At 41.2% G+C, this 72,089-nt stretch overlaps 1 pseudogene; it reads left to right on the top strand.

The window, feature by feature from the left end:
- Window positions 1-14,845: 14,845 nt before the first annotated feature.
- On the top strand, window positions 14,846-39,788 carry LOC117409449 (TBC1 domain family member 2A-like; annotated as a pseudogene).
- Window positions 39,789-72,089: the final 32,301 nt, after the last annotated feature.

A 72,089-nucleotide genomic window follows, 5' to 3' on the forward strand; every position in this document is an offset into this window, starting at 1 on the left:
GGATCATATGGGAGAGTAGGTGAAAACATTTTATTTAGGGTGACATCAATTACACATATAGTTACACGGTGAGGAATTCTCGACAAGTCAAGTTACAGTAGGGTTGTCTATTTGTGGGTTAATGATGCAGCTGTGGGGGAGTGAGTGTGGTAGGCACTCAGTTTTGTATTAGGGGCACGGCTGTCTCTAGTAATTGTGTTAAGTCTGTGGCCAGACCATGGCAATTGACCTTTACTACAGGAGGCAGTGGCGACGCATAGGGGGGGGGCACACCTGGTCACGTGCCCCCTCCCCCCCCCCCCCCCCCCCGATTTCTGCCAGGCAGTGGCTTAGCCACTGTGTTAGGATCGTTCACACTGAAACATGTGTAAGAAATTGCAATATTGTTATATTTTTCGCTTCCCATTATAGCGTGGCATGGGCGGCGCTGATTTTTCTTTTCGCTCACGGAAAGAACTTTTTATTTACCTTGTTGCTATCAACCAATGAGAATACATAAGCAAGCTGTACTTGCTCAACCCCAAACACAGATGCATGAAACATATAGGCTATGATTAATGTATATGCTATGTAGCCTAGCTACTACACACATAGATGTGGTAGAGGACATCTACTATGTATGGAGTAGCCTATGTATTTACATAGAATGCACTCGCCTACTAATAAGATTATCATTTTTCAGGGATTGTGCAGCCAGCTTCATCAAGGGACGGTAACCAAGTCCATCCAGGTCTTGGAGATGGAGTGGTAAATGTACAACCTGTTATTAATTGAATAACTAAAGAAATAAATCAGAACGAAAACAGTTCTGGACGCTGCTGAGAGAAAACCGGCAAAACTGTTTCAATTCCTGAGTTCGGTTACCTACTTGTTTTCATTCTGATTTTTAGGCTACAGCGTGTCCGTCGGCTCAACTAGCGAATGTCAGTGCAGTGTGATACCAAAAAAAATGAGTGGTTGGATTTGCTGTCAATCAACCCAAGTTTTTTGCTGTATCAGCTGTTTGTACATTTTTTTGTTTTTAAAGGCGCTGTAGTTATACAATGTAGTTAATGCAACTGTGTGCACAAGTCCCTCCTCCCCGAACCTCCAGAAGATTAGGTACCATCGGCAGTCCTGCCTCAGTCAATTAGTCAGGATCTGTGAAATTAAATAAAATGGTTTGCTTTGCTTTGAACACCAAATGTGAAATGAACAACCATAAGTACGAATGAAATTATATATAGTTATTTATTATCATAATGTGAAATTGAAATCTGATGCGCATGTTAAAAGTTCAAGTCCTTTGCTTCGTATTTCCTTTTTTGTTTTTAAACGGAAGTGTTCTGAACTGAATCTCTCTTTTTAACTATTTTGCACAACAGTGTATTTGGTTATTGGATCTTCTGTTAAAAAAAATGTTCTTTATTTTTCGAAAATAAAACGTCAATGCACTAATAAGAAATCAAGTTGCCAATTTCACCACTGTGACTATTCACCTTAAAAAAGTTACCATTGCCACTCACTCCCGAAAAAAAATCCTGGCTACGCCACTGTTGCCAGGGTTTATTATTTAAAAATGCGCAGTTTATTTCAAACTTTCAAAACATAATAACATAACAAAGAATGTCTAAGACCTTTCACCGTTATATTTGTTCTCGTGTGAGACTTTCACTTTTTCAGTCAGCGAAAATATGTGCTAAAACGGAGTGAATTTGAGCCCTGTTAAAATGGCAAAAAGACAGCTACGTTTGGAGTTTTTATACAACAAAAAAGCTAAACCTCCAACGCCAGAGACATCAACAGAAACCGAACCTGACTGTTCTGTAGTTCAGAATGTTACGAACAGCACAAGAGTGTGACGATACTTCCATTTCGAACGCTCAGGTTAGTGCAGGTGTAGCTGTCTGTCGATAAGAGACTCTTGCCTGCAAAGTGTTGTTTGCAGCTCTCTTGATTGTGACAATCTGGCGTAGAACTGTTTGTGATGAAATATCTGGTAATGTTAGAAAGCTAGCTTAATGTTTACACACAAATGGTTTAAATCGGGCATTGGGTCTGAGCACGTTTTTATTTTTTTTGGGGGGTGGGGCTGTGCCCCACCAGTTTTTCAAGCCATGAGTCGCCAATGCCCGGTAGCTAAATGCTTAGTTACGGCTCTGGCCAAAACCAAAGCCTTTGGCCAGTATACAATATTTTTCTGTATGCATTCTTTTCTGTTGAGCACTACTGACACCGTTGAAACGGTGAGTCTTAGGTCGCCTGCGGATACATTAGTCCAATCAATGCGTCTGAACCTGGTGTGTAATCCCAAGGTAACTGCACACTGTTATATATATAATTGCATGCCCCGGTAGATACGATATGGAGTCTTTCCATCCACCTCCGGTTGCTTCAACCGGAGGTGCATGCAATTTATATATATATATATATATATATATATATATATATATATATATATATATATATATATATATATATATATATATGCATGCCCCATGTTAAAGGAGAGATTCGGAAATAACATTCCAAACTCTGCGCGAGTAAATACCATCCTAACTCCTAACATCCAAAAAAAAAAAAAAAAAAAAAAAAAGAAAAAAAAATAACAATTGCAACACCGGAGGTGCATGCAATTTATATATATATATCTATATATATATATATATATATATATATATATATATATATATTTGCATGCCCCGGTAGCTAAATGCTTAGTTACGGCTCTGGACAAAACCAAAGCCCATGGCCAGCATCCAATATTTTTCTGAATGCATTCTTTTCTGTTGAGCACTACTGACACCGTTGAAACGGTGAGTCTTAGGTCGCCTGCGGATACATTAGTCCAATCAATGCGTCTGAACCTGGTGTGTAATCCCAAGGTAACTGCACACTGTTATATATATAATTGCATGCCCCGGTAGATACGATATGGAGTCTTTCCATCCACCTCCGGTTGCTTCAACCGGAGGTGCATGCAATTTATATATATATATATATATATATATATATATATATATATGCATGCCCCATGTTAAAGGAGAGATTCGGAAATAACATTCAAAATTATGCGCGAGTAAAGACCATCCTAACTCCTAACATCCAAAAAAAAAAAAAAAAAAAAGAAAAAAAAATAACAATTGCAACACCGGAGGTGCATGCAATTTATTTATATATATATATATATATATATATATATATATATATATATATATATATATATCCGCAGGCGACCTGACTCACCGTTTCAACGGTGTCAGTAGTGCTCAACAGAAAAGAATGCATTCAGAAAAATATTGGATGCTGGCCATGGGCTTTGGTTTTGTCCAGAGCCGTAACTAAGCATTTACCTACCGGGGCATGCAAATATATATATATATATATATATATATATATATATATATATATATATATATATATATATATATATATATATAAATTGCATGCACCTCCGGTGTTGCAATTGGTATTTTTTTTTTATTATTTTTTTGGATGTTAGGTGTTAGGATGGTATTTACTCGCGCATAGTTTTGAATATATATATATATATATATATATATATATATATATATTTGCATGCCCCGGTAGCTAAATGCTTAGTTACGGCTCTGGACAAAACCAAAGCCCATGGCCAGCATCCAATATTTTTCTGAATGCATTCTTTTCTGTTGAGCACTACTGACACCGTTGAAACGTTGAGTCTTAGGTCGCCTGCGGATACATTAGTCCAATCAATGCGTCTGAACGTGGTGTGTAATCCCAAGGTAACTGCGCACTGTTAACACGTTTTAAGACGTTAATTCACGTTTTAAGTAATACAGTGTCCCCTTCAGACATGTTAAAGGAGAGATTCGGAAATAACATTCAAAACTATGCGCGAGTAAATACCATCCTAACACCTAACATCCAAAAAAATAATAAAAAAAAAATACCAATTGCAACACCGGAGGTGCATGCAATTTATATATATATATATATATATATATATATATATATATATATATATATATATATATATATATATATATATATTTGCATGCCCCGGTAGGTAAATGCTTAGTTACGGCTCTGGACAAAACCAAAGCCCATGGCCAGCATCCAATATTTTTCTGAATGCATTCTTTTCTGTTGAGCACTACTGACACCGTTGAAACGGTGAGTCAGGTCGCCTGCGGATACATTAGTCCAATCAATGCGTCTGAACCTGGTGTGTAATCCCAAGGTAACTGCACACTGTTATATATATAATTGCATGCCCCGGTAGATACGATATGGAGTCTTTCCATCCACCTCCGGTTGCTTCAACCGGAGGTGCATGCAATTTATATATATATATATATATATATATATATATATATATATATATATATATATATATATATATGCATGCCCCATGTTAAAGGAGAGATTCGGAAATAACATTCAAAATTATGCGCGAGTAAAGACCATCCTAACTCCTAACATCTAAAAAAAAAAAAAAAAAAAAAGAAAAAAAAATAACAATTGCAACACCGGAGGTGCATGCAATTTATTTATATATATATATATATATATATATATATATATATATTTGCATGCCCCGGTAGCTAAATGCTTAGTTACGGCTCTGGACAAAACCAAAGCCCATGGCCAGTATACAATATTTTTCTGTATGCATTCTTTTCTGTTGAGCACTACTGACACCGTTGAAACGGTGAGTCTTAGGTCGCCTGCGGATACATTAGTCCAATCAATGCGTCTGAACCTGGTGTCCCAAGGTAACTGCACACTGTTAACACGTTTTAAGACGTTAATTCACGTTTTAAGTAATACAGTGTCCCCTTCAGACATGTTAAAGGAGAGATTGGGAAATAACATTCAAAACTATGCGCGAGTAAATACCATCCTAACACCTAACATCCAAAAAAATAATAAAAAATAAATAAAAAAAAAATACCAATTGCAACACCGGAGGTGCATGCAATTTATATATATATATATATATATATATATATATATATATATATATATATATATATATATATATATATATATATTTTCATGCCCCGGTAGCTAAATGCTTAGTTACGGCTCTGGACAAAACCAAAGCCCATGGCCAGCATCCAATATTTTTCTGAATGCATTCTTTTCTGTTGAGCACTACTGACACCGTTGAAACGGTGAGTCTTAGGTCGCCTGCGGATACTGCGCACTGTTAACACGTTTTAAGACGTTAATTCACGTTTTAAGTAATACAGTGTCCCCTTCAGACATGTTAAAGGAGAGATTCGGAAATAACATTCAAAACTATGCGCGAGTAAATACCATCCTAACATCTAACATCCAAAAAAATAATAAAAAAAAAAAAAATAACAATTGCAACACCGGAGGTGCATGCAATATATATATATATATATATATATATATATATATATATATATATATATATATATATATATATATATATATATTTGCATGCCCCGGTAGCTAAATGCTTAGTTACGGCTCTGGACAAAACCAAAGCCCATGGCCAGCATCCAATATTTTTCTGAATGCATTCTTTTCTGTTGAGCACTACTGACACCGTTGAAACGGTGAGTCTTAGGTCGCCTGCGGATACATTAGTCCAATCAATGCGTCTGAACCTGGTGTGTAATCCCAAGGTAACTGCTCACTGTTAACACGATTTAAGACGTTAATTCACGTTTTAAGTAATACAGTGTCCCCTTCAAACATGTTAAAGGAGAGATTCGGAAATGACATTCAAAACTATGCGCGAGTAAATACCATCCTAACTCCTAACATCCAAAAAAAAAGAAAAAAAAAAAACAATTGCAACACCGGAGGTGCATGCAATTTATTTATATATATATATATATATATATATATATATATATATATATATATATATATATATTTGCATGCCCCGGTAGCTAAATGCTTAGTTACGGCTCTGGACAAAACCAAAGCCCATGGCCAGCATCCAATATTTTTCTGAATGCATTCTTTTCTGTTGAGCACTACTGACACCGTTGAAACGGTGAGTCTTAGGTCGCCTGCGGATACTGCGCACTGTTAACACGTTTTAAGACGTTAATTCACGTTTTAAGTAATACAGTGTCCCCTTCAAACATGTTAAAGGAGAGATTCGGAAATAACATTCAAAACTATCCGCGAGTAAATACCATCCTAACACCTAACATCCAAAAAAAAAAAAAAAAAATAACAATTGCAACACCGGACGTGCATGCAATTTATATATATATATATATATATATATATATATATATATATATATATATATATATATATATATATATATATATATTTGCATGCCCCGGTAGCTAAATGCTTAGTTACGGCTCTGGACAAAACCAAAGCCCATGGCCAGCATCCAATAGTTTTCTGAATGCATTCTTTTCTGTTTAGCACTACTGACACCGTTGAAACGGTGAGTCTTAGGTCGCCTGCGGATACATTATTGTCATTAGTCCAATCAATGCGACTGAACCTGGTGTGTAATCCCAAGGTAACTGCGCACTGTTAACACGTTTTAAGACGTTAATTCACGTTTTAAGTAATACAGTGTCCCCTTCAGACATGTTAAAGGAGAGATTCGGAAATAACATTCAAAACTATGCGCGAGTAAATACCATCCTAACACCTAACATCCAAAAAAAAAAAAAAAAAAAAAAAAAAAGATAACAATTGCAACACCGGAGGTGCATGCAATATATATATATATATATATATATATATATATATATATATATATATATATATATATATATATATATATTTGCATGCCCCGGTAGCTAAATGCTTAGTTACGGCTCTGGACAAAACCAAAGCCCATGGCCAGCATCCAATAGTTTTCTGAATGCATTCTTTTCTGTTGAGCACTACTGACACCGTTGAAACGGTGAGTCTTAGGTCGCCTGCGGATACTGCGCACTGTTAACACGTTTTAAGACGTTAATTCACGTTTTAAGTAATACAGTGTCCCCTTCAGACATGTTAAAGGAGAGATTCGGAAATAACATTCAAAACTATGCGCGAGTAAATACCATCCTAATACCTTACATCCAAAAAAAAAAATAACAATTGCAACACCGGAGGTGCATGCAATTTTTATATATATATAGATATTTTCATGCCCCGGTAGCTAAATGCTTAGTTACGGCTCTGGACAAAACCAAAGCTCATGGCCAGCATCCAATAGTTTTCTGAATGCATTCTTTTCTGTTTAGCACTACTGACACCGTTGAAACGGTGAGTCAGGTCGCCTGCGGATACATTAGTCCAATCAATGCGTCTGAACCTGGTGTGTAATCCCAAGGTAACTGCACACTGTTATATATATATAATTGCATGCCCCGGTAGATACGATATGGAGTCTTTCCATCCACCTCCGGTTGCTTCAACCGGAGGTGCATGCAATTTATATATATATATATATATATATATATATATATATATATATATATATATATATATATATATATATATATATATATGCATGCCCCATGTTAAAGGAGAGATTCGGAAATAACATTCAAAACTATGCGCGAGTAAATACCATCCTAACTCCTAACATCCAAAAAAAAAAAAAAAAAAAAAAAAAAAAAAAAACAATTGCAACACCGGAGGTGCATGCAATTTATATATATATATATATATATATATATATATATATATATATATATATATATATATATATATATATATTTGCATGCCCCGGTAGCTAAATGCTTAGTTACGGCTCTGGACAAAACCAAAGCCCATGGCCAGCATCCAATAGTTTTCTGAATGCATTCTTTTCTGTTTAGCACTACTGACACCGTTGAAACGGTGAGTCTTAGGTCGCCTGCGGTTACATTATTGTCATTAGTCCAATCAATGCGACTGAACCTGGTGTGTAATCCCAAGGTAACTGCGCACTGTTAACACGTTTTAAGACGTTAATTCACGTTTTAAGTAATACAGTGTCCCCTTCAGACATGTTAAAGGAGAGATTCGGAAATAACATTCAAAACTATGCGTGAGTAAATACCATCCTAATACCTAACATCCAAAAAAAAAATAAAAAAAAATAAAAAAAAAATAACAATTGCAACACCGGAGGTGTATATAGATTTCATGCCCCGGTAGCTAAATGCTTAGTTACGGCTCTGGACAAAACCAAAGCCCATGGCCAGCATCCAATATTTTTCTGAATGCATTATTTTCTCTTGACCACTACTGACACCGTTGAAACGGTGAGTCAGGTCGCCTGCGGATACATTAGTCCAATCAATGCGTCTGAACCTGGTGTGTAATCCCAAGGTAACTGCACACTGTTATATATATAATTGCATGCCCCGGTAGATACGATATGGAGGCTTTCCATCCACCTCCGGTTGCTTCAACCGGAGGTGCATGCAATTTATATATATATATATATATATATATATATATATATATATATATATATATATATATATTTGCATGCCCCGGTAGCTAAATGCTTAGTTACGGCTCTGGACAAAACCAAAGCCCATGGCCAGCATCCAATATTTTTCTGAATGCATTCTTTTCTGTTGAGCACTACTGACACCGTTGAAACGGTGAGTCTTAGGTCGCCTTCGGATACATTAGTCCAATCAATGCGTCTGAACCTGGTGTCCCAAGGTGACTGCGCACTGTTAACACGTTTTAAGACGTTAATTCACGTTTTAAGTAATACAGTGTCCCCTTCAGACATGTTAAAGGAGAGATTCGGAAATAACATTCAAAACTATTCGCGAGTAAATAGCATCCTAACACCTAACATCCAAAAAAAAAAAAAAAAAAAAAAAAAAAAATACCAATTGCAACACCGGAGGTGCATGCAATTTATTTCTATATATATATAATGATTTCCATTACACGAGAGCAGATGTTAAAACTTCATGCTGATTTGAACTCGGCTCTCGCCAAGATAAGCACCAACTAAGACGTAGCTTTACAGTAAACTAATGTGATCCATATGTGTCTCCATCCATTTACGTTTCCTTCCATATGATGATGTAGATATCCTTCTGTCTGGTGTTAATGGCTGAAGTGTAATGCTGGCTCCAGGGATCAGCTTATTTTGCCTCCCTGGCGCATCAGCACACACAACGGCTGCGATGCTGGCTCCGGGGATCAACCAAAGTGCGGCCTCCCCAGCGCATCAGCATGACAACCGTCTGGATTGAGCTAAGTAGGGTACATCTCTGGGGTTTTCAAGTGGGCACCTTCCATCCTCAGTGTTTCGTCGACTAGCCCACGACACCTCAAGAGGGCTCGACGGTGATTCTGGCGTCCCAGCATCACCCCCCTCCGTCCCCCACTCAACTCAGCCCAGCTTACTTACCTGTCCCCAGCCAGAATCTTTCCGTCTCAACCACAGCCAGTTGCTGCTCCTCTCTGCTGCTTCAGATAAGTTCTTCACTATGCGACGCAACTCTTGGCCACTGAATCCGACGTCTCTGAGAAACCGGGTTGTAGAGTGTGCCACAAATCCTCGACAACCCACTTCCACTGGGTAAACCCGAACTCTCCATCCTCGCTGTTCCGCTTCAGTGGCTAGTTGAGCATACCGCAGTTTCTTCCTCTCATACGCCTCATCTACAGCATCCTCCCATGGCACTGTTAACTCTACCAGGTGAACAAGGCGTGCTGATCCAGACCACAAGACAATATCTGGTCGAAGGTTAGTGGTGGCAATCTCAGGTGGAAAAATAAGCCGTTGACCAACATCTGCCAGCATATTCCAGTCTCTAGCAGCTTCCAGTTGTCCTGGGCGAGGATTGGTTTTAACACCTTTTCTTGGTGGTTGCTCTCCTGGGCGGAGGAATGTTGTCTTTTGTGTGTAATGTTTTGATGGAACAGGTGGCAACTTATTGGTCATGTTACGCTTGTCTTCCAATGCTAAGGCCAAACATCGCAGCACCTGGTCATGGCGCCAAGTAAACCGTCCTTGGCTAAGAGCCACCTTACATCCTGTCAAAATGTGCCTTAATGTTGCAGGTGATGAACACAAAGGACATGAGGGATCCTCTCCTACCCAGAGGTTTAGGTTCTGTGGTGATGGGAGAACATCATATGTTGACCTGATGAGGAAACTGATCCTGCTCTGTTCCATTGACCATAGGTCTTGCCAGCCAATCTTGCGTTGTTCCACACTCTCCCATCTCATCCATTCTCCCTGTTTGGCCTGGGAAATGGCCTTTATACACCTCATCCTCTCCTCCTGCTTTTGCAACTCGTTGACTACCAGCTTCCTCCTTTGAGCTGGGGCCGCCTTGTGCCATGTAGGAGGAGTTGAACTGAAACCAAGACCCCCTCTTCCATGCTGAACTTGCCCCATGATATCACCAATTCGAAGGGCAGCCTTTGCATCTTCCACAGCTTTCTTTGCCGCCCACTTTCTTCCAGTTTTCAACACAGGTGCTGCCTCCCTTACGCATTTATCGCGTGACTCTACTAATGTCATTTCCAGTCTGACCTTGGCGCACTTAAACTCCTCGGTTAGAGCAGAGACTGGTAGCTGCAGTATTCCTTTACCATAAAGTCCCACTCTGCTGAGGCAGCGTGGAACTCCCAACCATTTCCTGATGTATGAACTGATTAAAGCTTCCAGCTTCTCTACTGTTGTCAAAGAAACCTCGTACACAGTCAGTGGCCACAGCAACCTCGGCAGTAGACCAAACTGAAAGCACCAGAGTTTTAGTTTACCTGGTAGAGCGCAGCTGTCTATGCTCTTCAACCCTTCCACTGCTTGTTGTCTAACTTCTCCCACACGAACTGTGTCCTTTAGATCCCCGTCGTACCATCTCCCAAGACTCTTCACTGGCTTCTCAGACACTGTTGGTATTGCCTCACCATTAATGAAGAATGTTTTATCTACTACTTTGCCTTTAATTATAGAGATGCTCCTTGATTTAGTGGGCTTGAATTGCATTCGTGCCCATTCAATGTTATTGGTTAATTTGCCCAATAATCGATTAGTGCAGGCTACTGTTGTAGTCATGGTTGTCATGTCATCCATGTATGCTCGAATTGGTGGTAGTCGCATTCCAGAAGCCAAGCGCTCTCCTCCTACTACCCATTTTGATGCCCTAATGATTACTTCCATTGCCATGGTAAAAGCCAGTGGAGAAATGGTGCATCCTGCCATTATTCCAACCTCTAGGCATTGCCATGTAGTGCTGAATTCTGAAGTTGAAAAACTAAATTTATATATATATATATATATATATATATATATATATATATATATTTGCATGCCCCGGTAGCTAAATGCTTAGTTACGGCTCTGGACAAAACCAAAGCCCATGGCCAGCATCCAATATTTTTCTGAATGCATTCTTTTCTGTTGAGCACTACTGACACCGTTGAAACGGTGAGTCAGGTCGCCTGCGGATACATTAGTCCAATCAATGCGTCTGAACCTGGTGTGTAATCCCAAGGTAACTGCACACTGTTATATATATAATTGCATGCCCCGGTAGATACGATATGGAGTCTTTCCATCCACCTCCGGTTGCTTCAAACGGAGGTGCATGCAATTTATATATATATATATATATATATATATATATATATATATATATATATATATATATATATATATATGCATGCCCCATGTTAAAGGAGAGATTCGGAAATAACATTCAAAACTATGCGCGAGTAAAGACCATCCTAACTCCTAACATCCAAAAAAAAAAAAATAAATAAAAAAAAAAAATAACAATTGCAACACCGGAGGTGCATGCAATTTTTATATATATATATATATATATATATATATATATATATATATATATATATATATATATATATATATATATTTGCATGCCCCGGGAGCTAAATGCTTAGTTACGGCTCTGGACAAAACCAAAGCCCATGGCCAGCATCCAATATTTTTCTGAATGCATTCTTTTCTGTTGAGCACTACTGACCGTTGAAACGGTGAGTCTTAGGTCGCCTTCGGATACATTAGTCCAATCAATGCGTCTGAACCTGGTGTGTAATCCCAAGGTAACTGCTCACTGTTAACACGATTTAAGACGTTAATTCACGTTTTAAGTAATACAGTGTCCCCTTCAGACATGTTAAAGGAGAGATTCGGAAATAACATTCAAAACTATGCGCGAGTAAATAGCATCCTAACACCTAACATCCAAAAAAAAAAAAAAAAAAAAAAAAAAAAATACCAATTGCAACACCGGAGGTGCATGCAATTTATTTATATATATATATATATATATATATATATATATATATATATATATATATATATATATATATATATATTGCATGCCCCGGTAGCTAAATGCTTAGTTACGGCTCTGGACAAAACCAAAGCCCATGGCCAGCATCCAATATTTTTCTGAATGCATTCTTTTCTGTTGAGCACTACTGACACCGTTGAAACGGTGAGTCTTAGGTCGCCTGCGGATACTGCGCACTGTTAACACGTTTTAAGACGTTAATTCACGTTTTAAGTAATACAGTGTCCCCTTCAGACATGTTAAAGGAGAGATTCGGAAATAACATTCAAAACTATGCGCGAGTAAATACCATCCTAACACCTAACATCCAAAAAAATAATAAAAAATAAATAAAAAAAAATACCAATTGCAACACCGGAGGTGCATGCAATTTATATATATATATATATATATATATATATATATATATATATATATATATATGCCCCGGTAGCTAAATGCTTAGTTACGGCTCTGGACAAAACCAAAGCCCATGGCCAGCATCCAATATTTTTCTGAATGCATTCTTTTCTGTTGAGCACTACTGACACCGTTGAAACGGTGAGTCAGGTCGCCTGCGGATACATTAGTCCAATCAATGCGTCTGAACCTGGTGTGTAATCCCAAGGTAACTGCACACTGTTATATATATAATTGCATGCCCCGGTAGATACGATATGGAGTCTTTCCATCCACCTCCGGTTGCTTCAACCGGAGGTGCATGCAATTTATGTCAGTAGTGCTCAACAGAATGCCTGCCCCATGTTAAAGGAGAGATTCGGAAATAACATTCAAAACTATGCGCGAGTAATACCAAAAAGAAAAAAAAGAAAAAAAAAGAAAAAAAAATAACAATTGCAACACCGGAGGTGCATGCAATTTATATATATATATATATATATATATATATATATATTTGCATGCCCCGGTAGCTAAATGCTTAGTTACGGCTCTGGACAAAACCAAAGCCCATGGCCAGCATCCAATAGTTTTCTGAATGCATTCTTTTCTGTTTAGCACTACTAGTGACACCGTTGAAACGGTGAGTCTTAGGTCGCCTGCGGATACATTATTGTCATTAGTCCAATCAATGCGACTGAACCTGGTGTGTAATCCCAAGGTAACTGCGCACTGTTAACACGTTTTAAGACGTTAATTCACGTTTTAAGTAATACAGTGTCCCCTTCAGACATGTTAAAGGAGAGATTCGGAAATAACATTCAAAACTATGCGCGAGTAAATACCATCCTAATACCTAACATCCAAAAAAAAAAAAAAAAAAAAATAACAATTGCAACACCGGAGGTGCATGCAATTTTTATATCTATATCTATATCTATATATAGATATATATATATATATATTTGCATGCCCCGGTAGCTAAATGCTTAGTTACGGCTCTGGACAAAACCAAAGCCCATGGCCAGCATCCAATATTTTTCTGAATGCATTCTTTTCTGTTGAGCACTACTGACACCGTTGAAACGGTGAGTCTTAGGTCGCCTGCGGATACATTATTGTCATTAGTCCAATCAATGCGACTGAACCTGGTGTGTAATTCCAAGGTAACTGCGCACTGTTAACACGTTTTAAGACGTTAATTCACGTTTTAAGTAATACAGTGTCCCCTTCAGACATGTTAAAGGAGAGATTCGGAAATAACATTCAGAACTATGCGCGAATAAATACCATCCTAATACCTAACATCCAAAATAAATAAATAAATAAATAAAATAAAAATAACAATTGCAACACCGGAGGTGCATGCAATTTATATATATATATAAGCATTTATCCCCCGGTAGATAAATGCTTAGTTACGGCTCTGGAGAAAACCAAAGCCCATGGCCAGCATCCAATATTTTTCTGAATGCATTCTTTTCTGTTGAGCACTACTGACACCGTTGAAACGGTGAGTCTTAGGTCGCCTGCGGATACATTAGTCCAATCAATGCGTCTGAACCTGGTGTGTAATCCCAAGGTAACTGCTCACTTTTAACACGATTTAAGACGTTAATTCACGTTTTAAGTAATACAGTGTCCCCTTCAAACATGTTAAAGGAGAGATTCGGAAATAACATTCAAAACTATGCGCGAGTAAATACCATCCTAACTCCTAACATCCAAAAAAAAAAGAAAAAAATAACAATAATATATATATATATATATATATATATATATATATATATATATATATATATATATATATATATATAATTGCATGCCCCGGTTTCTACGATATGGAGTCTTTCCATCCACCTCCGGTTGCTTCATTCCGGAGGTGCATGCAATTTTATATATATATATATATATATATATATATATATATATATATATATATATATATATATATATATATGCATGCCCCGGTAGCTAAATGCTTAGTTACGGCTCTGGGCAAAACCAAAGCCCATGGCCAGTATACAATATTTTTCTCTATGCATTCTTTTCTGTTGAGCACTACTGACACCGTTGAAACGGTGAGTCTCAGGTCGCCTGCGGATACTTTAGTCCAATCATTGCGTCTGAACCTGGCGTGTGTAATCCCAAGGTAAGTGCTCACTGTTGTAATTGTTTGCCACAAAGGTCAGTGGTGTCTGGGATTACGCAAGCACGGAAGACGTGACATTGCTAAAATTCCCAAAACACTATCAGCAAGGAACAAAGAAACAGATTGGTAATAAGGAAGACCCTTTAAATAACCCTCCCAAAGGAATTGCATATACAAAACCATCGTCAAAGAGGAGATAAAACAAGTCCATTGACCTAAACTGTCACCATAGCACGGGGAACAAGTTTAAACTGTCGTTGTGAAACATTGAGGAGCACAAAGTTCATACGAAGTTTCTAGTATTACGACAACACGAAGCTTCTAGTATTACGACAATGAAGAAGTTGTTTCTGTAAGTGAATGAGGTAAGAACCAAGAGAAGTGTTATTCATTTATAAGTGCTCTCTCAAGTTACGGGATTCAGAGGTTGTTTACTGAAGAAAAAAACGAAAGTTGAATATATTGAAGCTGCAGTTGATAGTAAATGTGTACTTGCAATGAAGAATGATCGTGGTTAAGACGTGAGCTGTTTTGTATTACTGTACATGAAGGGTGTGTGTTCTTGTTAGGAGTATGTATCGTAATTGCACAAGTGGAACTGTACTGTGTCTTGTAATTAGTGAAACTAAAACATTATTCCCAACACTCTGATACGTCTAACCACGGTCAGTTTACCAAATAAGTCTAGGAAATGCCAATTATTTTCACAATATTTCAGTTTTAGATCCCAAATTCATTTTCTGAAGGAGTCTAATAATAGCTGGGATGAAAGCCTACTCCAGTAAAGTATTAGGGCAAGGGCGTTTATGCTGAAGTTTCCAATGCGTACAGTTCACATTGTCAGGCAGCTTTAAACCCTTTTTTTGATAACAGGACAGTAGCCTGCTACACATTAATACGCTTTGTTCCTTGTCATTGGGCTTTGGTGTTTTTTCCTTATGGAGGCCACCTTCAGTCTTAACTACATCAGAACACTCCAATTGTCTATTGCTGATTCAAGATTTGGTTTATTTATTTAATAAAATGAACTGTGCTACTGCAGCATTTTACTCCAGTATTTTGCTGTAAACACTATACTTTAAAGTGGTAATTTTTATTATACAACAGTAAACTGTAGTGGCCATACTTAGTACTGTAGTCTACTATAACATCCTTGAATAATGCATACTTCAGTGGTTATAGAAATTTTCAGAATTTACTATAGCATACTTTCAAGGAGGTGTAATTGCCAGTAGTATTTACTAGAGTGCCTGTATGTTATACAGTATTAAAAAAAAGCATTTACAGCAAATGTGCTCATTAACAATAGAATCCTGTATTAAAATATGTGTTTTAAAAAAGTTGCAATAATTTAAAGTTGTGTGAAGTTTAGATTTTATTTTTCATAGAACATAATCCTGAATAAGGGACACTGCAATCACCACAGAGAGCATAGGGAAACTAGTACCTCTTCTGCAGACCTTCATAGCTGATAGCTTCTTTTTTTTGTACTAATTGTTACTCACATGGGACTGTAAGGATGTAACATTTTATTTACAAATTCGTCCCTCGCTGAAGCTGGTGTTTGTGAAAGTTTAACTAACTGACAAGGGGCAGGGAAAAGCTAATAAAGGGAATGAAAATTGATTATACCATACTACACCTCTTTTTAATAGCCAAAGACAAACCAGTTAACATCTTTTCTTTGAAATCTGGTGAGGACACATGGTGAGGACTGTTAAGATGGAGCAGGACTGTCAAGTCGGAAAACCCATGCCTGCAGCTGATCCCAATCTGTCAAGCCCAGACAATCATCATGACCTCACTGCCAGTGCAAGAGAGGAAGTGGAAAGCACCAAGGAGAACAAGGGTGATTCCACACACATGGACCAGAGCAATGCCCAAGAGAAGCCAGTCATGAAAACTAAGATGGAACCCTCCTCCACAAAACTGTGTGGGTACCTGAACAAACTGGGGGGGCCCTTGAAGGCCTGGAAAGCCCGCTGGTTTGTTTTCGAAGAGAAGAAGTGCCAGCTGTACTACTACAGAACGTCACAGGATGTCAATCCCTTGGGAAGCATTGACCTGGCTAACGCTACCTTTGTCTATCCAGCTCAAGCTCAGGAAGGGACCTTTCAAATTCAAATCCCAGGATGGGTTGTTGTGCTGAAGGTATGTCTTTTTAAAATTAAAGCATAGGAAATCCCCTAATCTGTGAAGGTACGTGAAGCAGTAACAAGCCAGCCAATAAAACTTAATCATATACATCTTGCACTTCCATTCGTTGAGTAGAACACACAAGTGCAGTTCTGAGTTGAAACAAACACAAGTTACAGCAAACATGTATTTTCATTAACAAAAAAAAAAAAAACACTGTTTGTGCCTATACTGATGTCTTAATTAAGTTATTTTGTTAGATACAACCGTTTTGGTTGAGGATACACTAATCAGTTTGGACATCCACTTACTGTCATTTTTTTTCAAATAACCTTAAAAAACGATGTATCATTTTAAGAAAGTGCCCTTGTGCAATACCAAGGGTTCCCTTATAAATTTAACCACAGTAAATTTAATGCAGGAATTTAGCATTTAGGGCAGCAGTGTGGAGTAGTGGTCAGGGCTCTGGACTCTTGACCGGAGGGTTGTGGGTTCAATCCCTAGTGGGGGACGCTGCTGTTGTACCCTTGAGCAAGGTACTTTACCTAGATTGCTCCAGCAATAACCCAACTGTATAAATGGGTAATTGTATGTAAAAATAATGTGATATCTGTAAAATGTGATATGTTGTAACAATTGTAAGTCGCCCTGGATAAGGGCGTCTGCTAAGAAATAAATAATAATAATAATAATAATAATAGCATTTTTCCCATGGTTCTACAATGCATTTACTGTAGTTTACCATGGTATATTAATGTTCTTTACCATACCTCTGTGTTCCAGGGATGGAAATAAGACTTCCATTGCATAGCAGTTTGATCCATTCCTGGTTTTACTTTGAGTTTAATATGACACATCGGAACTTGTTACTTATACACTGTGGCTAATCAGGCTAATTTTAACTGCAATGCAATAGGGGTTTGAATGTCTGTCATTTGGTGCAGGGTTTAAAATTAGCTTTTGAGCACTGGGAACCTGAACGTTTTATATATATATATATATATATATATATATATATATATATATATATATATATATATATATATATATACAGACGTGCTCAAATTTGTTGGTACCCTTACAGCTCTTTGAAATAATGCTTCATTCCTCCTGAAAAGTGATGAAATTAAAAGCTATTTTATCATGTATACTTGCATGCCTTTGGTATGTCATAGAATAAAGCAAAGAAGTTGTGAAAAGAGATGAATTATTGCTTATTCTACAAAGATATTCTAAAATGGCCTGGTCACATTTGTTGGTACCCCTTAGAAAAGATAATAAATAATTGGATAATAGTGATATTTCAAACGAATTAGTTTCTTTAATTAGTATCACACATGTCTCCAATCTTGTAATCAGTCATTCAGCCTATTTAAATGGAGAAAAGTAGTCACTGTGCTGTTTGGTATCATTGTGTGCACCACACTGAACATGGACCAGAGAAAGCAAAGGAGAGAGTTGCCTGAGGAGATTCAGAAATAAAATAATAGACAAGCATGGTAAAGGTAAAGGCTACAAGACCATCTCCAAGCAGCTTGATGTTCCTGTGACAACAGTTGCAAATATTATTAAGAAGTTTAAGGTCCATGGAACTGTTGCCAACCTCCCTGGGCGCGGCCGCAAGAGGAAAATCGATCCCAGATTGAACAGAAGGATAGTGCGAATGGTAGAAAAAGAACCAAGGATAACTGCCAAAGAGATACAAGCTGAACTCCAAGGTGAAGGTACGTCAGTTTGTGATCGCACCATCCGTCGCTTTTTGAGTGAAAGTGGGCTCCATGGAAGAACACCCAGGAGGACTCCACTTTTGAAAGAAAAACATAAAAAAGCCAGACTGGAATTTGCTAAAATGCATATTGACAAGCCACAATCCTTCTGGGAGAATGTCCTTTGGACAGATGAGTTAAAACTGGAGCTTTTTGTCAAGTCACATCAGCTCGATGTTCACAGACGAAAAAATGAAGCTTTCAAAGAAAAGAACACTGTACCTACAGTGAGACATGGAGGAGGCTTGGTTATGTTTTGGGGCTGCTTTGCTGCGCCTGGCACAGGGTGCCTTGAATCTGTGCAGGGCACAATGAAATCTCAAGACTATCAAGTCATTCTGGAGCGAAATGTACTGCCCAGTGTCAGAAAGCTCTGTCTCAGTCGCAGATCATGGGTCCTCCAACAGGATAATGACCCAAAACACACAACTAAAAGCACCCAAGAATGGATAAGAACAAAACATTGGACTATTCTGAAGTGGCCTTCTATGAGTCCTGATCTGAATCCTATCGAACATCAATGGAAAGAGCTGAAACTTGCAGTCTGGAGAAGGCACCCATCAAACCTGAGACAGCTGGAGCAGTTTGCTCAGGAAGAGTGGGCCAAACTACCTGTTAACAGGTGCAGAAGTCTCATTGAGAGCTACAGAAAACATTTGATTGCAGTGATTGCCTCTAAAGGTTGTGCAACAAAATATTAGGTTAGCGGTCCCATCATTTTTGTCCATGCCATTTTCATTTGTTTTATTATTTACAATATTATGTTGAATAAAAAATCAAAAGCAAAGTCTGATTTCTATTAAATGTGGAATAAACAATAGTGGATGCCAATTACTTTTGTCAGTTTCAAGTTATTTCAGAGAAAATTGTGCATTCTTCGTTTTTTGTGGAGGGGTACCAGCAAATTTGAGCACGTCTGTATATAAATGTAATTTACACACGCATACAATTCCATTAAATTAGCCATTGTATGGTCTCATGTTATGCTTTACCTAAAATAAATACATTCATCCTAAACTGGTATAGAAATGTATTCCCTGTATCTACTGGCATACATTTCATCAAATGGGCAGCAGTGTGGAGTAGTGGTTAGGGCTCTTGACTCTTGACCGGAGGGTTGTGGGTTCAATCCCCAGTGGGGGACACTGCTGTTGTACCCTTGAGGAAGGTACTTTACCTAGATTGCTCCAGTAAAAACCCAACTGTATAAATGGGTAATTGTATGTAAAAATAATGTGATATCGGTATAATGTGAAATAATGTATAATGTAATGTATAATTGTAAGTCGCACTGGATAAGGGCGTCTGCTAAGAAATAAATAATAATAATCAAATGCTCTTGTCAAATGCTCTTGGTTGTGAACACAAAAATAAGCATTACAGTTCTAGCTTTGTTGTTCTCAGTCTTTAAAATGTATATTAACAATCTAACAGCTTGCAGCTAACATGCTTAACACTGTGCGTAATAATGATCTACGGATAATCTTGATCAATTATGAAAGAGATTGTTGAATTAATTTGAAGCAGTAGCAATTTTATATATAATGTATGTTCCGTTCTAATATCCCAATATATAGTCACTTATAAGTTACGTTGCAGTACTCCACACCATTCTTCCCATGGCCTGAACTCAGAATAAACTGTCCAGCTAACAAGTTATAAATTGTTCATTGGCTATGAAAGAAGGGGTTCTTACTAACTTTTCACTTGTAATCTTACATGAGCATCATCCAGCCAGTTGTGCAAGAAAAGGCTCTGATTGTTGTATGATAATGTAGGGGAGGAATGTTTCCAAAGAAAAGACAAAAACTTAGTGTATGGTGTATTGAGGGTTTAGTAAGTTGAAGATAAAAGATTAAACTTCAAAGTATATTGAATTTGGTATTTGACTGCATTGTGACCACTTTAAAATCCACAGCCTTTCTTTATAGTTTGAGTTAAGCGAACAGAGCAAGGCTATCATTTTAATCTTTTTTTTCTTCTTATAAAGCTATAAAATAGCAGCTCTGTAAGTGTTTGCTGTAAAAAGGTTGTCAGTATAACAAAGGGAATCCTTTTCAGATGCTGCTTTGATAATACACAATAGCATCCCCCAAGCAGGTTTCCCTACATCTAAAATTTGTGCAATGATAAAAATGGATTACTGTGAAGGAATGGTTTGCAGTGTGCAGGTGTAGTGATGATGCAGTGCTCCAGAACAAACACACACAAGACAGTTCACAATTAACAGCTCTTTATTTTCAGCTGGGTTGCGTGCCAACAACACTTTAAATAATAAGCATGGGCTCTACACATCAATGTGTATTGCGCCATGCAAAAGGAGGGTTACAGTCCCGAAATAATAAAAACACTTTTTAAACACACAATACACAGACACAGACATGTCTCCTGACAGTGGGTGCTCTAGTGCAAGTGAATGGTGAAAGACAAACACAGAGGTAACAGTAGGTCAGTGTAGTCCGGGGTTTGGTGCTGGCGTGCAGCGACAGCTCCCGGTTCGTGTTAGCCGTCTAGCCAAACAAACAATGACAGTTAGCTGACAAACAAACAAAACACAAAACACTCACAGTACTTTTAATTATCCTGTGCATACAGTCCTTATAGTTTAACCATCAAAACTAAGGAACAGATCACTGGGGCCACTTCCCCTTAAAACCCTCCGTCATGCCCTCTTTCGGTGGCGCGGCCAATCACGTCTCCTCCAATACGTGACTGACACATCACCTACCGCATTAAGGTGCTGACTTCAGGTATCGTGGCCCCACCCCCTTCCTGAATGTCTGGCTTCCGACTGACCCTGGAATGAACTGCAAAAACATCCATTCTGGGGCACTCTGTTCTGGTTATACAGCGCCCTCAGAGATTGAGAGGGAGATTGTTGACGAGGATTCATTCATTCTCTGTCACAATTACTAACCATTTTTATTAGTGGGGCTTGCGAAGCAAGAGTCCCCACTTTAAATCTTCAACGTACTTCTTCTTCTTCTTATTCTTTGGATAATAGTCGTTCAAACTTTAAAACGTGTAGACCGGTCTGGAATAGTGTGCTTGTATACAACTTTTTGATATCTTTTATACTTTTTAAACTATTAAGCTTTTTATCCTTTTTTTGTCCATCTTCATTCACTTTAATGGGACTTTTTTCAACATTCTAAAGCTCCCCATTGTTTAAAAACTCCCAGACTTCCAACATTCTATTTACTGTAAACGATGTAACTTTTGACACAAATCAGCTACTTTGACCACTTTCCCAACAAGTAAGACAAAAAGTTAGAGCATATGGAATCTTCCTCTGCTTCTTTGCTATTCAAAACAGAAATAACTTTTACCAATCAAGAGATACAGCTGTTTTAGTAACCGCATCAACTAAAATTTTCTCTAACTTTTTATAAACAACTGAAATTTTGACCACTTTCCCAACAAGCTAGACAAAAAGTTAGAGGGTATGACATCTTTCTCTACTTCTCTGCTATTCAAATTTGAAATCAAAACATAAATAACTTTTACCAATCAAGAGGTACACCTGGTTTAGTAACTGCACCAACTAAAATTTTCTCTAACTTTTTATAAACTGCCATTTTGACCACTTTCCCAACATGTTAGACAACTACTTAGAGCAAATTAAATCTTCCTCTACTTCTCAGCTATTCAAATATGAAATCAAAACAGGAATGGTGTCTACCAATCAAGAGGTACAGCTGTTTTAGTAACCGCATCAACTTCTTTCAGTAGGCTACTTCCCACTGTTGAATTAACTGTCATAGAACTTTGAGAAATATCAAATTCTAGCACATTCTAAGCATGAGACAATTAATAAACAATGTGACTTTTGACACAAATCAGCTACTTTGATCACTTTCCCAATAAAGCAAGCCCCACAACTTGTAAAGTTACCATCTAGTTTGTTTTGTTTTTGTTTTACAGGCATTAAACAGCCAAGCCATGCTGTATTGGTTGCAGCAGCTGCAAATAAAACGGTGGCAGCACAATACCAGCCTGGTGAAAATACCTGCAGAGCCCTCCACTACCTCCACACAGCTCTGCCAGCTGCCTTCTGCACCTTGGGAAGGTAAGCTCACTGACAGCCCAGTTTTAATTCTAGCTCAAGTCGACCAAATTGTGTGTGGGGTGGGGTTCTTCAGTTTGTGATCTGATGGAGAAAAGGGTTCCAGGGTAGGTGTTGTGTGCATGCAAAACAAAAGAGCTGAACCGGAATAACCCAATTTAAATTATTTATTCTAAACGCTTACAAAGTGTTGCTATACTCTTGTAACCACCACATATTTTTTCATGTTTTGCCCTTTATTGTAATTATATCTAAGATATTTTCATGAGGTGTAATGTGAAGCAAGAAATGCAATGCTTTAATTAGGTGAGGTAACAAAAGTACCAGGACTTTGTTTATTGTGTCTGGTGTCAGATATCTTAATGAATTCAAACAATCAAAAATGATGATCATACAGGAGAATGTTGGTGCAGAGGTTTCCTGTTCCTAAAAGGTGAACCATGCAGGAGTAAAGCTTGTTAATAAGATAAAGAATGAGTGTCAATAAAGCCTTTTTTAAAGAAATTTCTAGAAAACTCACTAGATAGCTCACAATTTCACCTTTCATTGAAAACAACAGCTCTTTTTAACAACTTTTTTCTTTTGCAGCAAATTGTAGTTTTGGCTAGGCACCCTAGAATTAACATCGGTACTATGGGTTCTATGATGATTTTTGTGTGTATAACAAATTTGAATTCCAGAAATAATCATTATTTTCTTTTTTTTGTTTAATGATTATGAAGGGTATATTGTCAGGTAGGTGGCTCCAGAATAAAATAAAGAACCAGCAAGTTTAAGAAAAAAAAATATATATATATATATATATATATATATATATATATATATATATATATATATATATATATATATATAAATAAATATTCATGCATTTCAAATGCTTTCTTTGCTTGCTCTCTTTCCTAGCACCTCCAGCACCGCATGTACCTCTGACACCCCCAGCACCTACAGTCCTTTCAGCTCCTTCAGTTTCTTCAGTTACAAACGAGTCTGCGCAGGAAGCAAAGACTGGAGGAAAGAGTTCTCCATCAAGCAGCATGAACAAGAGGGAGAAGAAAATGACCAGTTCTCTTCAGCCTTCTGGGGAGAAGGTGTCAGGAAAGGAGGGGAGCCCCGTGGACAAACTATCCAGACTCCAGCACGAGGTGTTCACGCTCACTGAGGAGCTCAAGTCACAAAAGGTATATGTTTGGTTTGGGTGACTGAAGTATACTTAAGCACATAACAACTGATAACTGAGTTATTAAATAATATGTCTTGTGAGGCACTTGTACAATGAATGATTGAACCTAAATGTTTCCCATAGTAAAATCATAAAGCATAGTGGAACAGCATAGGTCAGCATTGTAAAGACCAGCTAGGTATGGTAAAGCATATTAATAAACATGGAAAGCCAGGGTACACTGTGGGAAAATAACAGTCTAATTACGGGGAAAGCATGGGAAAACTGTAAAAAATACTGTGCAAAAACACAGTGGTAAACCTTTATAAAGTTGTATGATAGTATTTAAATATGATGTTGTATCTATAATAAGCATGGTATGAACGAACATAAGACAGAAACAGTGGATTTAGTCAAGCAGTTACACAAAGTAATACAAACTCAAATCCAAGACCAGCAATAATTTTGCCTAAACTGATTAAAGTACTGATCTACTGTATTGACTGTGTGATGTCTTAACTCTTTTTCTATGCAAGTCAGAAACCTGCATGCTGACCACAAATTGGTTGCTTTACTGTGCACTGTCACTGGGTGTGAAGGCAAACGCATTTAGCAGAATAACTCATGCATTACCTAACAGGATAGCTTTTTAAAATGTGATAACTGTATTGCTGATAATCCAAATTGTTATAAACATGGTGGTATGATGTTCTATAGTAGCTGTGTATGTAAAATAGGGTTGAAGGGCACTTCTGAAACAGTGAAGAGAGTCTGTTGTTGCTTCATTGTCTGTAACTGAAACTCTTGTGCTGTACTACTGTTCCTATGAATCCATAAAGGTTACAATGTAGAATTTTTTTATTATTTTGTCATCAACACATGCAGTACAAGTGTATTAAAATACAAAATCTCTGGGACCCCCGAGGGGCTCAGCTGGTAAAGGCATGAGTGCATGGTGTGCAAGGTGAGTCAGGAAGTCAAGGGTAATTTTGTGCCCTGTGCATGGACTGTTTCTGCAGGGCTAGATCTAAACAGTCACAATAGAGCTCCTGAATGCAATTCTGGGTTTTCGCTCATGACTCCTCTGTATCTTAGATGATAAAAAGACATGGTCACAAAACTTCCTTTTACATTTTTATGAGCTTCAATAAGCATATTTTATTGCTTCCCAAACATAAACTTTAATCTTGCATCGCCGCCTTCTTGTTTCCTGTTAGTAACCCATACGACTTTTAACGCGGTGCTCAAATGCACCTGATCTGCAACATGCAAGAGTTTGTAGCTAATTGTATATTTGATCTAAAATTAGACCAACAGACACAATCTTTATTTGTGCACAGAATTTATTCTGCATGTGCATTTTGACTTATTTTATCATTAGTTTTTGTGTCTTGATTAAAGACAGGGTTATCCTGGACCTTATGAAACCACTTTACAAGACACCATTGCTCATTATTATTGTAATACTGGGACAGTATTTCCAGTGTTTGGTACTTTTATTGCATTATCATTGTTTTCTTCTTTCAGAGTACAAAGAACAGAGCTGCAAAAACAAGGTATTTTTTGAGTTAGTTAAGCTGATCTCCTGAATGGTTTGAAAAATGACCACCAGCAGGCAGTGTGCAGAATTTTCAGTCATTTTGCTGGTCTTTTCTAAAAACACTTCACTGAATTCATCTTTTATAATTGGTTAAAAAAAAGGACATTGTTATTGAAATAGTAGGCTGTGTGGTCCAGTGGTTAAAGAAAAGGGCTCAGATTCCAGTTCAGCCACTGAGTCACTGTGTGACCCTGAGCAAGTCACTTAACCTCCTTGTGGTCCGTCTTTCAGGTGGGACGTTGTTGTAAGTGACTCTGCAGCTGATGTATAGTTCACACACCCTAGTCTCTGTAAGTCGCCTTGGATAAAGGTGTCTGCAAAATAAACAAAATAGTAATAATAATAATGTCTGATAATTGGTTTTAAGGCCACTGGTGTATAATATAGGGCAGAGCTTCAGAGCCTTTTCTCATATGCACTACTAATAAATACTGCAACAGGCTGTTTTTTAGGGAAAATTGCATTGTACAGTAGACTATTGCATTGTACAGTAGACTATTTGAATTTACCTGTAGCCATAACTGTAATTAAATGCATGATGTTAATAGCTGTTCTTATATGATAAGTAAAACAGTATTTTTTTATTCAATGGGATATTACAGATTTTTCAGGAAATGCAAGAATCAAAAACCTAAAACAAATACTATACCAGGCATTTTTAGTATGGTACAGTTTATTATCAGTACTCCAAACAAATCACTAATCTGAACAGGTCTGATCCCACCTGGTTCAGATTACAAAGAAAGTACAGGTGCATTATTCAGGGGACACCTACAGTATAATTTATTTACGGGACCTCCAACACAACTCATGAAGCTTCACCTTTAAGAGTAAATGACCATAGTGTTTTTGTTTTGAAATCAGGAGTTGGTGCGACTCCTTCACAAGGCCCTAGAGGCAGCACAGCAGGAGAAGAGGACCAGCAAACAGTTCCTGGCAGCAGCAGGGGAGCAGGAGCGGCTGGAACTGGTGCGGCACAAAGAGAGGTGTATCGCGGACCTGGACGGCCGCCTGGAGGCCCTGCTCAAAGACAAGGAGGAGCTGGAGCAGCGGCTGGCCATGCAGGACTGCCAAGTGAATGAGCTGCAGCAGCACGTGCAGCTCATGATGGAGAAGAACAACGCCAAGCAGGAAGTCATCCTCAAGCTCTCCGAGCAGGTGGCCGCCTGCATGGCTGACCCCCAGCGTACCGTAGCCAACTCCATGGGCACAGAGACCTTCTGCAGGCTGCAGGAGAAGATTGAGCACCTCAAGGTTATTTAAAAGTTACTTTTACATTACAGCCATGGGAAGTACGTCAACTCTTGTTTCAAGAAACACGGATAAAACCGCACTCTTTTTTTTGGTTTTGTTTGACCACCATGTAATCCTGCATGATGTGAAAAAGCAGTAAAGTAACTGATCCATGTTTTCACTGCTGGGGTGTCACATACGGTATTCTGCACCTTCTCTGCATCCAATAAGCATTACAAACATGACATCTTAACTAGCTTTTATTAGCATTGGAGCAGACACACAATTACTGTTTGCCACTCCAGTCTAAGAATGATTCATTTATAGTAGAACCGGTCCAGGGGTCCAGCGAATATATACTAATATTGTATCTCAGAGGAAGACGTTTTAGTATATTGTAGTTTCTTTATTAACGTCAGGGCATTATAAATGAACAACATCAGGTACATCAGTGTGCCTAAAACACCAAAGTACGACACAGCATGTATTCTATACAAAAAAATCTGTGAAAATGACTGCACAAGCACTGAAGTACAGTGTTTCTCAGTTTACAAAACAGCATTCCAAACAGTTCTTAACGTGCTTTCTCAGTGTATGCCAAAGTAATCTGACAGGTTTTTTTTACATTGTGTGTGTGTTAACCTGAGACATAAACAACAACAAGGATGCACACTTTTTAACAGTACAGTAATTTTATGAATCCTTTAATTTTCTTTTATTTACTATGGTTAAACTGGGCAGTTATGTGAAGTGACAGCGTGTACAAATTCTGACCTGCTAAGAGCTGAATTTACTGTTTTAGACCCATAATAAAATGTGCATTGGTCAGTTTCCATCAGTACCATTCTGTTGGTAGCAGCATATGTAAGTCACACATGGCACAGGTCCATTGGGTAATGATGGTGTCATATCTTACAGGATCAGATACGACAGGTTCGACTGTACTTTGTATCACGTTACTGTGATTTTGTACTCTATAGGTCAGGCTTGCACAGTGTTGATGTGATGTTACAATGAACAGCAAAAATTATTATAATAACATAAACATACTGTATAAAAAAAAAAAAGATCCCTTTGTAACCCCAGGCTACTAGGCATGAGGGGGTACACTGCTCTCTGATAAATGTTAGGAGACCAGTTATCTGCTTATTAGCAAAACTTAAATCCACTAATATAAAGTCAAATAATAATTCCAGACACGTGATCAGTTGGCCAACTATTTTTTTCTTCTATTTCTTTGTTATTAGAACAAAACAAGTATATTGTTTTTGTACAGTGTATTAATTGACATTAGTTAGCCACACTTTTTCAAACAGTGTTTTATAGGGTACAAATGAGTACAATTATGAAAGCAAAGAAAAGCAGTGATCAGTCAGGACTAGGTCAAACCTGTGCTCTTAATAAGTAGAGCTCACAGTAGAAATGTTTTAAGTACAACCACAGATTGTGTTCTGATTTCATTCGTTTACTGTGTTTACTAGGACGATATAGAGGTGCACAAGATCCAAAACAAGTTCCTCAACTGAAATCTACCAGCTTACTAAGCTGTGGAGGAACAGTTCAGAAGAGGAGAAGGGCCTCCTGATGAAGGTATGTGCTTTACAGCTTGCTGTGTGACAGATCTGTACCATTTAACCATTGTGAAAAAACATATATGTTCAAAAAATATATTATCCTTACCTACAAGTCTTTAATGCAGTATCGTCACTGTGTAAGGCTAATATATAAGTGACTTTATTTAATACTAAACATCTTATTTTCAGCTTTTATAGCCTAGGCCCCAGATTAATAGTAATAGTAATGAGTTTCGTTTATTTCTTTTTTCTTATAGCTTTAACCACAAAACCACAATGAGATCTGTGATTTCGCCTAGAGACATCTCTGTCTGCACTAAGAAGCCAAAGTAAATTAAAGAACAACTAGCATGCTGGTACATTATGATAAAGCAAACTGCTTAGTGACACATTGATTGCAAGTGGTTCTAATGTAGTGACGCAAGCTGGTGACCTACTGGGCACTATTCTTACACAGTCTAATGCAAAAAACAAAACAAAATAAAAAAAAAACAACTTTAGATTCACTTTGTATCATTTTCACATCCTGGTAACTTTTTAAAAGTTTAAAGCATTCCTTTGGCCTCCTGTTTAACCACAGTATTTCTGCAGTTTTACCCATGCTTTTCCCATGGTTATACAATGCATTTATAATAATTTACCTGGGTTTACCATGTTTATTAATATACTTTTATTATTATTATTATTTATTTCTTAGCAGACACCCTTATCTAGGGCGACTTACAATTGTTACAAGATATCACATTATTTTTACATACAATTACCCATTTATGCAGTTGGGTTTTTACTGGAGCAATCGAGGTAAAGTACCTTGCTCAAGGGTACAGCAGCAGTGTCCCCTACCAGGGATTGAACCCACGACCCTCAGGTCAAGAGTCGAGAGCCCTAACCACTCCTCCACATACCTTCTTACCTTGTTATTGTAGTCTAGTATCTGCATAAATAAAGACATAGGCAGTCAGTATTTTTGGTCAATTATTTTGCAGAGATACTTCCTCTGTTATGTTTCTCTTTAGTAATTTGTGGTTTTTCTTTTTTCATTTTATACTGTACTTCCCTTATTTTTATAATTTTCTTTGTACTCCTACTTGGTTTCACTCCTTCTTTCTTTTTCTTAGGTGACTGTCATAGTAGTTCTGAGTGGCTGGCTGTTAGCCTGGTCAGCAACCTCGGGTGTGTTAATGCATTACTAATTAAAACCAGCTCCAGTCTCCCAGAATGAACAGAACAGACTGACTGGGATGTTTCCCTTTCATCTCCAAATCTAGGTCTTCTCTAGATGCAGAAAGCAAATTGGAAAGATATGTAGTGAATTCTAAATACAAGTACAGTGCTGTGAATGTAGGGCACTGTTCACAAAAACACAAATGCCTGGTTTGCAAATTAAATTAATGTTTAATCTTGTTGACCCCAATGTGTTCTTTGGGGTGGGTCAAGTTGTAGCTGTTTCTGTATCAGTGCTTGATCTGTCCTAGTGCCTGCGTCATGGCTCCATATAGTGATATCCCCTGAGTGCACTGTGCAATGAAACAGCTACTGGCTGGTATGATTGCAGCAAATTAGATGTTTTATCTATCTGGTCTGATTGGCAATGGTTTTAAATTATTTTAGATATATTTAGGATCAGACCATTTTTGTGACATGAAAAACTATTGTACTACAGTAGAGTTGTTTCAGGATTTCTGGGAGCACTTGAATTAATAGGTATCACATTTGATACCAGGGTGACTCTGGTTTAAAGAAGAACCAAATAGTAAAAAAATTGTAAAAATAAATAAATAAATATAATTTCAGTTGCAGGTTATGCTAAAACTGCTAAAATTGCCAAAAACATAAACGCTTTGATTTCCGAATCGTAATCGAAAAAAAACATGTATTGTACACAACAGTTTAACTTTCAAAGAAATGACCCTTCACAGCCACAGTGTCCATAAGCACTCGGGTGACACACATATTGCACTGTAGGAAATAGCAGTCTTGTAATTAATATAAGCAGCACAAGGGAACAAGTGAACACTGCAGCGAAGAGGATTTTTAAATAAAATTAATTTAAGGAGCAGAAGCAAGATTATAATTGGAATGGCTCCATCAGAACTGTAAAATTAGTTATTTGGAAATGTACTAGGTTCATTTTTACATTTTAATAAACAAGTTCAACCCAGTTAAAAAGTAACAGGGTGTAGAAACCCTCTGCCTTTGGACTGCCCTGTCTTGGAAATGAGTGGGAGGTTGTGGGAGGGTTACTGCTTTCACCAGCTGCTGTGTTTTGTTTTAATCCTAACCCTAAACCTCTCTTTTGTGTTACAGTGTGCCTACCTGGAAGCCAAAAACTGCCAGATTGAGAGCAAGTACCTGGTCGTGCTGCGCAGGCTGCAGGAGAGCAAAGGGCTGGACAGCAGTCAGCAGGAGATGGTGAAAAGGCTCATTGAGGACTCACTGCAGGGAGACAAGAAGGATGGCTTTAAACTCAACCCTGTCAGGTAAGACAGTACTGACATTTCCATACCGGGGTTTCACAGCGAAAACTTTTTTCCCCCCGGTTACTTTCTTGTTTTTTTGTTACTAAGTATATTCAAATATTTAAAATGCAATTCTATTGCTAAACTGATGATGTGATTGCAAGCTACACCAGTTCCATTTTCATATAATACCCTCATATCCCGAACTGAAATACCAAAACAAGCAAAGGATCAAAATGTTAATGTTGGTTTGTTGCAATTGTGATCTAATAGGTGTGCAAATGAAAAGCCAAAAAAGAGCTGGAACTTACAGTAGTTTCTGGGCTTTGCTGTCTATGAATTTCTATGTCATGTGCCCTGCTCTTTTAAAGTGATAATTTAATAATTGAAAAAAATATATATTTTGTTTATGTCACTTCTTTAAAACAAAACAAAACAAAAACTCTTTTTGTTTTGTTGCATGGTCTGTTTAGAACAGAAGTGCAAATTATATGCATTTCCTATTTTTCATGATTATTTTCTCAGTTTGTTTTTGTCAATATTATAGAAATTCCTTCCGTAGAGTTTACTGTAGTCTTAACAGCTGCAGAGGAACTCAGATTGAATAGTATTGATTGTAAATTGAACAGAAAATGTTTGTTCTGCTGTTTGAGCGATTGATGCAAGCAGCTGAAATGAGCTTGCTGTTAACTGTATAGTAATCCACATCACAATACCACTGCACACCTTAGCAGGCAAAAAGAAAGGTCAAAGATTGGATTGACATTGAACTGCTCCCTAACCAACCACATAAAGAGCAATATGCGTCAATAAACACTGCAATTCCAGGACCATATATAAGGGTTGATGTTAGGCAGTGAAGGTGTATATATGCCCAAAAAGAAGTCAGAGGCTGCAGCAAGTCTACAGTTTATTTAGAAAACTCCAGGATCCTTTGTTCATACATAAGGCCCTGTGAAAACAGTGTGTGTTTTTTTTTTTTTTTTTAAATTCAAGGCAGTATCACGGGTAAAGTGTCTTATTTTGCAGATTGTGCACAGAACTATTTTATATATTATGTGTACAGATTATTATTATTTTTTTATACAGCAAATAGATTGATAAATGCACTGACATCTTCAAAATCAACGTCAAAGTTATTCAAGCACTTTACAATAGCTTGTGAAACGGTGTTGTCATTAACAGCCTGTAGGTAAAGTGTATCTGCAAGGACAGCTTTCAGTTCTATGTCAGATTGTGTTCACCATTTAGGCCCTGCAAAACAAATACAATGTGAAACACATATTGCTATTGGGCATCAGTCGACTCGTCAGTGACCATTGACAAGCAACCAGACTGTTTTACTAATTCCATAATCTCCTGCTTGTGATAGTCGGCAACTTTAGGTAAGTATTCACGTCTCAGCTGGGCTGATGAAGGAATCACTCCACCATTTGCTACAGTCAGTATGAAGAAATTACGTAACTTTTGGTTGTCCAGTTTTTCAAGAGGGATATTTGCGCAAACAAACATCCCTGTCAGGTCAAAATTTAATGTGTTTCGTGCTTCACGGTTTTCAGTGGACTTTTGGAACATGGAAGTTCACGTTTTTGGTTTCTTGGATTTCCGCCTTTCTCTTTCAGTGAATACTTGAATCTAAATGCCTGTCAAGAGATGATTTGCAGTAACATTGCAGGACATACAGAATAGCTTACCTCCGTCGTATGAAATACAAATAATAATTATAAGAATATTGAAAAAATCACGGTATTGGGCTAAGTTCACAATTTCTGCGCAGTTCGTGAAATCTCGATTTACACAGGGCCTTATACATAACCCTAGGCAGGTTAGTTTCAGGCACATATACCATTTACACATAACCCTTTCCTGGTTCTTGTACTGGCTTCCAAACACATTTACCTCCTCCTAACCGTCAAACTTCAGCCCACTCCCTTCTCTCCCTCTGTCTCTCTCCAACTGTTCCAACTCAACTAACTAACTCAATGCTCTCCTGCAGCGATGGGGAGGAATACGCTGGCAGAGGGGACTGATTAGAAATATAACAGTACAACTTAACATAGAGGTTCATTACACATAACTAAATCACAAAAACCTGGAGCCATGCACCTACTATACAATGTTGTATGATAATTTAGGGAATATGTGAATACTGCATGTTACCAACATCCTTGTTTAACTTTCTGTTCCTTCCCAGTGAGTACGACGACTATGGATTCAAGACCATTCCTGATTATGAAGTAGAGGACGTGAAGCTCCTGGCCAAAATCCAGGCCCTGGAGATCCATTCCAACAACCTGCGCAACAATGAGATGGAGGACAAGCCTTTGCGGACCAGGTGGGCTAACTACCTGGCCAGCCGTCCCTTGGACCAGCTGGCTCCCTCCCCGGAGCTGAAGGGCCTGATCCGGTGTGGGATCCCTGTGGAGTACCGGGAGCAGGTGTGGCGCTGGATCGTGAGGACACGGACGCAGGTCTATAGGAAGCGGAATCCCAATCGCTACCAGGAGCTGAGGAAGCACTGCGAGGTGTCGGAGCACCCGGCCTCGTGGCAGATCAGGCTGGACCTGCACCGCACCCTCACCAGCAATAAGCACTTCTCCTCGCCCACCTCCGACGCAGTCCAAAAGCTGCAGCGCATTCTGCTAGCCTTCTCCTGGCAAAACCCCACCATCAGCTACTGCCAGGGCCTCAACCGGTACTGTACCTTTTGTATTGAAAGTTCTTAATGCCATTCGCTCATTTTAAGTAGTAAAAGGTGTTGCCAAAAAAGACAAAATACTTTCTTGTACTTCTTGGACGTGGACTAGCATAACTTATCCTTTTCTAAAACAGAGAATAATGCCTATTACCGGTAAGCAGTGCCACAGGTAATGGCAGCATTAGCGGTGTTTAACATTTTAGAGCACTTCGTTGGAGGTAGCTATGCCAGGACACTATACTAGAGCAATGTGTTGTTGTATTATAAATAGCAATAAGAATACACATGCAAACAGTGTTTATTTATTGATTTGAGAAATTATGACACCTAGTGGTTGTTAACTGTGTTGTGTATTCTTAGCTACTCATCCCTCCCCTGTACGATATATCTTTTTCTGGAATCACAAATATTCTGGCCCAGATATGTTCTTTAATATTCTACACAACTGTAAAGACAACTGTGGTGGAAAGCACGAGTGGCCATATTCAGGCTGATTAAAAATAATTCCGGCGCCTCCTCAAGACTCACCTCTTCAGACAGCACCTGTAGAAACTCCTCTTTTCCATCTAGACACTTATCACTCTTCCTTAAATGCACTTTACTTGCTCTTATCTGCTCCCTATTTTACTGCATTTAACCCTGTACTTTAGAGTACTGTAATCTGTCGAGTGTCATTTAATCTGTAGTATTTTGTATTTAATTATATCCTGATGTAACTATCACTGACACTGTTATCTGTTCCGTTATTGAATCGTAATCGTATTAATACTTATACTGATTCTTGAAATGTATTTTTGTCTACGACTGTAAGTCACACTGGATAAGGGTGTCTGCTAAGAAATAAAATAATAATAAATACAAATAAGTGTATAATTTACATAATTTCTTGCTAGTTTCATACATCAAATTCCTCTGAAAATTTATTTCAAAATAGGGCCTAAAATGTGTAAAAATGTGGCTTGGCACACCTATGTGTCCCCCTTTTCTTCTGAATATTAGCAGCACACTTCCAGTGGAGTCATGTGGTGTGTGTGTTTCCTCTTGCAGGTTGGCAGCTATTGCACTTTTAGTTCTGAAGGATGAAGAGGATGCCTTCTAGTGTCTGGTGGCTGTTGTTGAAATCATAATGCCACAAGACTACTACAGCAAAACCCTCACTGCCTCTCAGGTACAGTATGTACAACAACTGATTTCAAATCAGTGAACCCTCTTCTTCCCTCCAGGGACACAAGGACGCAACAAGCCCTTGCCACCTCTCGATCTTAGGCAACTTTCTCTGCCTCATTTTCTTTTCCCTTGCGGTATCCATTGTAGAGCTACCTTCTGGATATGGGTTTGTTCCATCCTGAGTACGTGGCCTATACACCTCAGTCTTCTTCTTTTTGTATCTGTGATGATTTGGTCTTCTCGTGGAGGTCTTTATTTGAGATTTTGTTTGACCAGTTTTTGCCTATTTTCCAAAGGCACCTGTTATGGAAATTGGCTAATTTGTCCATGTCTCTCCGTTATTACTAAGAAAATGTTAAAATATTTGTGACATTGCTCGTCAGCCTATAGCTGAGTTTTAATGCTATCCCCTTTGCTTCACCAGTAAGAACTGTGGATGTGCTAATTCAGGCAGTCATAGTCCCTATTTGTTCTAACAGCTGAACAACTCCTGCTGCTCTAAGCAGAGCTCTTTGTTCCTTGCAGGCTGATCAGAGGGTGTTCCGTGACTTTCTTGCTGAGAAGATGCCTCGCCTGACGGCCCACTTCAAGGAGCACAGCATCGATCATTCCCTCATCACCTTCAACTGGTTCCTGGTGGTCTTCGTGGAAAGTCTGGTCAGCGACATCCTGCTCAGAGTGTGGGACGCTTTCCTCTATGAGGGCACAAAGGTACAGCGCCGGCTGTGTTAGTAATTGATCCTTTAATACCCACCCCCCCACCACCCACACCACCCACACCACCCACACTTACCCAACTGTGTTGAAACGTGCTTAATACATTTTTCAGCACAAATTGTTGAGAAAAATGGTCTTAACTTGCAAACATGTGCACAGTATGTCACACTTACATTGTAACAGCTTATCCAATTATTTTAAATTATAGTAATGACATTTTAGAGAGTTATAGAGAGTAAAAATGAAAAACATGGAAATAAGTAAAATATAATTAATTATAAAAGGGCTCAGTCCAGTGATGACTTGATGAGCGAAAGTATCCTTCTTTTTTAACCTGAACAGTATTTCCTTCTTTCTGTTTCCAGGTGATATTTCGCTATGCACTGGCCCTCTTTAAGTACAATGAAGAGGACATTCTAAAAATTCACGACAATCTGGAAATCTACCAATACCTCCGTTTTTTCACCAGAACTATCTCTGATGGCAGGTGAGGCAGAATGAGGATGATGATAATGTACAGCAGACGCATCAGACCAGTTGCTGTCAATCACAGACTGTATAAACAGTTCACACTCATCTCACTCACTCCAGTGGCCATGCTTTTAACCACTAGTAAAGTTAGTGATTTCAGTAAACTGTCTTGTACCATTTTGATGATGGTAAATGTGAACAGTGATTTTGCAGTTTACTGAGCTTTACCATGCATCCACTATGAAACCGTAAGTCCTTCTTTACCATTCACTTCCTACAGGTAATGGAGCCCCCACCTCACAGACCCACATAATGTCCTCTTTGCAGCTTAGAAAACGGATGTACTGTATGTATAGCTGTTTAATGAACAGTTTGCAAGCAGATTATTAAAGTGTTGAACAATTTAACTGGTAGGTCAATTGGCTGGTTTCACAGGCCCTGATTAGCACTAATCCTGGACTACCTATTGTTATCTTAGGTAAGGTAGTCCAAAATTAGTGCTAATTGTAGTTTGTGAAACCAGCCGTTTAAGATACTATTAAAAACAGAATTTTCTTGCCATTAGGTCTTAGTAGTAAAAATAAGTTATCCTAAGGATGAATAATTCCAAGGTTCTGTTGCCTTTTATTTACTGAAAACATTTATTTTCTGTTATACTGTAGCACGGAACTGGATCAATCAGTCTGCTTTCTCTTGATTTTCAGTGAAATAACTGGGATTATATGATAATAATTTGGCAGAGCTTTCTCACAATGACTGTAAAGCAGCAGAAATATGTTTCCATTTAGTTCTCAAAGCCTTTTCATTGGAATTATTGATTCAATCACCATGTTTCTCCTCTGCCCAGCCACTAAACCTCAAATACAAACACATTCATTTAGATGCAGCCATTCATGCTTCAGTATTAGACAAGAATCCAGGCAGTGCCTGCTGTGCAGAGACAGGGGGCCATTGACTGATTTGGACCACCTGAAGATTGATACACTGTAGAAGTTAATGGGTTCAATCTCTAAACAATTATGTTAGAAAATTAGCAAGCAACAACTTTGTATGTCAGACTTACATTTTTTGTTCCTGTTAGAACTGTGCATTGTTTCTCAAGTGTGTATGTTTGTCTTTTTGTCTTTTTATGAATTTAATTTTGGCAGGCCCATATTTTGTTGTTTATTTATTTATTTATTTATTTATTTATGTATTTTTTGAAAGGGAAAAATGCAGGGTTCCCAGGTCCTTTTAACTTTGCAGTTGTTTCATCAGTAGCATTTTGTTTTCTCTGTATCTTCTGTCTTTTGGAAACTAATGACCATAGCGTTTAATGATATGAACCCCTTCCCTATGAAGCTGCTGAAGAACAGACGAGAGTTTCACATGGAGAGGCTGACAGCCGAGCTGCAGGAGCTGGAGAGGATACAGGAGGAGTTTGTGAAAGAACAACAAGTGGAGCGCAAAGACAAGGACCTGGACACTGCTGTCAGCGAAGACGAAGAAGTAATACAGACTGCAGTTAGCTTGCATCACACGTCCTGACGTTATTGAAAAATTACACATCACTGATACTATTTAAACTAATTTGTTTGCTTTATTATTCCCTGCTGTGGAATATAGTGCGGCTTACATACTGTGTATGTCACACATACATCTAACTGTTATCCTTTGTCTGTTGTTGAGTATATAGGTATGTCAGACTTACATTTTTATATGTACATACTGTTTATTGTAGGTCATGGCTCTTATTTTGTAATGGCGGGCGTTATCTTAGGTAAGGTAGTCCAAGATTAGTGCTAATTGTAGTTTCTGAAACCAGCCATTTAAGATACTATTAAAAACAGAATTTTCTTGCCATTAGGTCTTAGTAAAAATAAGTTATCCTAAGGATGAATAATTCCAAGGTTCTGTTGCCTTTTATTTACTGAAAACATTTATTTTCTGTTATACTGTAGCACGGAACTGGATCAATCAGTCTGCTTTCTCTTGATTTTCAGTGAAATAACTGGGATTATATGATAATAATTTGGCAGAGCTTTCTCACAATGACTGTAAAGCAGCAGAAATATGTTTCCATTTAGTTCTCAAAGCCTTTTCATTGGAATTATTGATCCAATCACCATGTTTCTCCTCTGTCCAGCCACTAAACCTGCAATACAAACACATTCATTTAGATGCAGCCATTCATGCTTCAGTATTAGACAAGAATCCAAGCAGTGCCGGCTGTGCAGAGACAGGGGGCCATTGACTGATTTGGACCACCTGAAGATTGATACACTGTAGAAGTTAATGGGTTCAATATCTAAACAATTATGTTATAAAATTAGCAAGCAACAACTTTGTATGTCAGACTTAAATTTTTTGTTCCTGTTAGAACTGTGTGGGGCTCCCGAGAGGCGCATCCAGTAAAGGCACTCCACATGGAGTGCAGGATGTGCCCTATAGTCTGGACATCGCAAGTTCGAGTCCAGGCTATTCCTTTGCCGACCGAGGACAGGAGCTTCCAGGTGGCGACACTCAATTGGCCGAGCGCCGCCCGGGGGGAGGGAGGGTTAGGTCGGCCAGGACGTCATCGGCTCACCGCGCACCAGCGACCCCTGTAGTCTGACTGGGTGCCTGCAGGCTTGCCTGTAAGCTGCCCAAGAGCTGCGTTGTCCTCCGACGCTGTAGCTCTTGGGTGGCTGCATGGCGAGTCCGCAGTGTGAAAAAAAGGGGTCGGCTGACGGCACACGCTTCGGCCATTCCAAATTGGGGAGAAAATAATAAAAAATAATTGGCAATGACTAAATTAAAAAAAAAAAACTGCATTGTTTCTCAAGTGTGTATGTTTGTCTTTTTGTGTCTTTTTATGAATTTAATTTTGGCAGGCCCATACTTTATTGTTTATTTATTTATTTGTGTATTTTTTGAAAGGGGGAAAAATGCAGAGTTCCCAATTCCTTTAACTTTGCAGTTGTTTCATCAGTGGCATTTTGTTTTCTCTGTATCTTCTGTCTTTAGGAAACTAATGAACATAGCATTTAATGATATGAATCCCTTCCCTATGAAGCTGCTGAAGAACAGACAAGAGTTTCACATGGAGAAGCTGACAGCCGAGCTGCAGGAGCTGGAGAGGATACAGGAGGAGTTTGTGAAAGAACAACAAGTGGAGCGCAAAGACAAGGACTTGGACACTGCTGTCAGCGAAGACGAAGAAGTAATACAGACTGCAGTTAGCTTGCATCACACGTCCTGAAGTTATTGAAAAATTACACATCACTGATACTATTTAAACTAATTTGTTTGCCTTATTATTCCCTGCTGTGGAATATAGTGGGGCATACATATTGTGTATGTCACACATACATCTAACTGTTATCCTTTGTCTGTTGTTGAGTATATAGGTATGTCAGACTTACATTTTTACATGTACAGTTCTTGTTATTTTGTAATGGCGCGTGATGTACCGACATACTTGTTTTAGAGTCAACAAATTAAGTTTACCAAACCTGTCAAAATGCAGAATATTAATGGAAATAGGTGTGTTGGTAATACACACACACTACATCTCTGAATGCTTGACTTCAAATCCAGTTTAAGTCACACATGAAAGGAGTATGGTGGTCCTAAGCCCTCGGCTTCCACATCACAAAACCAACACACAGTGCAGCACAATTGGCACAAAGGATAAACCTGTTTCTTATCTCATAAAACAGCCTTTTACTATAATTATCATCTGTCAGTCTCTGAATTTCTTCAATCAGCAGTTCCATTCCACTCAGATCAGTTCAGTAAATTAATTATTTTGTAGTTTCCCAAGAAAACAAAAACTCATTGGAGATCTTGAAAATTAATGTCTTGAAATGTGATTAATTTAGGCCAGGCTAATCTGATCAAGTACAGATATTCCAGTTACTTTTCAGACCGGCAACCAGGTTCCAGATTTTCTAAACGAGACTATCTCTGAAATAAACTTATTTTTTATGCATTGGTTGTTTGTTTATATTCCTGTAAGTTGCATAGTTCACTTATTGCTAAGTTAAGAGGAAGACGTTGCTTTGTTTAATTATGTTAAATTGTATGGCAATCCTTCATGATTTGCATGAATTCACTTAGGTTTAGAGGTACAGTTTTAATTCATGTACCTCTGATAAACCTAAACTAAGTGACGAAAGCAAAAACACAAACGTTTTTTACTTGAGCTTGAAAAGGAAAAAATAGAATGAATACAGTGCTATATATACTGTGTATATATATATATATATATATATATATATATATATATATATATATATATATATATATATATATATATATATATATATACACACAGTATATATATATAATTGATCGCCACATATAGATTTTTCAACGCTGGTAAAATGTTTAATTCAGTAATGATTTTAAAAATGTTTACTTTTTAATTTTTTAGGGATGCAAGACATGTAACAACTTTGTGTCTAAAGTTTTTAAATGCCAACTGTTAAATAAATAGAATTATGGATATTAATGTGTTGATAGTAGGGATAGCTTTTGTGACTGGAGCATGGCTGCATTGTCTATTGCGCTGAATTTTAACCAATTTTAACAAATTGTTCCCATTATTCTTATTTTTTATTTTAGCTTTTCTCTTCAAATATTTTTTAGAAAACAAAAAAGCACAAACAAAATCTCAGCGCGTTTCGTCTTATTCATGAGTAGACTTAATTTGATACAGAGGAACACCCCTTTTTTATACACTCAATTTTCCACAGGTGATTAATCACCTTTTAAGAGATGGCTCAGCTGACAAACAACTCTTGAGAAGGGAAACTTTTGTGATATTATTTTTAATTCTGTTCCACCACATGGCCTTAATGAAGACTTTAAATATGGGTATTTTTTGTAGAATGTATGTTTGTATGTATACAGTATATACCTCTGTTCATTATTCAAGTTGCAGAGTAAAAAGAAAAAAAGTAACTTAGTAAAAGAATATTTAGTGGTATGAAAAGTTTTGTGTTGACGTACAGATTGAGTGTTTAAAATAATTTAAAAAGTATGGTCTTCTGCCTTCTGTTGTCATTTCTGTACCTAATTACTTATTAATTTCAGTTGTTTTTGATTGTTCTGATTGTCAATTGAAGGTTTGTGACGTAAAGGTGATTAATCGCCTGTGGAGAATTGAGTGTAAAAAAAAGGGGTGTTCCTCTGTATCAAATTAAGTTTACTCATGATTAAGACTCTGTCGAAACACGTTGAGATTTTGTTTGTGCTTTTTTTGTTTACTAAAAAATGTGAAGAGAAAAGCTAAAATAAAAAAATAAGAATAATGGAAAAATGTGTTAAAATAAATTATTTTTGTGAAGAATGGGTTGTCTTTTTCACTCGAATCACTGTATAAGGGCCTGTTGGCAACCAATACAAGCTGCCTTTATTTTCTCAGGTGTTGCCAGGTTGATTACCTGGTCAAAGACTAAACACATACATGTAAAACATTTAGAACATATTTGTATTCTGTATTTGTATATTATGATATTTGATTGGTTTTTTAATGTACGTATTATTGCACAATAGGGAGAATTAATGAGAACATTTCTAATATTTAGGCGTTCATTTTTGTATTGCTGTTTTATAATGTGATGGCAATCTGAACTATAGTCAAAGTCTCTCAAAGTGAATTATTATTATTTTAGGAAAGTATTACGGCACAAGCACTTATATATTACCAGTGTCACTCTCCTCACAAGGTTAAACTGTGAAACCCAGAACATACTTTAACTGGCTGAGATGAGCCCTTTTCAAGGCATTTTCTCTGCTGTATAATATAACAGAACTTGTTTTTTGATTAAATGGTGTGCATTTTTTGCATCCTTTGTGTAAGGTATTTGAACTGAAAAACATCAAATACTGGTATTATCATTGTGTTGTTTTAGATTTGTTGAACAAAATCTTATTCTACTGAAAATATTTCTCTTTTGTTTCTATAAAGGTTTATATAAATACAGTAATAACATTTGCTGACACTGCAGTGGAGAAACACTTCATTTATTAATTTGTCCCACAGCAAATTCAGAAAAGATTGTTCTACAACAGTGTTAATACCTCCCTTTAGTTTACTGATAATAAATGTTAATAAAAAACATTAACTAATATTAAACTGCTGAAACGTCTGTATTTCTTTTCCCCAATATATTTCTGTTTTACTCAATGACATTCCAGTTAATTATTCAACAGCCAAGCTTTTATGTTGTGTATCCTGATGCAGTCAACATTTTAAAATCATAATTTTTTCATCTATGTTTGGAAAAGGAGACCATATAGAAAAAAGGTAGTCGAGGATCAAATGATGATATATGAGTCTCTAATACAATCACTAATAATATATATTGTAACAAAAGGCTGTCACTGGGACTTTGTGCATGCGTCTGTGCTTGAAGTGCTTTGCAGAGCAAAGTTGCATGGTCTGCGACCGTGCTTCCCATGCGTAGGAACGCTTACCCTGCTGCAGACACTGTTCCCCTATATTGGATTATTGGTGCAACCTTGCAGGATCATTATATGTACCTTGCAGGAGCCAGGGGGAGTGGGGCTGATAGTGGCCACTGATTGGTCGTGGTTAACCTGCAATGTTGTACGGGTTGTGGGCTGTAAGAGGCAGCTTGCATGCTAGACAGGAGTGGAGAGCTGGAGAAGTAACCTGTCTTGCTAAGAAGTATGTAGCCTGTTCTTTAATGCAAAATAAAAGTGATTGCTGCTTTTGAAGAACGCCTGTTTCACACTTCCATTCTTACCAAGTCATTACTATATATATATATATATATATATATATATATATATATATATATATATATATATATATATATATATACAGACGTGCTCAAATTTGTTGGTACCCCTCCACAAAAAACGAAGAATGCACAATTTTCTCTGAAATAACTTGAAACTGACAAAAGTAATTGGCATCCATCATTGTTTATTCCATATTTAATAGAAATCAGACTTTGCTTTTGATTTTTTATTCAACATAATATTGTAAATAATAAAACAAATGAAAATGGCATGGACAAAAATGATGGGACCGCTAACCTAATATTTTGTGCACAACCTTTAGAGGCAATCACTGCAATCAAATGTTTTCTGTAGCTGTCAATGAGACTTCTGCACAGGTAGTTTGGCCCACTCTTCCTGAGCAAACTGCTCCAGCTGTCTCAGGTTTGATGGGTGCCTTCTCAGACTGCAAGTTTCAGCTCTTTCCATTGATGTTCGATAGGATTCAGATCAGGACTCATAGAAGACCACTTCAGAATAGTCCAATGTTTTGTTCTTATCCATTCTTGGGTGCTTTTAGCTGTGTGTTTTGGGTTATTATCCTGTTGGAGGACCCATGACCTGCGACTGAGACAGAGCTTTCTGACACTGGGCAGTACGTTTCGCTCCAGAATGCCTTGAGTCTTGAGATTTCATTGTGCCCTGCACAGATTCATGGCACCCTGTGCCAGGTGCAGCAAAACAGCCCCAAAACATAACCGAGCCTCCTCCATGTTTCACTGTAGGTATGGTGTTCTTTTCTTTGAAAGCTTCATTTTTTCGTCTGTGAACATCGAGCTGATGTGACTTGCCAAAAAGCTCCAATTTTGACTCATCTGTCCAAAGGACATTCTCCCAGAAGGATTGTGGCTTGTCAATATGCATTTTAGCAAATTCCAGTCTGGCTTTTTTATGTTTTTCTTTCAAATGTGGTGTCCTCCTGGGTCTTCTTCCATGGAGCCCACTTTCGCTCAAAAAGCGACGGATGGTGCGATCAGAAACTGACAGTCTTTGGCAGTTATCCTTGGTTCTTTTTCTTCAAATCCTTCTGTTCAATCTGGGGTCGATTTTCCTCTTGCAGCCGCGCCCAGGGAGGTTGGCTACAGTTCCATGGACCTTAAACTTCTTAATAATATTTGCAACTGTTGTCACAGGAACATCAAGCTGCTTGGAGATGGTCTTGTAGCCTTTACCTTTACCATGCTTGTCTATTATTTTCTTTCTGATCTCCTCAGACAACTCTCTCCTTTGCTTTCTCTGGTCCATGTTCAGTGTGGTGCACACAATGATACCAAACAGCACAGTGACTACTTTTCTCCATTTAAATAGGCTGAATGACTGATTACAAGATTGGAGACATGTGTGATACTACTTAAAGAAACGAATTAGTTTGAAATATCACTATAATCCAATTATTTATTATCTTTTCTAAGGGGTACCAACAAATGTGTCCAGGCCATTTTAGAATATCTTTGTAGAATAAGCAATAATTCATCTCTTTTCACAGCTTCTTTGCTTTATTCTATGACATACCAAAGGCATGCAAGTATACATGATAAAATAGCTTTTAATTTCATCACTTTTCAGGAGGAATGAAGCATTATTTCAATGAGCAGTAAGGGTACCAACAAATTTGAGCACGTCTGTATATATATATATATATATATATATATATATATATATGTGTGTGTGTGTGTGTGTGTGTGTGTGTGTGTGTGTGTTCTAGTGCACTGATGGTGAATTAGGATCACTAACCACATTGTCAAACAGGTTATACAGCAATAACGATCCATGATGTGGTACGGAACAGAAAAGCCAGCGCTCTTCCTGCAGTGATTTAGAGGACAGATCTCAAACCCCAGTGCACTAGAGTGGCCATTTATAAAAGAGCTTTGAAACAGACTTTAAAGTTATAAGTGTAAAAAGTTGTCAGGATGTTAACAATGAAAACAAAAATTAGAGGTACCTTATTTAAACAGTTGTAGCAACAAGTGGGGACATTTTTTTTTCGGAATACAGCTACTCTTTAAGATTGAGCTTTATGTTAATTAACCATGAGGTTTCTGAATGCTCTGTACTTCCCAACACAGAAGCACATGTGTGTGCAAATATATTTTTCTTATGTGTTTACTTTTCTACCTTAATAGAAAAGTGTGTAATGTGTAAATGTGAAATGATCTTAAATGACCAATTGAAAGGTATTGTTTTTTCTGATATTCATTTATTATACCAGTATTTTTTTTTCTTTACATGGCCCCAGACATCGTTTAAATGGTGCAGTTGAGTTTACCGCAGGTTATATGCACCTTTACAAAAGAAAATGTAAAAGTAGCAGCCTTAATATAGAGAGGAGTGTTCTCATTAATGGTTTAAGATTTAGTACTTAGTTTTGGTTTGTATAAACAGGGTGCACAACGTACAAAAAGATCTGAGACCTGGGTACCGATTTTGACACTTGTGAGGGAGACGGTATTCAGTTCTGGGCACATATTTTATCAAAGATCCCTTCTATGGGCCGTTTCTATTTTTATTTCCCCCCCCCCCCCCCCCCCCTTGAGTCGACCAAGGTTCAGCTAATTGGTACATGAACAAAGCACAATCTCGTTGGAGATAATTGCTTCAAATTACAGTCACAGAATCTAATAAGTAAATCACTCCCTACCCTAGTCTTAAACATCTGGTATAAAGAAAAGCTTTAAAATGAAATAGGGCACTGTATATTGGTCCTAATTCAGATTCATTTTGCCTCTCTTACTAAATGACATTCTTCATCACATGTGACATCTTGGCCACTCATTAATGAGGGCATTTAACAGAACTTTCAAGAGAAGAATGGCCGAAGGGTTACCTACATAGTTTCAGAAACAAAGGTCAAACAAGGGTTAAAGGATTTTGCATTATAGCAAGGAAGTGGACCAATCTTACTTTCTAATAAGGAGATTTATTTTACTATACATTTTCCCAACATACAATTCCACTTCATAAACAGTGCTAATGTGGCACTTCTTTTCTTTCATAGCTTTCAAACAGGATGCAACTAATTGCAGAGTACCAAAATATAAGGAGCCTCCACCCATGCCAGGTTTCTGTCTCCAGTGAATTGAGTATTGAAAAATTATGCAGTAGGTCTAAAGTATTATTCATTTCTGCCAAGGCCACACCATATAGACTGCAGATCTCCCTAAAGTTTTTATTTTTTTATTTTGACTACAGCTACAGATTACAACGGCGTCTACTTGTGCCGTTATGAAAAGATTCTTTATTGCTCTGGGCAGCTTACTGGCAAGCCCGCCCGGCCGCTATCAAAGTCACTGACATGTATTATGTATGAAAGCAAACCACCGTACATTCATTTCTGAAACCTTTTTTTCAACACAATGAGCCCAATTAAATTGAAAATTATATTTATTTTCCCCAACAATAATATGAAATTAAATATTGTAATGTCCACTAGGCGGAAACATAATTCAGTTTCTAACAGACCAGTACGTTCTTTTAATACAGTATGCACAGTCTTAAACATAAATAATGTTATCTGCAAAAGTGGGTTACCATTGTGATATCTTAATCAATATTTCTTGATGAAACTGTTCTTGTTATAAAGTGTATTCTAATAACATCTGTACTTCTTTTTCACATTTTGTATTGTACTACGTTTAGTATTAGATAGTAACTTTACCTTTGCCACTTGTGCGATATTAGGCTAGTCATGAGTGATAGTATTATTCCATAATGAACCATGCAGTATATAAATTGCATATATATATATATATATATAATTGCATGCCCCGGTAGCTAAGATACGGAGTTTTGCATGCCCGGGATATATATATCCATCCATCTTTCCATATATATTTTTCCGAATCTCTCATATATATATATTTGCATTCCCCGGTATCTAAATGCTTAGTTACGGCTCTGGGCAAAACCAAAGCCTTTGGCCAGTATACAATATTTTTCTGTAAGCATTCTTTTCTGTTGAGCACTACTGACACCGTTGAAACGGTGAGTCTCAGGTCGCCTGCGGATACATTAGTCCAATCAATGCGTCTGAACCTGGTGTGTAATCCCAAGGTAACTGCTCACTGTTAACACGTTTTAAGACGTTAATTCACGTTTTAAGTAATACAGTGTCCCCTTCAGACATGTTAAAGGAGAGATTCGGAAATAACATTCAAACCTATGCGCGAGTAAATACCATCCTAACTCCTAACATCCCAAAAAAAAAAGAAAAAAATAACAATAATATATATATATATATATATATATATATATATATATATATATATATATATATATATATATATATATAATTGCATGTCCCGGTAGCTCCGATATGGAGTCTTTCCATCCACCTCCGGTTGCTTCATTCCGGAGGTGCATGCAATATATATATATATATATTTGCATGCCCCGGTAGCCAAAAGCTTAGTTACGGCTCTGGGCAAAACCAAAGCCCTTGGCCAGTATACAATATTTTTCTCTATGCATTCTTTTCTGTTGAGCACTCCTGACACCGTTGAAACGGTGAGTCTCAGGTCGCCTGCGGATACATAAGTCCAATCATTGCGTCTGAACCTGGTGTGTAATCCCAAGGTATCTGCTCACTTTTAACACGATTAAGACGTTAATTCACGTTTTAAGTAATACACTGTCCCCTTCAAACATGTTAACGGAGAGATCGATAGGTTGCGGATGCAACCCCGGTTCCCTGAAAGAGAAAATAACCATCAAGGTATGGGATATTGCCGTCAGGCAGTAGCGATTGGCTGAGCTTTATAGCAAAGCTGCCGATAGGCCTCTGCGCGAGCTGCCACGTAAGCCCGCCCCCTTGGGAGCTTACTAAACGCAGCGCGCAGAGACTCACTTCCTCTTTTGCTCTTCAGGCCGTGAAGGCTTCTGAAGCGACCACGCGGCTTGATGGTTATTTTCTCTTTCAGGGAACCGGGGTTGCATCCGCAACCTATCGTTCCCTTTCAAGTCGAAAATAACCATCAAGGTATGGGAACAGTGTACCCAAGCCGTCTTACGTCATAACTCAACTGCGTAGGCAGTACATCTAGGCATATGCGGAGCTGCGCCTCAGCGTCTATGCTCGTAATGACACCTGTCTTAAAGGTGGAACAGTCAACACCATGCTATCAACCACTCTATACGTCCGCATCCTGAGGCGTCGTAGAGTGTAAAACAGATGCTCCAAAAAGTGGAGCAGAGGAATCCAGTACATTTAACCTGTAAAACCTCATGAAAGTATGCGGCGTAGCCCAACTGGCTGCCGCGCAAATATCAGACACCGGCACCCCTCGAAAGAGGGCCTAGGATGTCGCCATACCCCTGGTAGAATGCGCCTTCAACTGCCCTGGTGGTGGAAGGCCTGCAGATTCATACGCTAATCTAATAGCATCCACTATCCAGTGGGAAAGGCGCTGTTTAGACAGCGGCTGACCCAAAGATCTAGAACCATGGCATATGAACAACTGTTCTGTCTGCCTCACAGTCCTTGTACGGTCAATATAACACCTCAATGCCCTCACGGGGCAGAGCATGTGTAACCGCTCTTCCTCTGGGGAAGAAAAAGGAGGAGGATGGAACGCCATCAACTCGACTGACTGGTTCATGTGGAACGGGGATATAACCTTTGGTAAAAAGGCCGGATTAGGGCGCATGGAGACCTTAGAACAGTCTCCTGCAAAACGAGTACAAGAAGGATGCACTGAAAGTGCATGTAACTCGCTCACGCGTTTTGCTGATACCACAGCCAGCAAAAATGCAGTCTTAATAGATATGAGCTTCATATCCACGCTGTGGAGAGGCTCAAACGGTGCCTTGGTAAGGGATTCTAGCACCACATCAAGGCTCCACTACGGTAAACTGGTCGTTCTTGGAGGCCGCAAGCGTCTTGCGCCTTTCAGAAACTGAGATGCCAAAAAATGGCAACCAGGTGATAAACCGTCAATGCGTACATGACAAGCCGAAATGGCGGCTAAATACACTTTAAGTGTAGAAGGAGATTTCCCTTCATCCAGCAGTTTCTGCAGAAACTGCAATATTACTGCCATAGGACAGGAGACTGGGTCATGGCTCTTAGCCAGACACCAACTCTGAAACAACTGCCACTTATACGCATACTGCGACCTAGTAGAGGGCGCTCTCGCACTCTGGATGGTCGATATAACTGCAGTCGAAAGCCCTAAGGCTGACAGGCGCTCCCGCTCAGGGGCCAAGCCCACAACTGCATGAGTTTGGGGTTCGGATGCCAAAGCTCTCCTTGAGCTTGGGACAACAAGTCCGCTCGCAGAGGGAGCTCCCTCGGGCGACCGTGCAGTAATTGCACTAGACTCAGGAACCATATTCTCCGATGCCACAGAGGAGCGATCAGAATCACTGTCGCTCGCTCTACCCTGACCTTCTCCAAGAAGGCGGGGAGCATCGGAATCGGTGGAAAGGCATACAGGAGCCCTGGCGGCCATTCGTGAGCCAGTGCATCCACCCCCAGGGGGCTGTCGAGGTCCTTCACCGAGAACCATAGGGGACAGTGCGTGGTCTCTCGCGAAGCGAAGAGATCGTCCTGCGCTGTGCCGAACCATTCCCAGATGCGCTCCACCACTTGAGGGTGGAGACGCCATTCGCCCGCAAGAGGACCTCCTCTGGACAGGAGATCCGCTGCGTAATTGACTCTGCCCAGCAGATGAACTGCACGCAGAGAGGCTAAACGCGGTTGAGCCCAGAGCAACAGCCGCGTTACCATCTGGTGAAGACTGGGGGACCGCAATCCGCCCTGGCGATTGATATACGCCACTACTGTGGTGTTGTCTGACCGCACTAACACGTGCTTGTCTAGAAGCACTGGCAAGAAGTGCCGGAGGGCGAGGTCCACCGCTCTGAGCTCCAGAGCGTTGATGTGGGCTGACCTCCAGGGTCCTGACCACACTCCACGGGTCCCTGTCCCTTTCCAGACTGCTCCCCAACCGTGGTTGGAAGCGTTGGTCGTGATGACCTGCCTTCTGAAAATGGGACCCAAGCGTACGCCTTGGCTGAGGTTTGACGGAACTTTCCACCAGCGTAGCGCTTCCCAGCAGGCTTGGGATACCCTTAGCCTGCGGTGTTTGTCTCTCCGCGGATGCAACGCGAAGGCATTGAACCAGGCCTGCAGAGGTCTCTGGTGTAGTAAGCCCAAAGGAAGGGCTTGTGAGACGGCAGCCATCAACCCCAGCATGCGCTGACACAGCTCCATGCTGACTGTTTGTCTCAACCTGAATAGGGAAAGACACCGCTCTATTGAGGCAACTCTTTGTGTCGACAGGGTCGCTTCCATGGACACTGAGTCCAGATGCAGACCCAAGAATTCGGTCTGTTGGCTCGGCACTAGGCGGCTCTTTTCTGAATTGATCTTCAGACCTAGCCGCCGAAGATGGTCTGTAACCATCACTGTGTGCTGTGCCACCTGCTCCTTCGACTGCGCGCAGACGAGCCAGTCGTCCAGATAATTCAGCAGTCGGACACCTTGAGCCCGCAAGGGAGCTAGAATGGCATCCATACATTTCGAAAAGGTTCGAGGAGCTAGTGACAGGCCGAATGGAAGGACACAAAACTCGTATACCCTGCTCTGGAATGCGAAACGCAGATACTTCCTGTGACCTGGGCAGATGGGAATGTGAAAGTACGCATCTGTCAGGTCCACGGTGGTGAACCAGTCGCCGTGTCGGACTGACTGGATGATGTGCCTGTGCGTAAGCATCCTGAACGATAACACCCGCAGGTATTTGTTCAGTACTTGCAGATCTAAAATAGGACGGAGCCCGCCGTCCTTCTTGGGCACCAGGAAGTATTTGGAATAGAACCCCTGGTCGATCAGAGCAGGGTCTACTTGTTGAATGGCACGCTTGCTGAGCAATGCCTGTATTTCCACATTCAGAGCTGATGACTGAACCGAGTCCTTCACTGCAGTTACGACCACTCCCCGAAAGGGGGGAGGTTTTAACTGGAACTGAAGGGTGTACCCGGTGGATATAGTTTTGTGCACCCAGATGTCGTTGGTGCATTGTTGCCAGAACTGGAGCTGGGAGACAGTGTAGGGGAGGGTTAACAGCTGCCTGGTGTTCTCAGGGCTGTTTGGGCTGGGCTCGTTCGCGAGGGGCCTGGCCAGAGCCCCGAGGGCGTGGCTTGGCACCACCTCTAGGGCGCCACCCTCCGCGCTGCGGTCTTGAAAAAGGAGGTTGACCGCGCGCTGCTGTGCTTGAGGGAGAGGTCTTAGTACCCCCTGGCCGTGGCTGGTGCTGTGGTGGTGTCCTGCGCCACTGATGTTCCTGAGGCCGCTTCGGCTAGAACGACGGTTTTGGCCACGTTTTCGCCATTTGCTGCGACGCCTCCCGCGCCTGGGCGGAGCGTTGCAGCATCTCCTCCACCGCTGGACCAAATGTGTGCCCCGGTGTAATTGGGGCATCCAGCAACGGGGCCTTATCAGGTTCCTGCACTCTCGCCTGTGAGAGCCAGAGCTGCCTTCTGGCCACCACCAGAGATGCGATGCTCCTGCCCTGAGCCCGCGCGTTGAGCTGGGCCAGCTTCACCAGCAGTTGACTGACGGTCCCCAACTCGCTTCTGAGGGCCGCCGAAGGGCACTCAGGCAGGTCTTTGATAGGTGCCGCTTTGTAGACCGTCAGCAAGCTGGCCACATTAGAGAGCTTGACCGCCTCTGTGGCCGCAGCGTACCCCTTCTTGAGGTGTACCTCAGTGGTCCTGCACTGCTTATTGGGGCATGCAGGATCTTTCGTCAACCCCGATAATGTTGGCGTCTTCACCAACGCGGCGAACGCAGCGTCCACAGGTGGAAAGGACGCCAACCCAGCCTCACTTGCCCCTTGCATGTTAAAGGCCGAGGCCTTGCGAGAAGTCGCAGGGGCAGAGGCCGGAGCCCCCCAGGTGGACTGTACCTCCTTAATAAAGTCTGGGAATGCCGGAAGCATCCTGGACTGACTGGACTGGGCTGAAGGCGACTCAAACAAGGAGCGCCGAGGTGGTTCCGCCATCGGCCACTCGACGCCCAAGTGGCGGGTTGCCCTGTCCACCACAGACCACGTAGGGTCATTGGTGTCTAGCACGTGGAGCTCGTCCTCAGAGTGCTGGGAGGCTACCTCAGCCTCTGTACTGTCCCCCTCTAGGATGTCAGATGCGTCTCTAGACAGCGCATCGATATCCCACTCCCCTTGAGACTGCACTGGAAGAGCGACGACCGGTGCAGGTTGTGGAGGGGCCACTGGCTGACTAGCAATGGGCCCAGTCGGTTGTCCTGGGACTGGAGGCACCACATTTGCTAGGGACATGAGGATGGACTGCTGCCCCATCATAACCTCCATGAATTGAGACATTTTGGAGGTTAGCTCTGCCACCCCCGACCTGTCTCTGTATCGCCTGTCCCGACGAGGGGAACGAGAGCGTGCTCTCCGTCGAGGCGATCTGGAGTGCGACCTAGACTCCCGACGGGGGCGTACCCTACGAGGGGAGGGGCTGCGCTCCCGAGCGCGTCTGGTGGGGGACGTCTGACCAGCCGTTAGCTGGGAGGATGGGCTCCTGGAGAGCTGCAGCCGCCCTGGCGGCGTCGCCGTAGATGACGGCGGGGCAGAAATGGTGTGGGACGATCCCGAGGAAGGAGAGCGCCCACCCACTGCTTTCTTCGCCCTTTGGCGGAGGGTGCGTGTCTGGAAACCAGCACAAAGCTGGCAAAAAGCCCTATCCGCCAACGCGGATGCGGCGTGCTCTGGCCCCAGACACGCCACACAGTCCTCATGGGGATCGCTCGCTGGCAATTTTGCCTGGCAGGTGACGAAACGGTGGAACCCGGACATGGTTGCCGAAGCGTGGACGTGCACTGTCGTAAAGGCGTCGATGCGCCGAGCGTCGAAGCGTCGAGCGTCGAGGTGCGTGCACCAAGCGTCAAGGCGTCGAAGCGCCGAGCGTCGAGGTGTGTGCACCGAGCGAGCGCCGAAGTGCGTGCACCGAGCGTCAAGGCGTCGAAGCGCCGAGCGTCGAGGTGCGTGCACCGAGCGTCGAGCGTCGAGGTGCGTGCACCGAGCGTCGAGCGTCGAGGTGCGTGCACCGAGTGTCGAGCGTCGAGCGTCGAGGTGCGTGCACCGAGCGTCGACGCGTCGAGCGTCGAGGTGCGTGCACCGAGCGTCAAGGCGTCGATGCACCGAGCGTCGAAGCGTCGAGCGTCGAGGTGCGTGCACCGAGCGTCGAGCGTCGAGGTGCGTGCACCGAGCGTCGAGTGTCGAGGTGCGTGCACCGAGCGTCGAGGCGCCGACGCGCCGAAGCGTCGAGCGTCGAGGTGCGTGCACCGAGCGTCGAGCGCCGAAGCGTTGAGCGTCGAGGTGCGTGCACCGAGCGTCGAGCGCCGAAGCGTCGAGCGTCGAGGTGCGTGCACCGAGCGTCGAGGCGTCGACGAGCCGAGCGTCGAGCGCCGAAGCGTCGAGCGTCGAGGTGCGTGCACCGAGCGTCGATGCGCCGAAGTCCCCAAGCACTGACGCGCTAGCACCAAGCGCTGATGCGCTGCACAAAGCGCCGAAGCACTGCACCAAGTGGCAAAGCGCCAACACCAAGCGCCTAAGCGCAGCACGCCGGAGCGTGAGTACCGAGCGTAGAACGCTAGCACAGACGCCTAAGCGTCAGCTGACCCGCAGAGCGGAGACGCTATGTGCTGGTACAGTGTCCTGGGTGCTGTGCACTACTTACCTGTTGGTGCTGGGGATTGAGGCTTAGTGGTCGTCTTCCTCTGTGTAGTGAATGGGATTTTTTTTTTTTTTTTTTTTTTTGCTGCAGCAGTATTGCTGGTGGTGATTATGTGACTGGGACACAGTATATGTGGGCACAGTACAACTACCACACGGTTTTTTTTTTTTTGTTTTTTTTTTTCACCGCAGGCAGTACGTGGGAGACAGCAGAGCAGGCTCCACACACACGCGGTCTAGCCAAGGCAAGACCGGGGCTGCAGACACGCGCGCGGCCAAGGCCAACGCAACGTGCGTCACAAATATATACAAATACACACAGAAAAATATATATTTTAATACAACCCAAAACACAACACAATAATCAAAATTAATTAATAAAGGAAAGACGGGAGACCACGCGACAACGCGATGCAAGCAAAGCGTGAAGGAAATATATAAAATACATAAAAATATACACAATATATAAAATCCTTAAATAATAATAATAACGACTCCGAAGAGTGTAACTGAAATCAACTCCGAGAAGGGGCAATAACCAGCTTCTCAAGCTTTAAGCTTATTGAGTACAATCAGCTACGGGCTCTAATACCTACCGCTACCAATGCTGAAGACAAAAGAGGAAGTGAGTCTCTCCTATCGGCAGCTTTGCTATAAAAGCTCAGCCAATCGCTACTGCCTGACGGCAATATCCCATACCTTGATGGTTATTTTCGACTTGAAAGGGAATCGGAAATAACATTCAAACCTAAGCGCGAGTAAATACCATCCTAACTCCTAACATCCCAAAAAAAAAAAAAAAAGAAAAAAAATAACAATAATATATATATATATATATATATATATATATATATATATATATATATATATATATATATATATATATAATTGCATGCCCCGGTAGCTCCGATATGGAGTCTGGCATGCCCCGCTAGCTACGATATGGAGTCTTTCCATCCACCTCTGGTTGCTTCATTCCGGAGGTGCATGCAATATATATATATATATATATATATATATATATATATATATATATATATATATATATATATATATATATATATATATATATTTGCATGCCCCGGTAGCCAAAAGCTTAGTTACGGCTCTGGGCAAAACCAAAGCCCATGGCCAGTATACAATATTTTTCTCTATGCATTCTTTTCTGTTGAGCACTCCTGACACCGTTGAAACGGTGAGTCTCAGGTCGCCTGCGGATACATAAGTCCAATCATTGTGTCTGAACCTGGTGTTTAATCCCAAGGTAACTGCTCACTTTTAACACGATTTAAGACGTTAATTCACGTTTTAAGTAATACAGTGTCCCCTTCAAACATGTTAAAGGAGAGATTCTGAAATAACATTCAAACCTATGCGCGAGTAAATACCATCCTAACTCCTAACATCCAAAAAAAAAAAAAGAAAAAAGAAAAAAAATAACAATAATATATATATATATATATATATATATATATATATATATATATATATATATATATATATATATATATATATATATATTTGCATGCCAGGGTAGCTAAAAGCTTAGTTACGGCTCTGGGCAAAACCAACGCCCTTGGCCAGTATACTACTATGCATTCGTAGCTAGCGGTATACCGGCTCTTAAGGTAGCTTGTGTTGGAGCAGCAGGACAAGCTCGCCATCCCGCCCGCTGCTTTCCTGCATTACTGCTCACCAACAACGCACCCAGAGGAGAGATACCATGGTAAATAGGTAACCTATTTACCATGGTATCCCTCCCCTGCGGCGGCTGCTCTTGATCTCCGGCTGCTCTTGATCTCCGTGAACGCACCCGCTGTCACATTGAAGCGCTTGAAAACACAGCACAACATTCCCTAATAACACTTGCAATGCATTATGACTTCAAAGGTATGACTTTAAGTCTATGACATTATTATTTATTGATTTTATTTTGTTTTATTTCTTTGATCACCAACTGCCACGACAACACACTCGTTTTTTTTATGCAGTACTCCTGACGAACTTCACCAATTGACCGCATCGTACCGGCTCTTAAGGTAGCTTCTGTTGGAGCAGCAGGACAAGCTCGCCATCCCGCCCGCTGCTTTCCTGCATTATTGCTCACCAAAACCGTTCGCCGAAACAAAAATAGGTAAATATGTAACCTATTTACCATGGTATCTCTCCCCTGGGTGCCTTGTGTTTTGCGCCGGCTGCTCTTGATCTCCGTGAACGCACCCGCTGTCTCCAAACGTTGCAGAGCAGCACATTGAAGCGCTTGAAAACACAGCACAACATTCCCTAATAACACTTGCAATGCATTATGACTTCAAAGGTATGGCTTTAAGTCTATGACATTATTATTTATTGATTTTATTTTGTTTTATTTCTTTGATCACCAACTGCCACGACAACACACTCGTTTTTTTATGCAGTACTCCTGACGAACTTCACCCATTGCCCGCATCGTACCGGCTCTTAAGCTAGCTTGTGTTGGAGCAGCAGGACAAGCTCGCCATCCCGCCCGCTGCTTTCCTGCATTAATGCTCACCAAAACACAACGCACCCAGGGGAGAGATACCATGGTAAATAGGTAACCTATTTACCATGGTATCCCTCCCCTGCGGCGGCTGCTCTTGATCTCCGTTTGCTCTTGATCTCCGTGAACGCACCCGCTGTCACATTGAAGCGCTTGAAAACACAGCACAACATTCCCTAATAACACTTGCAATGCATTATGACTTCAAAGGTATGACTTTAAGTCTATGACATTATTATTTATTGATTTTATTTTGTTTTATTTCTTTGATCACCAACTGCCACGACAACACACTCGTTTTTTTATGCAGTACTCCTGACGAACTTCACCAATTGACCGCATCGTACCGGCTCTTAAGGTAGCTTGTGTTGGAGCAGCAGGACAAGCTCGCCATCCCGCCCGCTGCTTTCCTGCATTAATGCTCACCAAAACACAACGCACCCAGGGGAGAGATACCATGGTAAATAGGTAACCTATTTACCATGGTATCCCTCCCCTGCGGCGGCTGCTCTTGATCTCCGTTTGCTCTTGATCTCCGTGAACGCACCCGCTGTCACATTGAAGCGCTTGAAAACACAGCACAACATTCCCTAATAACACTTGCAATGCATTATGACTTCAAAGGTATGACTTTAAGTCTATGACATTATTATTTATTGATTTTATTTTGTTTTATTTCTTTGATCACCAACTGCCACGACAACACACTCGTTTTTTTATGCAGTACTCCTGACGAACTTCACCAATTGACCGCATCGTACCGGCTCTTAAGGTAGCTTCTGTTGGAGCAGCAGGACAAGCTCGCCATCCCGCCCGCTGCTTTCCTGCATTATTGCTCACCAAAACCGTTCGCCGAAACAAAAATAGGTAAATAGGTAACCTATTTACCATGGTATCTCTCCCCTGGGTGCCTTGTGTTTTGCGCCGGCTGCTCTTGATCTCCGTGAACGCACCCGCTGTCTCCAAACCTTGCAGAGCAGCACATTGAAGCGCTTGAAAACACAGCACAACATTCCCTAATAACACTTGCAATGCATTATGACTTCAAAGGTATGACTTTAAGTCTATGACATTATTATTTATTGATTTTATTTTGTTTTATTTCTTTGATCACCAACTGCCACGACAACACACTCGTTTTTTTATGCAGTACTCCTGACGAACTTCACCAATTGACCGCATCGTACCGGCTCTTAAGGTAGCTTGTGTTGGAGCAGCAGGACAAGCTCGCCATCCCGCCCGCTGCTTTCCTGCATTAATGCTCACCAAAACCGTTCGCCGAAACAAAAATAGGTAAATAGGTAACCTATTTACCATGGTATCTATCCCCTGGGTGCCTTGTGTTTTGCGCCGACTGCTCTTCATCTCCGTGAACGCACCCGCTGTCTCCAAACCTTGCAGAGCAGCACATTGAAGCGCTTGAAAACACAGCACAACATTCTCTAATAACACTTGCAATGCATAATGACTTCAAAGGTATGGCTTTAAGTCTATGACATTATTATTTATTGATTTTATTTTGTTTTATTTCTTTGATCACCAACTGCCACGACAACACACTCGTTTTTTTATGCAGTACTCCTGACGAACTTCACCCATTGCCCGCATCGTACCGGCTCTTAAGCTAGCTTGTGTTGGAGCAGCAGGACAAGCTCGCCATCCCGCCCGCTGCTTTCCTGCATTAATGCTCACCAAAACACAACGCACCCAGGGGAGAGATACCATGGTAAATAGGTAACCTATTTACCATGGTATCCCTCCCCTGCGGCGGCTGCTCTTGATCTCCGGCTGCTCTTGATCTCCGTGAACGCACCCGCTGTCACATTGAAGCGCTTGAAAACACAGCACAACATTCCCTAATAACACTTGCAATGCATTATGACTTCAAAGGTATGACTTTAAGTCTATGATATTATTATTTATTGATTTTATTTTGTTTTATTTCTTTGATCACCAACTGCCACGACAACACACTCGTTTTTTTATGCAGTACTCCTGACGAACTTCACCCATTGCCCGCATCGTACCGGCTCTTAAGCTAGCTTGTGTTGGAGCAGCAGGACAAGCTCGCCATCCCGCCCGCTGCTTTCCTGCATTAATGCTCACCAAAACACAACGCACCCAGGGGAGAGATACCATGGTAAATAGGTAACCTATTTACCATGGTATCCCTCCCCTGCGGCGGCTGCTCTTGATCTCCGGCTGCTCTGGATCTCCGTGAACGCACCCGCTGTCACATTGAAGCGCTTGAAAACACAGCACAACATTCCCTAATAACACTTGCAATGCATTATGACTTCAAAGGTATGACTTTAAGTCTATGACATTATTATTTATTGATTTTATTTTGTTTTATTTCTTTGATCACCAACTGCCACGACAACACACTCGTTTTTTTATGCAATACTCCTGACGAACTTCACCAATTGACCGCATCGTACCGGCTCTTTAGGTAGCTTGTGTTGGAGCAGCAGGACAAGCTCGCCATCCCGCCCGCTGCTTTCCTGCATTAATGCTCACCAAAACACAACGCACCCAGGGGAGAGATACCATGGTAAATAGGTAACCTATTTACCATGGTATCCCTCCCCTGCGGCGGCTGCTCTTGATCTCCGGCTGCTCTTGATCTCCGTGAACGCACCCGCTGTCACATTGAAGCGCTTGAAAACACAGCACAACATTCCCTAATAACACTTGCAATGCATTATGACTTCAAAGGTATGACTTTAAGTCTATGACATTATTATTTATTGATTTTATTTTGTTTTATTTCTTTGATCACCAACTGCCACGACAACACACTCGTTTTTTTTATGCAGTACTCCTGACGAACTTCACCAATTGACCGCATCGTACCGGCTCTTAAGGTAGCTTCTGTTGGAGCAGCAGGACAAGCTCGCCATCCCGCCCGCTGCTTTCCTGCATTATTGCTCACCAAAACCGTTCGCCGAAACAAAAATAGGTAAATATGTAACCTATTTACCATGGTATCTCTCCCCTGGGTGCCTTGTGTTTTGCGCCGGCTGCTCTTGATCTCCGTGAACGCACCCGCTGTCTCCAAACCTTGTAGAGCAGCACATTGAAGCGCTTGAAAACACAGCACAACATTCCCTAATAACACTTGCAATGCATTATGACTTCAAAGGTATGGCTTTAAGTCTATGACATTATTATTTATTGATTTTATTTTGTTTTATTTCTTTGATCACCAACTGCCACGACAACACACTCGTTTTTTTATGCAGTACTCCTGACGAACTTCACCCATTGCCCGCATCGTACCGGCTCTTAAGATAGCTTGTGTTGGAGCAGCAGGACAAGCTCGCCATCCCTCCCGCTGCTTTCCTGCATTATTGCTCACCAAAACCATTCGCCGAAACAAAAATAGGTAAATATGTAACCTATTTACCATGGTATCTCTCCCCTGGGTGCCTTGTGTTTTGCGCAGGCTGCTCTTGATCTCCGTGAACGCACCCGCTGTCTCCAAACCTTGCAGAGCAGCACATTGAAGCGCTTGAAAACACAGCACAACATTCCCTAATAACACTTGCAATGCATTATGACTTCAAAGGTATGACTTTAAGTCTATGACATTATTATTTATTGATTTTATTTTGTTTTATTTCTTTGATCACCAACTGCCACGACAACACACTCGTTTTTTTATGCAGTACTCCTGACGAACTTCACCAATTGACCGCATCGTACCGGCTCTTAAGGTAGCTTGTGTTGGAGCAGCAGGACAAGCTCGCCATCCCGCCCGCTGCTTTCTTGCATTACTGCTCACCAAAACCGTTCGCCGAAACAAAAATAGGTAAATAGGTAACCTATTTACCATGGTATCTCTCCCCTGGGTGCCTTGTGTTTTGCGCCGGCTGCTCTTGATCTCCGTGAACGCACCCGCTGTCTCCAAACCTTGCAGAGCAGCACATTGAAGCGCTTGAAAACACAGCACAACATTCTCTAATAACACTTGCAATGCATTATGACTTCAAAGGTATGGCTTTAAGTCTATGACATTATTATTTATTGATTTTATTTTGTTTTATTTCTTTGATCACCAACTGCCACGACAACACACTCGTTTTTTTATGCAGTACTCCTGACGAACTTCACCCATTGCCCGCATCGTACCGGCTCTTAAGCTAGCTTGTGTTGGAGCAGCAGGACAAGCTCGCCATCCCGCCCGCTGCTTTCCTGCATTATTGCTCACCAAAACCGTTCGCCGAAACAAAAATAGGTAAATATGTAACCTATTTACCATGGTATCTCTCCCCTGGGTGCCTTGTGTTTTGCGCCGGCTGCTCTTGATCTCCGTGAACGCACCCGCTGTCTCCAAACCTTGCAGAGCAGCACATTGAAGCGCTTGAAAACACAGCACAACATTCCCTAATAACACTTGCAATGCATTATGACTTCAAAGGTATGACTTTAAGTCTATGACATTATTATTTATTGATTTTATTTTGTTTTATTTCTTTGATCACCAACTGCCACGACAACACACTCGTTTTTTTTATGCAGTACTCCTGACGAACTTCACCAATTGACCGCATCGTACCGGCTCTTAAGGTAGCTTGTGTTGGAGCAGCAGGACAAGCTCGCCATCCCGCCCGCTGCTTTCCTGCATTATTGCTCACCAAAACCGTTCGCCGAAACAAAAATAGGTAAATAGGTAACCTATTTACCATGGTATCTCTCCCCTGGGTGCCTTGTGTTTTGCGCCGGCTGCTCTTGATCTCCGTGAACGCACCCGCTGTCTCCAAACCTTGCAGAGCAGCACATTGAAGCGCTTGAAAACACAGCACAACATTCCCTAATAACACTTGCAATGCATTATGACTTCAAAGGTATGACTTTAAGTCTATGACATTATTATTTATTGATTTTATTTTGTTTTATTTCTTTGATCACCAACTGCCACGACAACACACTCGTTTTTTTATGCAGTACTCCTGACGAACTTCACCCATTGCCCGCATGGTACCGGCTCTTAAGCTAGCTTGTGTTGGAGCAGCAGGACAAGCTCGCCATCCCGCCCGCTGCTTTCCTGCATTAATGCTCACCAAAACACAACGCACCCAGGGGAGAGATACCATGGTAAATAGGTAACCTATTAACCATAATAGGTAACCTATTTACCATGGTATCCCTCCCCTGCGGCGGCTGCTCTTGATCTCCGTTTGCTCTTGATCTCCGTGAACGCACCCGCTGTCTCCAAACCTTGCAGAGCAGCACATTGAAGCGCTTGAAAACACAGCACAACATTCCCTAATAACACTTGCAATGCATTATGACTTCAAAGGTATGACTTTAAGTCTATGACATTATTATTTATTGATTTTATTTTGTTTTATTTCTTTGATCACCAACTGCCACCACAACACACTCGTTTTTTTATGCAGTTCTCCTGACGAACTTCACCCATTGCCCGCATCGTACCGGCTCTTAAGCTAGCTTGTGTTGGAGCAGCAGGACAAGCTCGCCATCCCGCCCGCTGCTTTCCTGCATTAATGCTCACCAAAACACAACGCACCCAGGGGAGAGATACCATGGTAAATAGGTAACCTATTTACCATGGTATCCCTCCCCTGCGGCGGCTGCTCTTGATCTCCGTTTGCTCTTGATCTCCGTGAACGCACCCGCTGTCTCCAAACCTTGCAGAGCAGCACATTGAAGCGCTTGAAAACACAGCACAACATTCCCTAATAACACTTGCAATGCATTATGACTTCAAAGGTATGACTTTAAGTCTATGACATTATTACTTATTGATTTTATTTTGTTTTATTTCTTTGATCACCAACTGCAACGACAACACACTCGTTTTTGTATGCAGTACTCCTGACGAACTTCACCAATTGACCGCATCGTACCGGCTCTTAAGGTAGCTTCTGTTGGAGCAGCAGGACAAGCTCGCCATCCCGCCCGCTGCTTTCCTGCATTATTGCTCACCAAAACCGTTCGCCGAAACAAAAATAGGTAAATATGTAACTTATTTACCATGGAATCTCTCCCCTGGGTGCCTTGTGTTTTGCGCCGGCTGCTCTTGATCTCCGTGAACGCACCCGCTGTCTCCAAACCTTGCAGAGCAGCACATTTAAGCGCTTGAAAACACAGCACAACATTCCCTAATAACACTTGCAATGCATTATGACTTCAAAGGTATGGCTTTAAGTCTATGACATTATTATTTATTGATTTTATTTTGTTTTATTTCTTTGATCACCAACTGCCACGACAACACACTCGTTTTTTTATGCAGTACTCCTGACGAACTTCACCCATTGCCCTCATCATACCGGCTCTTAAGCTAGCTTCTGTTGGAGCAGCAGGACAAGCTCGCCATCCCGCCCGCTGCTTTCCTGCATTATTGCTCACCAAAACCGTTCGCCGAAACAAAAATAGGTAAATATGTAACCTATTTACCATGGTATCTCTCCCCTGGGTGCCTTGTGTTTTGCGCCGGCTGCTCTTGATCTCCGTGAACGCACCCGCTGTCTCCAAACCTTGCAGAGCAGCACATTGAAGCGCTTGAAAACACAGCACAACATTCCCTAATAACACTTGCAATGCATTATGACTTCAAAGGTATGGCTTTAAGTCTATGACATTATTATTTATTGATTTTATTTTGTTTTATTTCTTTGATCACCAACTGCCACGACAACACACTCGTTTTTTTATGCAGTACTCCTGACGAACTTCACCCATTGCCCGCATCGTACCGGCTCTTAAGCTAGCTTGTGTTGGAGCAGCAGGACAAGCTCGCCACCCCGCCCGCTGCTTTCCTGCATTAATGCTCACCAAAACACAACGCACCCAGGGGAGAGATACCATGGTAAATAGGTAACCTATTTACCATGGTATCCCTCCCCTGCGGCGGCTGCTCTTGATCTCCGGCTGCTCTTGATCTCCGTGAACGCACCCGCTGTCACATTGAAGCGCTTGAAAACACAGCACAACATTCCCTAATAACACTTGCAATGCATTATGACTTCAAAGGTATGACTTTAAGTCTATGACATTATTATTTATTGATTTTATTTTGTTTTATTTCTTTGATCACCAACTGCCACGACAACACACTCGTTTTTTTATGCAGTACTCCTGACGAACTTCACCAATTGACCGCATCGTACCGGCTCTTAAGCTAGCTTCTGTTGGAGCAGCAGGACAAGCTCGCCATCCCGCCCGCTGCTTTCTTGCATTACTGCTCACCAAAACCGTTCGCCGAAACAAAAATAGGTAAATAGGTAACCTATTTACCATGGTATCTCTCCCCTGGGTGCCTTGTGTTTTGCGCCGGCTGCTCTTGATCTCCGTGAACGCACCCGCTGTCTCCAAACCTTGCAGAGCAGCACATTGAAGCGCTTGAAAACACAGCACAACATTCCCTAATAACACTTGCAATGCATTATGACTTCAAAGGTATGACTTTAAGTCTATGACATTATTATTTATTGATTTTATTTTGTTTTATTTCTTTGATCACCAACTGCCACGACAACACACTCGTTTTTTTATGCAGTACTCCTGACGAACTTCACCCATTGCACGCATCGTACCGGCTCTTAAGCTAGCTTGTGTTGGAGCAGCAGGACAAGCTCGCCATCCCGCCCGCTGCTTTCCTGCATTAATGCTCACCAAAACACAACGCACCCAGGGGAGAGATACCATGGCAAATAGGTAACCTATTTACCATGGTATCCCTCCCCTGCGGCGGCTGCTCTTGATCTCCGTTTGCTCTTGATCTCCGTGAACGCACCCGCTGTCTCCAAACCTTGCAGAGCAGGACATTGAAGCGCTTGAAAACACAGCACAACATTCCCTAATAACACTTGCAATGCATTATGACTTCAAAGGTATGGCTTTAAGTCTATGACATTATTATTTATTGATTTTATTTTGTTTTATTTCTTTGATCACCAACTGCCACGACAACACACTCGTTTTTTTATGCAGTACTCCTGATGAACTTCACCCATTGCCTGCATCGTACCGGCTCTTAAGCTAGCTTGTGTTGGAGCAGCAGGACAAGCTCGCCATCCCGCCCGCTGCTTTCCTGCATTAATGCTCACCAAAACACAACGCACCCAGGGGAGAGATACCATGGTAAATAGGTAACCTATTTACCATGGTATCCCTCCCCTGCGGCGGCTGCTTTTGATCTCCGGCTGCTCTTGATCTCCGTGAACGCACCCGCTGTCACATTGAAGCGCTTGAAAACACAGCACAACATTCCCTAATAACACTTGCAATGCATTATGACTTCAAAGGTATGACTTTAAGTCTATGACATTATTATTTATTGATTTTATTTTGTTTTATTTCTTTGATCACCAACTGCCACGACAACACACTCGTTTTTGTATGCAGTACTCCTGACGAACTTCACCAATTGACCGCATCGTACCGGCTCTTAAGGTAGCTTCTGTTGGAGCAGCAGGACAAGCTCGCCATCCCGCCCGCTGCTTTCCTGCGTTATTGCTCACCAAAACCGTTCGCCGAAACAAAAATAGGTAAATATGTAACCTATTTACCATGGAATCTCTCCCCTGGGTGCCTTGTGTTTTGCGCCGGCTGCTCTTGATCTCCGTGAACGCACCCGCTGTCTCCAAACCTTGCAGAGCAGCACATTGAAGCGCTTGAAAACACAGCACAACATTCCCTAATAACACTTGCAATGCATTATGACTTCAAAGGCATGGCTTTAAGTCTATGACATTATTATTTATTGATTTTATTTTGTTTTATTTCTTTGATCACCAACTGCCACGACAACACACTCGTTTTTTTATGCAGTACTCCTGACGAACTTCACCCATTGCCCTCATCATACCGGCTCTTAAGCTAGCTTGTGTTGGAGCAGCAGGACAAGCTCGCCATCCCGCCCGCTGCTTTCCTGCATTAATGCTCACCAAAACACAACGCACCCAGGGGAGAGATACCATGGTAAATAGGTAACCTATTTACCATGGTATCCCTCCCATGCGGCGGCTGCTCTTGATCTCCGGCTGTTCTTGATCTCCGTGAACGCACCCGCTGTCACATTGAAGCGCTTGAAAACACAGCACAACATTCCCTAATAACACTTGCAATGCATTATGACTTCAAAGGTATGACTTTAAGTCTATGACATTATTATTTATTGATTTTATTTTGTTTTATTTCTTTGATCACCAACTGCCACGACAACACACTCGTTTTTTTTATGCAGTACTCCTGACGAACTTCACCAATTGACCACATCGTACCGGCTCTTAAGGTAGCTTCTGTTGGAGCAGCAGGACAAGCTCGCCATCCCGCCCGCTGCTTTCCTGCATTATTGCTCACCAAAACCGTTCGCCGAAACAAAAATAGGTAAATATGTAACCTATTTACCATGGTATCTCTCCCCTGGGTGCCTTGTGTTTTGCGCCGGCTGCTCTTGATCTCCGTGAACGCACCCGCTGTCTCCAAACCTTGCAGAGCAGCACATTGAAGCGCTTGAAAACACAGCACAACATTCCCTAATAACACTTGCAATGCATTATGACTTCAAAGGTATGGCTTTAAGTCTATGACATTATTATTTATTGATTTTATTTTGTTTTATTTCTTTGATCACCAACTGCCACGACAACACACTCGTTTTTTTATGCAGTACTCCTGACGAACTTCACCCATTGCCCGCATGGTACCGGCTCTTAAGCTAGCTTGTGTTGGAGCAGCAGGACAAGCTCGCCATCCCGCCCGCTGCTTTCCTGCATAAATGCTCACCAAAACACAACGCACCCAGGGGAGAGATACCATGGTAAATAGGTAACCTATTTACCATGGTATCCCTCCCCTGCGGCGGCTGCTCTTGATCTCCGGCTGCTCTTGATCTCCGTGAACGCACCCGCTGTCACATTGAAGCGCTTGAAAACACAGCACAACATTCCCTAATAACACTTGCAATGCATTATGACTTCAAAGGTATGACTTTAAGTCTATGACATTATTATTTATTGATTTTATTTTGTTTTATTTCTTTGATCACCAACTGCCACGACAACACACTCGTTTTTTTATGCAGTACTCCTGACGAACTTCACCAATTGACCGCATCGTACCGGCTCTTAAGGAAGCTTGTGTTGGAGCAGCAGGACAAGCTCGCCATCCCGCCCGCTGCTTTCTTGCATTACTGCTCACCAAAACCGTTCGCCGAAACAAAAATAGGTAAATATGTAACCTATTTACCATGGTATCTCTCCCCTGGGTGCCTTGTGTTTTGCGCCGGCTGCTCTTGATCTCCGTGAACGCACCCGCTGTCTCCAAACCTTGCAGAGCAGCACATTGAAGCGCTTGAAAACACAGCACAACATTCCCTAATAACACTTGCAATGCATTATGACTTCAAAGGTATGGCTTTAAGTCTATGACATTATTATTTATTGATTTTATTTTGTTTTATTTCTTTGATCACCAACTGCCACGACAACACACTCGTTTTTTTATGCAGTACTCCTGACGAACTTCACCCATTGCCCGCATCGTACCGGCTCTTAAGCTAGCTTGTGTTGGAGCAGCAGGACAAGCTCGCCACCCCGCCCGCTGCTTTCCTGCATTAATGCTCACCAAAACACAACGCACCCAGGGGAGAGATACCATGGTAAATACGTAACCTATTTACCATGGTATCCCTCCCCTGCGGCGGCTGCTCTTGATCTCCGGCTGCTCTTGATCTCCGTGAACGCACCCGCTGTCTCCAAACCTTGCAGAGCAGCACATTGAAGCGCTTGAAAACACAGCACAACATTCCCTAATAACACTTGCAATGCATTATGACTTCAAAGGTATGGCTTTAAGTCTATGACATTATTATTTATTGATTTTATTTTGTTTTATTTCTTTGATCACCAACTGCCACGACAACACACTCGTTTTTTTATGCAGTACTCCTGACGAACTTCACCAATTGACCGCATCGTACCGGCTCTTAAGGTAGCTTGTGTTGGAGCAGCAGGACAAGCTCGCCATCCCGCCCGCTGCTTTCTTGCATTACTGCTCACCAAAACCGTTCGCCGAAACAAAAATAGGTAAATAGGTAACCTATTTACCATGGTATCTCTCCCCTGGGTGCCTTGTGTTTTGCGCCGGCTGCTCTTGATCTTCGTGAACGCACCCGCTGTCTCCAAACCTTGCAGAGCAGCACATTGAAGCGCTTGAAAACACAGCACAACATTCCCTAATAACACTTGCAATGCATTATGACTTCAAAGGTATGGCTTTAAGTCTATGACATTATTATTTATTGATTTTATTTTGTTTTATTTCTTTGATCACCAACTGCCACGACAACACACTCGTTTTTTTATGCAGTACTCCTGACGAACTTCACCCATTGCCCGCATGGTACCGGCTCTTAAGCTAGCTTGTGTTGGAGCAGCAGGACAAGCTCGCCATCCCGCCCGCTGCTTTCCTGCATAAATGCTCACCAAAACACAACGCACCCAGGGGAGAGATACCATGGTAAATAGGTAACCTATTTACCATGGTATCCCTCCCCTGCGGCGGCTGCTCTTGATCTCCGGCTGCTCTTGATCTCCGTGAACGCACCCGCTGTCACATTGAAGCGCTTGAAAACACAGCACAACATTCCCTAATAACACTTGCAATGCATTATGACTTCAAAGGTATGACTTTAAGTCTATGACATTATTATTTATTGATTTTATTTTGTTTTATTTCTTTGATCACCAACTGCCACGACAACACACTCGTTTTTGTATGCAGTACTCCTGACGAACTTCACCAATTGACCGCATCGTACCGGCTCTTAAGGTAGCTTCTGTTGGAGCAGCAGGACAAGCTCGCCATCCCGCCCGCTGCTTTCCTGCATTATTGCTCACCAAAACCGTTCGCCGAAACAAAAATATTTAAATATGTAACCTATTTACCATGGTATCTCTCCCCTGGGTGCCTTGTGTTTTGCGCCGGCTGCTCTTGATCTCCGTGAACGCACCCGCTGTCTCCAAACCTTGCAGAGCAGCACATTGAAGCGCTTGAAAACACAGCACAACATTCCCTAATAACACTTGCAATGCATTACGACTTCAAAGGTATGACTTTAAGTCTATGACATTATTATTTATTGATTTTATTTTGTTTTATTTCTTTGATCACCAACTGCCACGACAACACACTCGTTTTTTTATGCAGTACTCCTGACGAACTTCACCAATTGACCGCATCGTACCGGCTCTTAAGGTAGCTTGTGTTGGAGCAGCAGGACAAGCTCGCCATCCCGCCCGCTGCTTTCTTGCATTACTGCTCACCAAAACCGTTCGCCGAAACAAAAATAGGTAAATAGGTAACCTATTTACCATGGTATCTCTCCCCTGGGTGCCTTGTGTTTTGCGCCGGCTGCTCTTGATCTTCGTGAACGCACCCGCTGTCTCCAAACCTTGCAGAGCAGCACATTGAAGCGCTTGAAAACACAGCACAACATTCCCTAATAACACTTGCAATGCATTATGACTTCAAAGGTATGACTTTAAGTCTATGACATTATTATTTATTGATTTTATTTTGTTTTATTTCTTTGATCACCAACTGCCACGACAACACACTCGTTTTTTTATGCAGTACTCCTGACGAACTTCACCCATTGCACGCATCGTACCGGCTCTTAAGCTAGCTTGTGTTGGAGCAGCAGGACAAGCTCGCCATCCCGCCCGCTGCTTTCCTGCATTAATGCTCACCAAAACACAACGCACCCAGGGGAGAGATACCATGGTAAATAGGTAACCTATTTACCATGGTATCCCTCCCCTGCGGCGGCTGCTCTTGATCTCCGTTGGCTCTTGATCTCCGTGAACGCACCCGCTGTCACATTGAAGCGCTTGAAAACACAGCACAACATTCCCTAATAACACTTGCAATGCATTATGACTTCAAAGGTATGACTTTAAGTCTATGACATTATTATTTATTGATTTTATTTTGTTTTATTTCTTTGATCACCAACTGCCACGACAACACACTCGTTTTTTTTATGCAGTACGCCTGACGAACTTCACCCATTGCCCGCATCGTACCGGCTCTTAAGCTAGCTTGTGTTGGAGCAGCAGGACAAGCTCGCCATCCCGCCCGCTGCTTTCCTGCATTATTGCTCACCAAAACCGTTCGCCGAAACAAAAATAGGTAAATATGTAACCTATTTACCATGGTATCTCTCCCCTGGGTGCCTTGTGTTTTGCGCCGACTGGTCTTGATCTCCGTGAACGCACCCGCTGTCTCCAAACCTTGCAGAGCAGCACATTGAAGCGCTTGAAAACACAGCACAACATTCCCTAATAACACTTGCAATGCATTATGACTTCAAAGGTATGGCTTTAAGTCTATGACATTATTATTTATTGATTTTATTTTGTTTTATTTCTTTGATCACCAACTGCCACGACAACACACTCGTTTTTTTATGCAGTACTCCTGACGAACTTCACCCATTGCCCGCATCGTACCGGCTCTTAAGCTAGCTTGTGTTGGAGCAGCAGGACAAGCTCGCCATCCCGCCCGCTGCTTTCCTGCATTAATGCTCACCAAAACACAACGCACCCAGGGGAGAGATACCATGGTAAATAGGTAACCTATTTACCATGGTATCCCTCCCCTGCGGCGGCTGCTCTTGATGTCCGGCTGCTCTTGATCTCCGTGAACGCACCCGCTGTCACATTGAAGCGCTTGAAAACACAGCACAACATTCCCTAATAACACTTGCAATGCATTATGACTTCAAAGGTTTGACTTTAAGTCTATGACATTATTATTTATTGATTTTATTTTGTTTTATTTCTTTGATCACCAACTGCCACGACAACACACTCGTTTTTGTATGCAGTACTCCTGACGAACTTCACCAATTGAACTCATCGTACCGGCTCTTAAGGTAGCTTGTGTTGGAGCAGCAGGACAAGCTCGCCATCCCGCCCGCTGCTTTCTTGCATTACTGCTCACCAAAACCGTTCGCCGAAACAAAAATAGGTAAATAGGTAACCTATTTACCATGGTATCTCTCCCCTGGGTGCCTTGTGTTTTGCGCCGGCTGCTCTTGATCTCCGTGAACGCACCCGCTGTCTCCAAACCTTGCAGAGCAGCACATTGAAGCGCTTGAAAACACAGCACAACATTCCCTAATAACACTTGCAATGCATTATGACTTCAAAGGTATGACTTTAAGTCTATGACATTATTATTTATTGATTTTATTTTGTTTTATTTCTTTGATCACCAACTGCCACGACAACACACTCGTTTTTTTATGCAGTACTCCTGACGAACTTCACCCATTGCACGCATCGTACCGGCTCTTAAGCTAGCTTGTGTTGGAGCAGCAGGACAAGCTCGCCATCCCGCCCGCTGCTTTCCTGCATTAATGCTCACCAAAACACAACGCACCCAGGGGAGAGATACCATGGTAAATAGGTAACCTATTTACCATGGTATCCCTCCCCTGCGGCGGCTGCTCTTGATCTCCGTTTGCTCTTGATCTCCGTGAACGCACCCGCTGTCACATTGAAGCGCTTGAAAACACAGCACAACATTCCCTAATAACACTTGCAATGCATTATGACTTCAAAGGTATGACTTTAAGTCTATGACATTATTATTTATTGATTTTATTTTGTTTTATTTCTTTGATCACCAACTGCCACGACAACACACTCGTTTTTTTTATGCAGTACTCCTGACGAACTTCACCAATTGACCGCATCGTACCGGCTCTTAAGGTAGCTTCTGTTGGAGCAGCAGGACAAGCTCGCCATCCCGCCCGCTGCTTTCCTGCATTATTGCTCACCAAAACCGTTCGCCGAAACAAAAATAGGTAAATATGTAACCTATTTACCATGGTATCTCTCCCCTGGGTGCCTTGTGTTTTGCGCCGGCTGCTCTTGATCTCCGTGAACGCACCCGCTGTCTCCAAACCTTGCAGAGCAGCACATTGAAGCGCTTGAAAACACAGCACAACATTCCCTAATAACACTTGCAATGCATTATGACTTCAAAGGTATGACTTTAAGTCTATGACATTATTATTTATTGATTTTATTTTGTTTTATTTCTTTGATCACCAACTGCCACGACAACACACTCGTTTTTTTATGCAGTACTCCTGACGAACTTCACCAATTGCCCGCATCGTACCGGCTCTTAAGGTAGCTTCTGTTGGAGCAGCAGGAGAAGCTCGCCATCCCGCCCGCTGCTTTCCTGCATTATTGCTCACCAAAACCGTTCGCCGAAACAAAAATAGGTAAATATGTAACCTATTTACCATGGTATCTCTCCCCTGGGTGCCTTGTGTTTTGCGCCGACTGCTCTTGATCTCCGTGAACGCACCCGCTGTCTCCAAACCTTGCAGAGCAGCACATTGAAGCGCTTGAAAACACAGCACAACATTCCCTAATAACACTTGCAATGCATTATGACTTCAAAGGTATGACTTTAAGTCTATGACATTATTATTTATTGATTTTATTTTGTTTTATTTCTTTGATCACCAACTGCCACGACAACACACTCGTTTTTTTATGCAGTACTCCTGACGAACTTCACCAATTGACCGCATCGTACCGGCTCTTAAGGTAGCTTGTGTTGGAGCAGCAGGACAAGCTCGCCATCCCGCCCGCTGCTTTCTTGCATTACTGCTCACCAAAACCGTTCGCCGAAACAAAAATAGGTAAATAGGTAACCTATTTACCATGGTATCTCTCCCCTGGGTGCCTTGTGTTTTGCGCCGGCTGCTCTTGATCTTCGTGAACGCACCCGCTGTCTCCAAACCTTGCAGAGCAGCACATTGAAGCGCTTGAAAACACAGCACAACATTCCCTAATAACACTTGCAATGCATTATGACTTCAAAGGTATGACTTTAAGTCTATGACATTATTATTTATTGATTTTATTTTGTTTTATTTCTTTGATCACCAACTGCCACGACAACACACTCGTTTTTTTATGCAGTACTCCTGACGAACTTCACCCATTGCACGCATCGTACCGGCTCTTAAGCTAGCTTGTGTTGGAGCAGCAGGACAAGCTCGCCATCCCGCCCGCTGCTTTCCTGCATTAATGCTCACCAAAACACAACGCACCCAGGGGAGAGATACCATGGTAAATAGGTAACCTATTTACCATGGTATCCCTCCCCTGCGGCGGCTGCTCTTGAACTCCGTTGGCTCTTGATCTCCGTGAACGCACCCGCTGTCACATTGAAGCGCTTGAAAACACAGCAC

This window comes from Acipenser ruthenus, chromosome 7, assembly GCF_902713425.1.
Source record: "Acipenser ruthenus chromosome 7, fAciRut3.2 maternal haplotype, whole genome shotgun sequence".
In the NCBI taxonomy this organism is placed as follows: Eukaryota; Metazoa; Chordata; class Actinopteri; order Acipenseriformes; family Acipenseridae; genus Acipenser; species Acipenser ruthenus.